This window comes from Aplidium turbinatum, chromosome 6 (assembly GCF_918807975.1).
Source record: "Aplidium turbinatum chromosome 6, kaAplTurb1.1, whole genome shotgun sequence".
Classification (NCBI taxonomy): domain Eukaryota; kingdom Metazoa; phylum Chordata; class Ascidiacea; order Aplousobranchia; family Polyclinidae; genus Aplidium; species Aplidium turbinatum.
In genome coordinates, this window is record NC_137477.1 from 18371560 (window position 1) to 18423381 (window position 51822).

At 39.0% G+C, this 51822-nt stretch overlaps 1 protein-coding gene across 1 annotated transcript; it reads right to left on the minus strand.

Annotated features, from left to right (window-relative positions):
• Positions 1-2184: 2184 nt before the first annotated feature.
• Positions 2185-27611, minus strand: LOC145771886 (mitochondrial cardiolipin hydrolase-like). Its single transcript, XM_082583638.1, has 6 exons — positions 27500-27611; positions 27217-27257; positions 7024-7146; positions 6450-6564; positions 5829-5942; positions 2185-5488 (listed from the first exon to the last, which is right to left on the minus strand). Exons 1-6 carry the CDS (start codon positions 27510-27512, stop codon positions 5376-5378), a joined length of 519 nt encoding a protein of 172 aa, XP_082439764.1. The 5' UTR covers positions 27513-27611; the 3' UTR covers positions 2185-5375.
• Positions 27612-51822: the final 24211 nt, after the last annotated feature.

The following is a 51822-nucleotide window of genomic DNA, read 5'->3' on the forward strand; positions in this document are numbered from 1 at the left end:
ACACAATACATTTTTGCTTTATTATTATGCCCTTTCATTATTGCGATCATATAAATATCAGCAAAACAAACAAGTTTTCTGTCGTTGACTGTTGACAGATCATTCTGCCCCTCCCGCCTTCATTCTATTGGATTTGTCTTCACTGAAAACTTACAGCAAGCCGCCGGTGTCCTGTTTCATACAAAATCCTCGGCCATTTATGAAAGAATTGTCTCGTTCATCTCAAGTTACAAATTCGATAAATTATCTTCTGTTAAGTTGAAAAATATGTAGGGTAACAGTTTTGAAAAAGCTTTTAATAAATACGGGCACGCTGATTAACACAGCATATTAACAACAAAATTAATACATTGAAGCGAGCAGCGAGTTAAAAAAATTAAACTTGGGGGTCACCAAAAAGATCCGAAGAAGCTAACATTTGTAAATGAAATTGTAAAAATTTGAGGTTGAAGTAATAATAGATTTTTGAAGGGGCTGCACGTAGAAAATTTTACCTCGTTTAAATCACTTGTTGGCCTACATTTTGGTTGACTCAATAATGTTTTTTGACGCACACTTTGTAGCCTATTTGACCATAAATCAGCAAACTTATAAAAGTTGAAGCTAACTTTTAAATCACTTTTCAATGACTACATAAGAAAACATGCTAGTTTTTATCCCATTAACCTGAGCCCTTGCGTTATTTTAAACAGTTGTCTTTGAAGTGAGTTGTTCAAGTTCACATTCCGATAGGAGTTTTAGGGGGAAATGCGGGACCAATTTAGGCTAGTTATTTCATGTTTTACAAAATTTGTTCATCCAAATCAAACTTTTTCGAGAGAGGGCGAGGTGGATGTGAAGAGATGCTAGCTGGCTGGACCATGGCCACCTGGAGATGTGGCCTGATTTGTCACATTTTGCAGATTTTAATTAGCCTACAGCTACTGCTTGACTGACATTTTTTGAGATGTTTTTACTTTTTGCGGTTTCCTAATGACATAAAACTTTTTTTGTTGCCTTAAGGAAGCAGTAGCAAATAAGAAAAAGTAAGTTGAAAAACGCAAAATCAGACTGTTATTGAAAAATTAACAGTCTGACTAAAATCTTCAAATTCAAATTTTCTTTGTTTTTCAACATGTGAGGATGTTAAAACCTATTGTGTCATCTGGGGAAAAGAGTAAAAAAAATGGTAAAAATCTAGTTTTTAGAAAAATTTATTTAAACGTTCGCCCAAAGTTAGAAATACCTAGAAATGTCTGCAAAATGTGACAAATCAGGCCGTATTTTTAGGTGGCCATAGTATTTGTAATCTGCAGGTCGCTGCAACAGATGGAAAGCAAGAATTAAATCTCTGGTTGAGTGCTAGAAGGGTCACAATGACTGCCGTCAGCTGATTCACGGGGAAAATTGTTCTATGTTAAAGTGTCTACCGGTCAAAATACCCCATTTGCTGAAGCGACCTACTTATTACAAATACGCGGCAGAATAACCATTTTGTTCAACAGTTTGCAATTGTGATTTATTCAACAGTAGCCGATGCAGTATGCAACAATTGACACATGCGGTCGTTCCAAGCGAATAGATTGTAGCAAAGACTTGGTATTTGATCACAAACTCTTTGTCACAAATAGACTACCGTACGCATTCTTTCAGAAATAACTATTTTCAAAATGTTTATTAGAATATAGCATAAGGACGGAAAACGAGAAATTAAAAGCTTCACACAGCGTTAACTTTTGATAGGATTTGTAATGCATTTATCATATTCTCATGATCATTTGCAGTGCGACAGGCCGGTTGAACGAATTACATTGCGGCCGTATAGTTTGCTGACTCCTGGTCTAAGTCAATCATAGCCGTTACCTTGCCACGTGCGAACCTGTAATAGGCCTATTGACTGGAAACCAATGTAATTTTGAACTCTGGGCTAAATGTATTTTATGTCGTTTCGAAATGATAGTTTAGAGAATTTAAATTTCCAAAATGTCATCACTGAATCTAAAATCAATGGAAAACTCCTAGTTTTACATGAAAAAAAATGACATTTTTTCATGGTGTTTGGATTTCCAGCACAAGTGGCTAAATTTAGTCCATTATTTGTTTAATAACGCAAAAGTATCTTAATCACACAACTTTGATTCTCAATTACGACTCAAACCCACTTACACCCAATTAGGCTACAGTGGAATTCGCCTTATAGTGACACTTGAAGGGACCGCGGAAAAAGTGTCACTATGATGGGCCTACCATATTTTCATCGCCTAAAAAGAGGACACATTTCACCAGCAAATACAATTTTACGTTTATTTTTTCTCATTTCTAGTGCTTCCTTAAGACGACAAATGATTTTATATTTTTAAGAGTCAGCAAAAAGTGAAAAAAGACCTAGTTTTTAGAGTTTCAGTCAGACAGCAATAATCGCAAAAACCTGCAAAATGTGACAAATCAGGCACGACCTCCAAGTCAAGACTTAACTTTTTTTCAATAAGGAATGGTCAGCCTTAGCGAAATTGTTAAATTATTTGCAAGAAATATGAATAAAACAGTGGGCTGCACATTACCATTAAGATGCTAAAAACGGCGTGAACTAAAAAGCTGTTCCTTTCCTTGCAAAGCTGTAGGCCTATCCATGCCACGATTTCTTTTGTTGTAGGTTAGGTGTTAAACACATTGCACTTTTAGACATTTGTTTCAAGTAACAAACGAACCAAACTGAATTGGTAATCAACAACGTCTACAAGCGTTGTATCATATAAAACGTATGTAGGTAAAAGAATAATTTTTTGTGAAAGTGTGAGCATGGCCTTTAAAATGTCGTTTAACATCTTACAATGAACTAGGCAATGAACGTTCAACAACAGTTCCATAAAATGCACCAATTTCTTGTAGAATTTATAAACCAGCATGTTACATTGGTATACAAAATGTTGAGGAAACAAATAGCCTACAAGCCGTCGCTGAAACGTCATCAAGCAATATAATCCTGTTGAAAATATAAGCATGAAATCCCAATCTGTCAAAAAAGAGGACATTTGAGCATTTTTAGTGTCCTCGGAGGACAATTCATTTTTCTTGAAAAAAGAGGACAAATCCTCTTAAAAGAGAACGTATGGTAGAGGACACATACTTATATTAAAAACACATTAAATAAAAACAACATATTAAAAACACATTGAAAGAGGACACATACTACTAGCGGACCGGTACCTCGTCCTACTTACATTCACTTTTGTTGTTGCATTCTGAGCAACAGCTTCGCGACCCCCTGTAAAATGCTCTGCGACCCCCAGGTTGGGAACCACTGCTCTAGAAGTGTATTATGCAAATAGTCAGGATGAAACTCTCAAAGAAGCTTTCTCATGCCTAGGATAAAGATTCAATCAACCAGTAAACTTTAATCCTTACAGCCAGTAAAAAAAATAGCAAGTTTATCATGCTATGCGTATTTATTTCGATATTTTTGGTGTTCATAAATATTAATGTCATTTTTGCCACAAAACCAGCCAATGTTCTGCTAGAACATCGTCATTGAAAAATATTTAACCAATGCAATTAGTATTCTAACTTCGTACATAAACCGCTTGCCCTGCCACATTATCTTCATCAAAGCTTATGTCGATTGTAGACTAACTATTTTGAGCTTGTTTAGTTATAACTTGGCCTACACCATCCTAAACAAATGCAAAATTAAATTAAAAGAAAACTCAGCATGAAATTAGCTTTGCTTATAACCCCGTAAAATGTAAGCTCACCACTTTCAATGAAAAATCATGAAGCCATACGCAATCCAAAAAACTAGCCCAAAAACCCACAACTGCTGAGTTTTTCCCGCAACTCCGAAGCAAAACTAGTGCAATTCCGCAGGAAAACCGCAGAATTGCCAACCCTGCTTACAATGAAAATTTTGACCACAATTGAGCATTGCAGATCGGCCTTTAGTCAAACGTGAAGCTTGCACGTTGGCATGGCCTGCCCTGTGTAGTGACACTATACAGCTTTTCATGATCTAAATTGAAAGCTTTTCCTTGTTTCTTAGGCTAACATTTATAATAAGCTTACGCTGTCCGAAAAGGAAGAGCTACAGCAGGAGCGAATTGATGGATTTTTTGCATTTGAACAACATTGTCAAAATGTGGAAAAATCCGTGATTCAAACAAACCCACACTTCCGAACTACAACTTGAACATGAGCACATACGCCAATATGAGAATGGCAAAAACCACTGGCATCGACATATAAGCACCGAGATCGCATTTGTTGTGTTTAAATTTTTATTTCGAGTTTTGTGCCGACAATGCAGCGCATCTTAGGCTACTATCGAAATAATTCATGCACGTTTAGAACGTTCAAGGTTTTGCCAGGGATATCTAAAGAAGGGGATGCGAAGGGTCACAGCGATTGGCTTATTCTCATGACACTACCAGGGCGGTAGTTTGTAGCTCGTGAAACATGAGTTTTTTTTTTAATTTCAGAAAGTTTTGTAATGCAGCTGGTACAGTCAGCTACAGAAGACAGTTAGTAAATGTTACGCAGAGTATATTTAAAGAATACTTGTTTGGAAAGACAGTTGAAAAGTTACCAGTAAGCTGTTTTTCTTAACAAAGCCTTTGCAGTAGGCCAGATGTAAAGCAGTTAAATTAACAAGTAGCCTAACCATGAGCATGCAGTGAACATCGAGACCTGACGCTAATAGCTCAATGCAGGATATCATAACAAGATTTATTAAACTACTATCGCCGCCAATTGTCATTTTACAATAAAAAGAAGCCCTTCTATTGTCAGACCTAATAAAAGCCTTCGTATCCCCTTCTTTAGATATCACTGGGTTTTGCAACGCCTTTTGTTGGCACAGTATATCGCTCATTGCAGGTGAGTTACAATCCTTTTTATCCAGAACTCGTATATAGGTCAAAAACAAAACGATACGAATGACTTCAGTTAACTCGTACTACATACCCAATACAATAGCGCATGCATATTTTAGTGTCTTGTATCATTTCAGTTGCTTTGGCATAAACGGCATTTACTGCTACAAAGCAGTAACTCGCATAGAGCACAATAGCCTATAATTCAAGGCTGTTGTAACAGCTATCGACTGTTGTAACAGCTATCGACTGTGTAGGGGTGGGGGGGGGGGGATAAAGTGTTGCGTTCTAAGATTCCTAGTTAGACAATTAGACATAGAACTTCCTTTTAGACAATGTTCTGATTGCTCAAGAGCAAAATACAAACGAAGCAAATCAATTCGTCGACCTTTCGAACATGAATATATTCGTGCTTTCACCAACATCGTACCGGGCGGAAAGATAGATTGTTAGTTCACAACCGGCCTTCAGGCAATCTCCACACTGTCTTAAGTTGGCTTTGGTTGGCGAGGAGACACTGGTGAAAATAAACTACCCGCAATCTCCAGCTTCAACAGCAAAACTCTGCCACAAGCGTTCAAACTCGTTTACATACGGGACACCAACATCCGGGTGGTTAGTGACCAATACGTTTTCGTTGTTTCCTGAAATGAAAAACAGTTATTGCCGATGGGATGACCAACAACAAACATGTTTTCATGTGTTGAAGGTGCAGCGATGGAGACGCATGCACCCAGTGAGGTGACAAGCTTTAGAAAACATTAAACAAAAATATATACACTTCTACAAAAACTGCAGACAGAGCGTCATTGTTTCGACAGGTCTCCTCAGTGCAGTAAACGTATACTAGACAAAACGTCATATTAGTATATAAAGAACAATTATAGAAATAGATTAAACTGATGCACAAAACTGAACTTGCACGAAACTCGACTTTTCAGACACTCGCATATGCAAAAAACTACACAGAAATACTTCACTTGCCGATTACAGCAGCTTGTGTCCAGTTGAAAGAGCCAGTGATGACGTCAGCAGAGTCAATGATGAGAAACTTATGGTGCATCAGATAGGAAGATCGGTCGTGGCGGACAGGGATGCCTTCACAACAGAATAACCTTCTGATCATCAACAAGCGTGATTTCAAAATATCAAATGTTACTTTTCAAATTTGGAGGAAAGCATACTGAGTTTGAACTACAGGCCTACCGTTTATTGTTGCTACTTCGGGCTGAACACCGTGGCTTATATTAGGAGGAGGTTTGTGATCTCCGAAATTAAAAATTACTTCCAGAACACTAACAAGCGTGGAGACAAAATTCAAAATCCTTCAATTGAAAATTGTTCACACCGGATAAATGATCCTTTATAAAAATCATCCGGCGGCGTCTGGCGTTCAGACTCAGCAATACACAAATCTGTAGCATAATTACCAACTCGATCAAATACACGCATACAAAGCCACAAATGGCGACAATAAGTGGAAGCAAACGCTTTGAACTTGATCCACAAAGTTGCTTGCAATAACCGGATGGCACAACTAGAGACTATAACGAGCGCCGGCCGCCCTTCTGTTAAAAAAGCCTGAAGTGTTGTATATTTAAATACCTTCTTTTAAAAACTCTTGAATTTTTGATCCAGTTAAATTCATATATTCTGTGTCAGTGATCAATCGTACTTTTGCACCCTGATGATACTTTATCATCACAGCACGAGCTAATTCCTGCAAAAAACATACCATCACCGTTTAAAGGAAGTGTTGCCAACAAAGTAATGTACTTTTTTCAAAAACTTTGCAATGCACATTGTTGAACAACGGAATTCAAGTCTTAAAACACAATTTAAATTCAAACATCAGAATTCTTCATATAAAATGACATTGTTTACATACGTAGTACTGCTAATTTGCATTCATCGAATACTGGCATTTGCTACATTTACAAACATGTAAAAATAATTCTGAAGTTAGGTAGGCTACATAAGTTTACTCTTTAGTTGTATTATCTGGTGCATATGATATTATGATAAGTGATAACAAATATCTTAAAAAATTAGAAAAACAAAATTGGTTGTTCCTTCAACTAAAATGCATACTTTTTGTTTTATGTGGACAATTGAAGCTGGTGATTGGCATATTGCAATGACTGTGATATCAAATACACTACACTTTGTTTTTACTTACATAGCATGTGATGCTAAACATACAGAGATCAATAGAATGCTTGGCATTTAGGATATGCCGAATCAATTGCATAAAAGATGAGGATTCATCATGGGAGAATGGACATGTTTTTCGAATACAACCCTGAAAACACATTTTGGTGTAACAAGACATAATGCCATCAAGCATTTAAAAATACAAACTAATAGCGCATTTAAGAATACAAACTGGCTTAAAGCCAAAATAAAGATGAGACAAATGGATCATGGTGGTGTGTGTAGGCCTAAAGTACAATCTCAAGAGTAAAACTTTTCAGCGCATGTACTTGGACACTACACCGTCTGAACAATTCTCTATTCGGTAGCAGTCAGTGGGCTGGAGAACATGAAACAATTGCAAAAAATAACATTTTTGCAGGCATTGATAGATAGATTAAGAGGCTCAACCCCATCAACTTGAGTAGCTAGAAAACTTAAATATCAATCAATGTAAACCAAGTCAAATACAGGTTAAGCAAAAAAATTTCAGTAGCCTATCATTGATTGTATAATCCTGAGTCAATTTGTGAGAATTTCTCTTAAGTTGAGTAAGTTTCTTTTAAAAGTTAACTCATATATTAACAAGCTATTCTTACCCATGACACAAGCCCCTAATTCTGAAAATTTGTATGTTTATATAAAGACAGAGGCTATATTTACCATATGCATACTGTGAATACGGGTCTGCTACTATTCGGTGAGAGCCTTTTTCGGTGAGAGCCCTATTCGGTGATTTTTTTGAATTTTTTTTTGAAAATTATCGGGTACCGTAGCCTAATTAAAACCCCTAACCCCAAACCCCCTAACCTCAAACCCCCAAAAAAAACCCCAAACCCCCTATCCCCTATAACGGCAATGATAATTAGGCTACGGCGCGCAATAATTTAAAAAAAAACTCACCGAATAGGGCTCTCACCGAAAAAGGCTCTCACCGAATAGGGAACTCACCGAATCGGACTCACCAAATCGGACTCACCGAATCGGGCCATTCCGGTGAATACAGCCTCTGTTAATAATTTATTGAGTCCCATTAAGGATAGGAGATCTCTTGACTAAGAAGCAGCAGGTCAGCGATTCTCCATCATGTATCAATTCAGTAATTTTTTATTAAAAGTGCATGGAGATTCAGCAGAGCCCTATCTATGGCATAAGCTTGGCTAGCAAATGAAAAAAAAAACTTGACTCAGTGACCCGGAGCAAACATTTGTGCAAGTTTGTTCGGCAAACATGGTCAACCCCTTTTGGCAAACGAAAATTTACCAAAAGAAATTTTCAAACTCCAGCAAAATTGTAACAACTAAACTTGATTATTCATACAATTACATTTGGAAGCAACAAAAAAGCACTCATATCTGTAAAGTTTTTTTTTAAAAAAAAACACTCACTAAGTGGTGTCAAATTGACGCCTTTTGGAATCTGAGACATCTGAGGAGAAAAAGCATTACTGTACTTGCAACACCATCATTATTATTATAATTTGCACACTCACTATGAGCCACAAACATTCACGTTAAAATTTGTCAAGTGCAGGGGTTATAAATGGAGCTATTTTGTTGTTAAAAGAGAAGTCGAGAAACATATTTCATGCTTGAGTGGATACTGGATAGGCTATATTAACAATATATGCTATATTGATATATTAACTCTAAAGCTATATTACTAAAGTTAACTCTAAAGTTATATTGCTTTAAAGCAGTGATTCCCAACCGCCGCATGCGGCTCCAAGCTAGCCTTCTTGCGGCTCTCATTGATCCCTGAAAATCCCACAAAAAATATAAAAAATCTATAATAATTAGGGCGATTATTTTTTGACTTGTCAAAATTGTTTACGAAATCAAAATTGTTTACAAACTGCAGGGGGTCTGGGGGGCCTCCCCCAAAAATTTTTGAAAAACACTTCCAATTTGGTGCGCTCTGAGGGCGGAATTCAGAAACCAGACTTAAGGCGGCTTAAGTCTGTCTGGACAAAAGTCTGCGTTAAGCGTCGATTTTGCGATTCAGAAAGCAGACTTACGCTTTAGCAAGGCTTATACTCGGCTTAAAAGCCACAAGATATAAGCCACCTGCGGAGGTGGTTTAAGCCTCTGTTGAAGGAAAAAGTGTTTGGCTAATACTGGAGGTATTGAAAGTAGTAGGTTTGTTACAGCATTTTTTTTTTAAATAGACCGTCTGGTGCAAAGGCCACGAGACTTTTTTGATAGTTTTTAATGTGAAGCAGGTGTGTCTGTTATCTTAGCTTGGTTGCAGGCAGAGTTTCGATCTGACAGTTGGCTTGATTGTTGAATAACTAGACTTCTTTCAGACGCTGACAATAATAGGTTACTAGTGTTATTGCTGGTGGTGTAAATTTTGAAATGCCTATTTTGTGTTGTTAAATAACCAGACGCTGACACGCAGTTTAGTAATACTGCTTGTAACATCACTTTTGCAAACGTATAAACAATTGTGATTGGTCATACTTTTTCCTTTGTCTGCAATGCCAGAAAAAAACAAGTCTATTAACTATCTTACATTTGACAGTTTTCAGACTAAAGGGAGTCTATGCGCCCGCCCTTTTAGTCATAAACTGGCAACAGTATTCCTACAATTGTACTATTTTTAACTTTCAAGGCATCAAAAATAACCTGAGTTATCTGTTTTTTTCAAATTGATGAATTATTGCAAACGAAAACCATGTGCGTATTGGCATAACGTTGTCTTAACGTTGTTTCAGTGCTTAATGAGTATTACTTGCTTGTAAAGGAAATTTTTGTGCCAGATCTGTTGCGTCATGGATTACTTGGCATCTACGTTAACGAACGACTTACTGATGCAACTACAACGTTTCTGTTTCAACGTCACAAAAAACGACTTTTTTCTAGTTGTAGGTTTAAATAGCACAACATTGCATTATTTGTTGATTTAGCATGAATATAGCTCAGCTATACGCCAACACTTCTTCGCGTCAGTTAACTATCGCTAAGATATGAACTACTGCTTTAAATTCAGTGAGCATGAGCAACTTGATGAGCGAGTTTACTCATGTTTACTGCGCTTTTAGATAAACATAGTTTATACAAATTCCCGTAACCCTTTAATGTAAATTGCATTGTCATTTCTTATTTCAATAAAAACACCAAGAGGATTTAATTACAACGATTCTGAACGCCAACTGCTTATTGACCTCATCAAAGACTTTCCAGTGGTGGAAAATAAATAAAAAAAATGATAAAAAAGCCTTTCCAAAATAATCAAGCGAGGAATGATTTAACTAAAGTTTTTAACGCAAACAGCTCTACTGAAAGGACCACCCAGAGAGCAAAACCCGTTATATTTACATTGATTCAACGTCTGCAGGCATTGAATCAATGTAAAAATGACGAATCTTGCTGTCTGGGCACAGATCAGCTGAAAAAGTTAGGGTTAGTTAGTCCATCTGAAACATGGCGTTATTGACACAGGTTTTGGTTTGATACTTAGGTCACAGTATATTATTGCATATAATTGTATTTTCGTTTTCTCACAAATTTGCAAACCATTGCTTTTAGGCTACTCTTCGATGAAGAGTATGCAAATATTCACATTGAAAGGCCTGTTCGCGATCATGCAGATCCTTTTAATCAACTTAGCGACAAGCAGTTTTATCAACGTTTCCGTCTTAGCAAAACTGCAACTATGGAACTCTTTGAATTGTTTAAAAATGACGAAATGTTGACAGCCCGATCGCATGCAATACCGCCCATACTGCAGCTATTGATAAGTCTTCGATTTTTTGCAACTGGCCATTTCCAGAGAAGCGATGGCGACTTGGCCGGGGTTAATCAAAGTTCTATTTGCAGAATTGTAGCGCGTATTTCTCGGTGCATACCCATTGTCACCCAGTAGGATTCCATCAATTTCTCCATTCTCAAATTTATCTCGAATGATGCTGTTGTCAAAAATCCGCGCATCATGTGTCAATCCTGGCCATGATTGTGCAAGCAAAGTCAAAACTTTCCTATTTAGGCATCAAAAATAACTTGAGTGACCTGATTCTTTCAAATTTATGAATTATTGTAAGCGAAAGCCATGTGCATATTGGCATAAAGTTGTTTTACGATGTTTCATTGTTAAATGAGTATTCCTTGCTTGTGAATGAACTTTTTGTGCTACATCTGTTGCGTCAAGGATTACTTGGCATCTACGAACGAACGACTTACTGATGCAACTATAACGTATTTCAACATCATCAAAAAGTGCTTTTTTCTAGTTGTGAGTTTAAAGCACAACATTGCCTTATTTGGTGCTTCAGCAGGAATGTAGCTCAGCTTTACAGCCTTCAGTTTCACGCTTCATTACTCAACCAAAGAGTTGCTATAGCAATTTCTCTTTCGCGCGAAAACAAAGAGGCTTAATACGGTCTTATATAAGTCACGCGTAAGTCGAGTTTCTGCATCGCAAATAAGCTTCTCGTGTAAGCCTGGCCTATATAAGTCTGACTTACGCATAACGCTGACTTATTTTGAGACGTAAATCTGAATTCAGCCCTGAGAGCATTTCCAAAACAAATCAAAAATAAAAATCTGTCAAATTGTGCTTCGCCTATGTCGTGATCATACATCCATTTAATGTTTAGAAGTCATGAACAATGTGAAGAGAGGGGCGTTCTTCCCGGCTATCAGCACAAGGCTGAGCACTCGCTAGTACAGCGAGCAGCTGCGATTCGCTAACCATAACGGTGTAGCTTCCACGCAAGCCATTCAGACTTTCCAATCAACGATATGTTTCTCGGCAGCCGATTTGTAGCAAGAATTGACAGCGATAGACACCGTGTTTCGCCCATGAGTCTGGGCTCGTCAGTATCGCACCACTAATTCTGCCACAATGATATTCGACCACCGCTTTACCAGTCAGTTTAACTCTTATCTTTGTGGAAACAAAGAAAGAGCCAACAAAACCAGCAGGCGCCAGGGCAGAGGACATGTGAAGAGAGGGGGCGTTCTTCCCGGCTATCAGCACAAGGCTGAGCACTCGCTAGTACAGCGAGTATCGCACAGAATTAGTGGTGCGATACTGACGAGCCCAGCCTCATGGGCGAAACACGGTGTCTATCGCTGTCAATTCTTGCTACAAATCGGCTGCCGAGAAACATATCATAGTCATGAACAATCTTAATTTTAACGTTGCAGGACCAAAATCCTGTGCTAGACATGGAATAATAGTTGTCTAAATGTTTAATTCGTCATGAATGTTCATTCTCAGATATTCAGTTAAGCCTACACTACAAAAACTAACACTTAGGCCTAAACATTACAACCGCAAGCAATTTGTACAAAAAGCTGGATAAGTTTGCCTCCTGCGTATAGAAGCTTAACAAACTAAATATTGCATCCGCACCTGAACGTTCATTGGCGAAGTAACGTTATATCAACGCTGTAAAAAGGGCAAAGGCATGACTATGAAAGCTAGTACAGTAGGCTAAAGTACATGGCGAGGAGACATCAAAAAACAGCAACAAGCTTTTTGGCAGTATGATGCTGTGCGTTTACCGTGACGAGATACCATTCTGACGAGGTTAGTCTAGTCGCTCTAGCGAATGTACGCATTGACGTCACTGGGAAAGCACAACTAACCTACCATAACCATAACACATCTGATTGGCTAAGCAGCTGGTGACGTTTTGCAAAACGGGTGAGGATTGGTTAAAACGGTACCCGGTCATTTGGTCGACAGGACGTTTGGTCGACAGACATTTGGTCGACAGGACGTTTGGTCGACAGGACGTTAGGTCGACAGAACGATTTATTTTAGGGTTAGGGTTAGTTAACTAACCATAACCCTAATCTAACCCTGACTCTAACCCTAACCCTAAAATAAATCGTTCTGTCGACTTAACGTCCTGTCGACCAAACGTCCTGTCGACCAAACGTCCTGTCGACCAAATGTCTGTCGACCAAACGACCGTGCACCGGTTAAAACGAAGGCGTTTTTTGACATTTTTGAACCTGGGAAAGCAAGTTTGATAGTTGCTTACCTGGAGCCTCAGTGATTGTTTCTGACAGAAGCGTTTGCGTCAATTGGCATTTATAGGAAAGACATGCGGTTTGGTGAGGACTTAGACTACTCACAAGCGTTACGAGTAATTCTAGTCACGAATACAGTAATTTTCAAGTTAAAATAGATTTGATAAGCACTGCTTTCCTTGCTTTCCCTCACCGATCGTCACTGTATAAAACTGTGATAGGATGCGGCTCCATACGTACTTTGAAGCTTGAAATTCGGCCCCGACACCAAAAAAGGTTGGGAACCGCTGCTTTAAAGCTATATTAACAATCATAGGCGCCGAGTTTTCAAAATAGCTGGGCGGGCGAGCACATACTGTCACGTCATAAAGGTTATTTTGTGCGTTTTTCAAATGGGCGATTTTGCTAGGTTGTTGCTTATGCCTAGTTTTACAATTAAGTCTATGTCTCCTCTAACACGATTTGGAAACAAGTAACAAATATAATTGGTACGCAACAACGTCTGATCCTGGTAATTCAGTTCCGCATATTTTTTGTGATTGGTATGTGCGGGTTGCGGGACGAAAACTGCAATAGGGTTCGATCTTAGCGGTACTCATGTACTCAGGGTTCGATCTTAGCGGTAGTCCGCTAGCCAATGGCTAGTGAAAATTTGCGCGGACTAATAGAACTGTTGCAGTACTAGTCCGATTGGCTAGTGAAAATATTCGCTGGTGAAAAGTTTTGATTTACAAAATGGCGATTGGCGACGTCACTGAGGTCACCCTCACTCTGAAATACTGCAGAAACTTGCTTGCCAGAGGCGAAATTGCACGAAGAAGGCTGCAAAGTAGGTCAACTGAGCACGTGACTACTTTTTTCTCGCATTGAGCACGCCAGGTTGGCGGTCGCCACATTACAACTGATACTTCCTACAGCTATTTACAATTCTGGTTAAACTTTAAAGAGTTTACTAGTTCTGTGTTACATAAAACTATGCTGTATTTTCCAACCAGCAAAACTGGTCCTTTTTACATTGATTTATCATCTGCAGACGTTGAAACAATGTTAAAAAGACCAGCTTTGCTGACTGGGAGAGCATTTATGATGAAAGCATTTTTCTGCAAACTGTGGCAATCGGACTTCTTTTCATCTCACCGATTATCTGTGATGTCACAACGCCAACTTTGACGTTGATGTTTTTGATTCAAGCGTGCTATTTTTAGCTTCGTGCCAGCTGTGAAGTTTTGAGTATGGAACGTGGCCTACGAAAATAGTGGTATGGTAGAAAACACGGCTCACACTCATTGTTTGTTTTGAAATCGCAAAGTTTTTTTTTCAAGTCTTTTGCGCTGTCTGGTAAAATAATTAATTTGCAATGTTCTTCAACTGAACGAAACTGCACAAATGAAATTATGCACTGCATTTCACAACAGTAGGCTGTTTTTTTTCAGCAATTTAAAAAAAATTTTCCAAAGTTTTCTGGTTTAAACTTTTGGACATGCTTTCCAACACTTCCCTCTCAAGCCGAAATAATTTGTCCATGTCCATTCCTTGGAAAGCCAGTCGCCGACGGATGACATCAAAAGCATTTAAACTTCTTTATTGGGAAGTGTGATTATTCCTTTTGTGTGCTCTTCTGTTTTAATGAAGCCCAGCTGTGCGAAAATTGTTTTTTTTTGTAGTGCCATGTCTATTAGCTTATGGCGGCCTGGGATTACAGACACTTGTCTTTGTTTTGATCGCATGCGTATGTCTCACCTCTGCTTCATTTCGCCTTTGAACATTGAAGACAATTATGCGAAGCAAAGAAGAGACATTCTCTTTTCGCTAACAGGCACAATTATACGATTAAATGAATGAAGTAGGCCTATGCAAACTACTGTAGAAGCAAATCCTGATGATCAAATGCTGATTCAACGTTACTACAAAGTGTCTAACGCTGAGTGTTAGCTGGGTAGTTATCACTATTGTTAATACGTCATCAGACAAGTGAAAAGTCAGTAAACTGGTCGGACTAGTGAAAAATCGTGCGGGCTAGTGAAAACGGGGAGCAACTAGTCCGGTGGGCTAGTGAAAAAAAAAGTTAAGATCGACCCCTGGTACTAGTTCCATAATTACATTACTATTGTTGATAACACACACAATACATCGGTGGGTTCATACGATAAGTCGCTTCTAGCGGGCGCACAGATAAGAAACAAGATGCTGTAATGCACCGCAGAAGTGATTTTACGGCAATTCAGCTCCCGAGAAGCCATCTAGCGATAAACTGCGCTATTGAACCGAGCTTACATTGAATCTACAATTCGAACAGTTATATAACGAAGGAGCTGAATTTCAACTGATGACAACCAACGCGCGGCCAAACCAACAGATGTGCGCACTTTAAAGGCATACTTAATGAAATTTTCAAACGGGAATTAAGCATTAAAATGCGTAAACTGAACATTCAAGAATACATTTCAAAAAAAATTACCGAAAAAAAATTGTTTTCAATGGCGCTGGCAAGGCTCAAAGTCCAATGTTTCATTTATTTTCAAAGTGACCAAAAAGTGCAAACACAGCTCGAGAATACGTAATAAAAGACAGCAATAACAAAAGCCACGTTACAACATCTGATGTTTTAACATCAGATCTGAGGTTTTGAGCAAACTGTCTGATGTTTTGACGTTGAAATCTGATGTTTTGATGTACATACATACATAGCCTACAGTTAAATCGCCGGCAGTAACAACTGTTGCGTGATCAGCTGATTGCTCGTCTTTTGTTACGTAGACTGTACAGTCGCACGCTTTGCTGCTCAGGCCCATTCTGGTTTTGAAAGCTCTGAAAAAAGCCGGAATGGCCCATTTCGGTGAGTCCGATCCCTATTCGGTGATTTTTTCAATTTTTTTTTTAAATTATTGGGTACCGTAGCATAATTATCATTGCCGTTTTAGGGTTAGGGGTTAGAGGTTAGGAACTCACCGTATCGGACTCATCGAATAGTAGCAGACCCGAAAAAAGCACGCGCGCACTGGTGGTCAGACCGCAATGGGGCAAAATTTTATTGAAAATCGTTTTATGGTAGCAAGTTAAACACAAAGAACGTGGAAAATCGCCATGTCAGGTTTTTCCTTTAGTATCCCTTTAATATCAGTGACGTAACAGACGCAACTGTGATGATTGAGACGACAAAATAGAGCATTTTGGCAGTGCGAGTTAATTGATAACGAGGTTTGAGAGAAAATTACTCCTTTGAAGAACAATGCTATGTACAGTTTTTACACTGATTTAACATCTGGCGATGTTAAAACGATGTAAAAGCAGTGGAAATTGCGGTCAGGCTTTTGCTGCGAATGAAGTTCCTCCCAGGTTTGCGCAATTTACTTGGTTTATAGCACTGGGCTACGAGTGAAGACAAACGGCGTGACCGGACACTAGGGTGCATCATCTCCGCTTTTTTTTGAAATTGGTTTTGTAACATTGAGAAGTGTGTTCCACTTCAGGAAAAACTCAGCCAAAAAAATTTTTTTTGTTCAGGGACCCCCCTTCCACTCGCGCATGCCCCCCCAAATTTCGGACAGAAAAATCGCCATAACTCCAAAACTAAAATACTTAGACATAAAGTGTTCGGTATTAGATTTATTGTAACTATATGATTTGATTCAAATTTGGTGAATAAAACATATTTTACAAAGAAACAACTTTTTTTGCTCTTCAGGAGACACTGCTCACTCGAATACATCTAAAAAGAAATAGCAACGAAATGATAATGCACTGTTCGTTTTATGCATGTTCCCTTGCAAATATTATAATAATGTCACTGAATGAACTGAAAATATGAATAAGCCTAAAGTGATTTCTGTTTCATTACTGATGATATAATATTGAATAAAGCTATAAAAAAATACAGCCTATATCTCATACAGCAGCCTTGAAAACGGCTTTAAAAGGGGAGTCCAACTCGAACGTTTTCGTCTAGCTCGCTAGCATACATTCTTCAGGCAAACAGGGTGGTATTTGTAGTAAAGCTGTTGTAAATAATTACATTTCATGAACACCTGGAAATTATGTGGTGATATAGTTACGCACAGAACTCCACTTCGGTCCCATTTCTAATAATTAAAGGCCACTTTTGAAAGTGGAGCTGCCGGTTTGTTAGATGGATGCAACAGTCTATGATTTTTTCCGCAAGTTTGGTCTCTTAGATATGCTTTGTTGAACTACCTGAAGAATGCTTTCAAAGTTTTGGATATTTTGAGCAGATGATCGAAAATCTGTGGCCAGCTTGACACCACGCTCGGAGCAGTCATTTACAACTGTTAACCTTTCTGCTTTTGATTTGGCCAGTTTATACTGACTATCTTCTTCCCACTCCCTAACATTTTTTAAAAAAAACGTTGGGCGTACTTTTAAGAGCTTAAAGAGATACCAGGAATCTTTACCAATCAAATCAATCAGTGAAGTGTTGGCATCAATTGTGTCTGGAAAAACTGGCTTTCCTTTACCTTTTCTTTTCAGAGGTTCCTGAATTCAACCATCTGCTGCTTGCATTTTTAACAAAGCATCAACAATTCCTCTTTTCGTTTCATCTGGAACATGGTAATCAAACAGAGAAAGAGGAATCGTTTCCTCAGTTAAGTACCAGAGGTGGAGATTCAGCTTTTTCAAGCCACTAGAAGCTACAATGGGATCAATTTTCTCAAACAAATGTAAAGTTTTCATTAACTTCAGGTCTGCCCATGGTGCAGAAACTCCTGAACTGCAACGAAACCACCATGGCACATACACATATAGGAGGAACATTGCAAACCTTTTCAACTTCTCAGTTTGCTTTGGTTGCAGAATCAAGTGCTTCTTGGGATTAGCAGGATCCATTACTTCTTCAGTCCTTCTAGACAATAGTGTTAACTTTATGGCATAAATAACTTTAGCCATCCACCGAGCTTTGTGAATAGCTCCTGGTTGTTTAAATTTAAATGGCTTCTTGCATGGCAATGGATAGCTGAAACTAAATAGACACAGCTCCAATAGTTCTCTGTAGTCTTCTCGAGGTAAATATCTTTTATCATTTTTTGTAAGCAACTGGGTTGCAAGAGCTACAGTACCTTCTTTCAAGGTTTCAAGGAAATTCATTTCACTGATTGACAAGCACTTGTATGTATCTAAATAAGGTGGGAAAGAGATGAGGTCTTGAGAAATACTGTTGAAGTGAGTACGAAAGTGAACAAACATAGTTATTTCAGGCGATCGAGATGTTTCAATACTCAGTGCTTCAAACACATTACCTACGATTAGTTCTCCAACATGTTTTCTGCATGCACACCATAGCAATGACTTCTTCAATTTCTGTTGCAATTCAACACAATCTCCAGACCAAAGGCCAGTGTTTGTTGATGTAGTGTCAAATACCATGCTGATAGCACCATCAACAGAACAGTTCCATTTGGTATGAGTGGTATGTCTTATAGTTACTGCATTATCATTCCATTGCTATTTCTCTTTTAGATTATTATATATATATATACTATTATATTAAATAATAGTTGATTGATGATACTAAACTTGAAGAAAGCTTCTAAAAGAGACGGATCCAAACTCTTTATCTCATAGAGTAGCCTTGAATAAGGCTTTAAAAGGGGAGTCCAACTTGAACGTTTTCAACGAACGTAGCAAAAAAATTTTGTTTCTTTGTAAAATATGTTTTATTCACCAAATTTGAATCAAATCATATAGTTACAATAAATCTAATACCAAACACTTTATGTCTAAGTATTTTAGTTTTGGAGTTATGGCGATTTTTCTGTCCGAAATTTGGGGGGGCATGCGCGAGTGGAAGGGGGGGTCCCTGAAAAAACAAATTTTTTGGGGCTGAGTTTTTCCTAAGTGGAACACACTTCTCAATGCTACGAAACCAATTTAAAAAAAAAGCGGGAGACGATGCACCCTACCGGACACTTTTGCTCGTTTAACGGCGAATCAACGTTGTTTAACGTTGCATGAATGTAATGTAACAATGGCAATAATTGATGAAACCTAATTGCTTAATTAGTAGGTCTAGTAGGGCCTATCATATGGCGACAAAACCCTGCGAATAATGTAAGTAGGCTAGTATCAGAAGGTGGCAGATGGTTACAGAGATTTTTGGACTTAAAGTTGCATTAATTTTTTTTTTTAATTTCTGAAATGTCAGGCGGGTGTGGCCTAGGGTGTTTCAAAATTTCACCACTTTTAAATTTCAAAACGAGTACCTTTTTTTCTGATGGAGTTTTGGCCGCTGATTACAAATCTGGCATTATTTTTTCATTATGACGTCATCTTGAGGGTGCCCCACGCGATTTTTCGCGTTTTTTCAATATCTCGAAAACTACTTGGGCTAGACGTATGGAATTTGTATCAAATGATGCAGAATATACAATTTCCTATCTCTACTTAAGAGTGTTTAAAGTCATATCTGCTTCAGAAAAAAAGTTATTTGAGAAAAACACTTTTTTATTGTTTTTACATCCATTCCATATCTATAATCTTCGAGCTATATGACAATACATTGTGACGTCAATTCGGTAATTGGTAATAACAATGGTAATTGTTTGTAAATCAACGATGATAATTGTTTGTTGACAATACGGGTCTTAAGGGATAAAAACAATTTCCAATTTGAATTTAGTTGGTCAGTTTTAAATGCAGTATAAGCAGGGATATGGCATGGTTGAGATCTGTTGAGGTTCGTCGTCGTCGTCTGAGCTTCTGGGGCCGAGGGTCTATCCTTTTACCACCCCAGATTCACGATGTTCCCGGACTACACTGGAAGGCTGCTAGAGAGCAGCCAGTCTTTAGTTTCATCATCCATGACGCGCAGACCTTCCACTCCGTTAGGTGAGGTTAAGTCTCTGATAGTCTCGAAAAAGTTACTTGGAAATACATTACCAACGTGTAGAGAAGTTATAGAGCACTATCATTATATTCAGCAGCTTTTAATGGATACAGACACTAAATTTTTGAAGAAAACTTCAGGATTCAATGATATCAAAGATGTAGTTATGAATGACATAGTTCAACTGTGGAGAAGAGCCAGCTTGCCTGCTATCGAGTTGAGAAGTATCCATACAAAACTGAAGCAACTTATTCACAAGTTTGCTGTGGCAAGAAAACGTGCCAAGAAATTGAAACTTATTTCAATCAGCGATGGCTGGCTCGACCAGCTCTTTGATATAACCAAGTGCCGGTGTGAAATACCAGATATATTTCAAACGTATAAAGGTAAGCTGATTTGTAGTTGCAGTTTTGACCACAGAGTTCCAGAAAAAGAAATTATGTTTCTGAAAGATCAAAGATCCGTTAGAAGAATGATTTTATCTTCATCCAAAGATGCACTGTTTAATATACACAAGCTGCAGAGTGTAATCAAGCTCAAGCGACGCACCACGGCGGAAGATGATATTGAGAACCCCACATCCGGTAAATTAAGAGCTACAATAAACGGAGGCCTATCCAATTTTAAAGTTTTATTCAATTCGTTGAGACCGCGCCAGTTCGATTTAAATATAAATTCTAATGAGAGCAACGATGATGTTTTGGAAGCAGAGACGAGTGATAATGTTAGGGACACGTCAACCTATTTTGACCTGGATTACCAACCTGCTCCCAAGCATCTTGCAGGAGGAAAAGCTTACCTTAAAAAACGTTCATTTTCGATCAGTACCAGTGACTGTGTTAAAGCAGACCGTCGTTTAGTGTCGATTCGCCAACAATCCGATCTGCAGCGATCAACTGTTGGAGAAAAAAATATTTCTGCTTCGCCAACAACTGTACTTCGAAAGCGCGAGCAGTGTCGACTTGAAGCTTTAAAGCAATGTGAGTAAGAGCTGAAACATGCTAAAGCAATTCAATTATGCTATGATGGAATAATCATAAACAAAATGGACAGGTACATCTTTTTGGGACAATTTGTGGATACAGGAGTCGAGTGTGAAAAAGTTATAGCTGTGAAAACTTTTTTGGAAGAAATTTCGGTAACTTCTCAGACCATTTTAACTGTGTTACCGAGCAAATTTGTGAAGATACTTTAAGTAAAATATATTCAGTTATGTCAGATACTACTGCATTAAACACAGGGAAAAAATCTGGTATAAATAAGCGCCTGGCCGATTTCTTCATGGAACGGCATGGTCGAGGCATCCACACATTGGAATGCTTATTTTATGTTAATGAAATATATTTCACTCATGTCATCTAAAAAATCGAAAATCACAATTGTAATTGTTATATAGCTCGAAGATTATCGATATGGATATAAAAACAATAAAAAGGTGTTTTTCTCAAATTACTTTTTTTCTGAAGCAGATACGACTTTAAACTCTCGTAAGTATAGATAGGAAATCGTATATTCTGCATCATTTGATACAAATTCCATACGTCTAGCCCAAGTAGTTTTCGAGATATTGAAAAAACGCGAAAAATCGCGTGGGGCACCCTCAAGATGACGTCATAATGAAAAAATAATGCCAGGTTCGTAATCAGCGGCCAAAACTCCATCAGAAAAAAAGGTACTCGTTTTGAAATTTAAAAGTGGTGAAATTTTGAAACACCCTAGACTGTGGCCCGCCCGGGACTCGGCGCCGGTGTTAACAATATATGACAAGAATAGCCACTGCGACAATGTTAACCACTCAATGTAAAGAAGTTCATGTCGACCAACAGTGGGATTGAAGCTTAGCTTTGAGGAATTGGCTTTAACTACAACACAATACCTAAGCCGCTATATACAAAGTTGTTTATCTCTATGGCACTCTTTCATCATGTTCTTTAAGCTTTACAGGTAGTTACAAAAGTATAGATGTTAACTTAATTCGACAGCAACTGCATTATGTACCATGTACATTGGATAAATGAAAAAGTAGCCTACCTTGGTGGGTACAACATCTAATATACCGTATTATTATGTTGTAGTATACAATAAAAGAAGTTTTATGCTATCTATAGAAAAAAAAAATACACCAAACGACTACCGGTATATGGAGGGTCCACGTCTTTTAAGCGTAGACATTTAGGCGCCAGTCAAATAGGCGTGCTCACTGTGGCGTCAAGATATTTAGGTGCGGAGGACTGTGGCCCCCGTTCATTTAGGTGCTATTCCTAGCAAAGTCTGCAGATTGTATCAGCTTGGCAGGTAGGGCAATGCTTTTCACACAAAATGTTATATATTGTAAAGAAAAATATGTTGTTTTATTAATGCGCGTGCATTTATTTGTTATTAATCAAGGCTTCACTATGTGAAGCTGCGTTATTCGGCAATGCTTTTCACACAAAATGTCATATTGAACAGAAAAATATGTCATGGCTTCCGTGAATAAAGCTGCTTAAACCTGCAATGCTTTTCACACAAAATGTTATATTGAACAGAAAAATAAGTTGTTTTGTTAATGCGTGTGCATTTATATGTTGTTGATCATGGCTTCAGTGGGTGAAGTGGTTTTATTCGGCAATGCTTTTCACACAAAATGTTATATCGAACAGAAAAATATGTCATGGCTTCCATGAGTGAAGCTGCTTAAACCGGCAATGCTTTTCACATAAAATGTTATATTGAACAGAAAAATATATTGCTTTTTTAATGCGCGTGTTTGGCATTTATTTGGGGTCCCACTAATTACCCATCAGCCCCATAAGTACCCATAAGTACCCAGAAGCACCATAAGTCGCGTCGAATTACCCATAAGTCGCGTCGAATTACCCATAAGTCGCGTCGAATTACCCATAAGTCGCGTCGAATTACCCATAAGCCCCATAAGTCGCGTCGAATTACCCATAAGCACCATAAATCACGTCGAATTACCCATAAGCTCCATAAGTCGCGTCGAATTACCCATAAGCCCCATAAGTCGCGTCGAATTACTTACGCCTTCATGTCAGCGCATATGTAATCTGCAGGTTGCTGTTGCGACTGTGTCATTTTAAACTGATTGTCCTGCTTTGGTATCATGCACGTTAAAACGTCCGCGTTTTGTCGCTTCTACCTTTTATAGATCTCTGCTAAGTTTGTCGTATATTGTTTTTTCGTTGTGATGGTCAGAAATAAAAGCAAACTAAACTGATAATACTGTGAGCGTTCTCAAAAAATTACCGATATAAACCAAATTAAGCGAAGATTTCACGAGCGCTTGCGTGGCGGAGTGGTTCAGCCAAAGGGCTATTGAATTTCGTGATAAGGGTTTGATTCCCACCATTGCCATTATTCTTTTTTTCTTTAATTATCAAGTTCAAAGCAAGAATTAAGTCTCTAGCTGAGTGCGAGAACGATTGCTATGCTGCAGTCACCTGGTTCATAGGGAAAATTGTCCAATGTTAAAGTGTTTTATCGGACAAAACACTCCATCTGCTGCAGCAACCTGCAGATTACACATAAGCGGACGAGAAGGCAAGGAAGCCAATCTTCGTGTCCACCTTTAGGCATGCCTTCAAGTGTCCTGCTCTTGAGCGGTGTCAAACTATATTTTGGAACCCCCAGCCAGTGCTCCTCACCACTCGGCTATGCAGCCGACTACTAGGCTTCTAGACGGCTATAGACTACACTCTACACTACAGACTTATGGGTAATTCGACGTTACTTTTAGGTAATTCGACGCGACTTATGGGGCTTATGGGTAATTCAACGCGACTTATGGGGCTTATGGGTAATTCGACGCGACTTATGGTGCTTTTGGGCAATTCGACGCGACTTATGGAGCTTATGGGTAATTCGACGCAACTTATGGGGCTTATGGGTAATTCGACACGACTTATGGGGCTTATGGGTACTTATGGTGCTTATGGGTACTTATGGGTAATTCGTGGGACCGTTTATTTGTTGTTAGTCCAGGTTTGCGTCGGCGAAAGCTTTATCAATAAATTATTCAAGTTTTTAAACATGACTGAGTGCACTTTTAGTTAAGTCAAATAATAATTAGGCAGTGGCTATTTGACCGGCTCCGGTCTTTGAATCTGAAACACTATTTGACCGGTCATGACGTCACTATACGTCACTGTTTTTTTTTTTTCTCTTTCAGAGCAAAAGACGAGAAGCGCCTATATAAGTTCTAAATTTGACAGTTTTAATCAACACGTTCTGTGGCGCGTGCGATACGTCTCCTGCTCCCACTCTAGAGGGAATGAGTTCGATACTACCCGGAAGCGTTCTTTTTCTTTTTTTTTCTTTTAACTAAATTTTGACTCGAAGTGCATTTTTTTAGTCAATTTTTAATTTGAGTTGCCTACAGCGCAATTTTTTATGTCTTTTCAAATGTGAGTAATAAAGTTAGAGTTTTTTTAATTTGCTTAAATTTGAGAATTTCTCTGGGTAATTTTCCGTTCGTCATAAGAGGATGTGACTGTGTTTGCCGAACGACGCATTACATTCACATACCATTACCATTATTAACATCCTCTTATGACGAACGGAAAATTACCCAGAGAAATTCTCAAATTCAAGAAAATTAAAAAACTCTAACTTTATTACTCACATTTGAAAAGACATAAAAAATTGCGCTGTAGGCAACTCAAATTAAAAATTGACTACAAAAATGCACTTCCAGTCAAAATTTAGTTAAAAAAAAAAAAGAAAAAGAATGCTTCCGGGTAGTATCGAACTCAATCCCTCTAGAGTGGGAGCCGCAGACGTAGCGCACGCGCCACAGAACGTGTTGATTAAAACTGTCAAATTTAGAACTTATATAGGCGCTTCTCGTCTTTTGCTCTGAAAGAGAAAAAAAAAAAACAGTGACGTATAGTGACGTCATGACCGGTCAAATAGTGTTTCAGATTTAACGACCGGAGCTGGTCAAATAGCCACTGCCTAATAATTACACTAAATATCAGTAAATATTATACCGTAGCCTATGTTCAAGCCGGTGGTAGGCTTGAGTGAAGAGTAACTTAGTTTTTCGTCAAAACCCCGACTAGGTTTATTAATGAGCAAAGTCGCACCATTATGCTTGCAACTTGTAGCCAGGGTTCCTATGCCCTATACAGTGTTGTACTCGTCATTGAAATAATTTGACGGCGTCAGCGCGAATTGCCTCAAAACTTTACGGCGTAAAAGACTGCGTAAGCTCTTAAAGAAATTGACGGCATCAGCGCTAATTTCTAGCGCTATTTTTTGTCAGCGTCTCATAAAACGCAAATATTTCAACCAAGTTCAGGCTAACAATAGCTATAAATAAAGAGCAGGTATTATGTTTTGAGACTGTATTGTAATTAGCTGGTCAGCCTATTAGTTATTTCCTTGCAGAAAAACAAGCATTTCAAAACGTTTGTCTGACAATCTGCTGCGTTTGAGACGCATATTCAGGGGCGCCGAAGCGATTTTTGACTGGAGGGGCAGGAGTATGAAATAAGGGCACTTTTGTTGCTGAAAGGCCTTTTTTTTAAGTTTTAAGGTAAGATATAGCGATAATGCTCATTGCTCATCTATCAGCTATACAAATAACAATGGCACGGAAAGGCATCATGCTATATTATCATCATGTAACATAACTTACTGTGATGGAGAATTTTGTGTCGTGAATATTATTTTGAGGCAAAAATAGAATATTATAATTAGGCTAAAAGCGAATAGCATAAATTGTTATATTGCAAAATGTGCAGTAGCTTAGGCTACATGACCTTAAAAGGGCACCATTGCCCCCTCAGCACTCTTGATAACGCACCATGGCCGATCTTCATAGCAACTGTCCATACAAATCTTAAATATATCAGCTAAAGCTATGTGGGCTAATAAAGCTATAGCCTAAATTTATTTGTTTTTTTTTGTTTATTAACATTTTCTTTTTTTTATTTTCTTATATTTTAAATTTTTCTGAAGGTGTTGCGACCGTGCCAAATTTTTTTTTCAACTCAATAACTTACTTCGGTCACAAGCACGTTTTTAACGTTCGCGTTTTGTCGCTTCTACCTTTTTCTCGACCTTTGCTATGTTGACGTGTATTGTTTTGATATGATGGTCAGAAATAAAAACAACTGAACTGAACTCTTCCCTCCCCATCCACAGAAATTTGAGGGAAGGGGGGGCATCCGCTCCCCCTGCTCCACCCCTGGTTCCGGCGCCCCTGCGCATGTTGTCCTTTCCAAGTGAAAACATGCGTTCCACACCAGCGCTGGTTGGTAGCCTATTGGTGTGTTGTATTTCAAAAACAAGTTGAAAACGTTTAGTCGGAAAGGTATCACTGTTCCAAGCGTGCTATGATAGTTTAGCATGTATAAATCTTTTAACGAGGTCCACTGCACCAACATCGCTCTTTTCAGGGGCATAGAGCTCTTGAAATAAAGTATATTCAACGTCCGCGATGCCATTCATGGATTTTTCGCTTTCTGTCTCTGATCCCTCGTTCTCAATACATGGGTGATCACCATTTGGCGAACTTCTTCCGCTTGTATTCCAGGGAGCCATTCCCACCAACGCAAAAACTGGTAATTTGGATGAGTTGCGCTGGCCAGAATACATTGTGAAACTCTTATTGTGAAACGAGATTTTCCATGAAAACAAAAAATGACGCTTAGCGCTTGACGCTTAAAATCGGCCAAATAGTTGACGGCGCTATCACTTCCGTCAACTGAAAAATAAATTGACGGCGCTAGCCTCAGCGTCAACAAAAAGTTGACGCCGTCAATTTGACGGCGTCAACGTACAACACTGGCCCTATAGAAATGTATATATTCCTGTAGTAGGGCGTTGTCTCACATGTACTCGCAAGAATTGACCTACCTGCCAAGCTGATACAATCTGCAGACTTTATTAGGAATAGCACCTAAATGATCGGGTACCACAGTGCTCCGCACCTGAATATCCTGACGCCACAGTGTGCGCACCTATTTGACCGGCGCCTAACTGTCTGCGCCTAAAAGACTTGCTCCCTGTATGGATAGCGCCATAGCTAGTCACTTCTTGTTCTTAACGCTGAAATTGATCTTGGGAAGTGAACTACATTACATGGCAAGTCTTAGGACTGACCTGATAGTCTTTCGTTTTGGTGAAAACTAAATATATTAATACTACAATGCTTCACAGTAGGGCTGTTGAAACAAAATTCTTCTCAAAAATCTTCATGAAACAGAATCAAAAAAACTAATTTTGTATAATTTTGAAACACGTTTGTTTCCAATGCTTATTTCACAATCTTCCACAAACAAACTTGTGTTTCAAAATAAATTAATCCAGCAATTAAGTAACAGATTATAGGTACAATCGTTCTAAATACCTTTGGAGTAAGAAGATATTTCTGGCAAGGAATTTTGTTGTCTGGAAAGAATAAAACTTTGTGATAAATTTTGTTCTTTTGCAACGATTTCTTAGATAATTCTTTTACATAATACCAAAGTAACGCAGATGTTTCAACGGTAATTATAGCAATAGCGCCAAATCCAAAAATTCGTGACCAGTTTATAGTGCTCATTTCACTGGGCAGTTCCGCACGTGAAAATGAATAGGCTACCTTCCAGCTCCTCTAGCAAAAACCAAGCAAATCCAGCAAAGCTGCTCACTGTTTTCATTCATCTCATGCCTGAATGATTTCAAAACTTCAATGCTGCTGTTTTCTTGCAAATGCCAAAAAGTTTCGGGGAGAGAGTGAAACCTTTCATTTTGTTTGTTGCGAGAATAGTACACGGTACAATTATAAACGATACTAATACAAAGCACCTTAACAATCTAGATGCTAACAACAGACAGGAAGCAGCGAAAGACTAGCCTATATCAGTCATCGAGTCAGCTGCTTCCCGTGTTCTGGGTAATAAAATTATTTGAAAATGAGAAAACCTACGCCTTAACCACAGTCTAGACCAGTGGCGGCTCGTCATAAGGGACTGCGGGACTGCAGCCCCCCAACATTTTTGTGCATCTGTGAATTATATTGCATATAGATAGTTTTGCCATGTTTTTTTAAATTTATTTCGCTTGAAGAATTAAAAAACTCTAAATATTATTTTTTTTTGTAATAAAAAAAAATTGTATTACAAACATTAATTGGCAACTCTGGGTCTGCAAATTTTGCAGGTCCGGTGTTGCTTGTTCTTTTTTTTATGACGTAGGTTTTTTCAGAAAAAAGTTTTCTAGCATCACTGAACAAGCGCTGCAGGGACTGCAAATAGAACAGACCCTGGTCAGAGACAGGGTTGCCAGATGGCCTTTTTTTAGGCCAAATTACAGAAAACTGGCCTTTTTAAATTGCAGTTGGCCTACAAAAATTGATGCAAATAAGGCCAGAAAATCTGGCCTTATTTGGCCCTTTTTATGGCTGCAAGTTTTGACCGGTTTAGAAAGTATTATTTTAAGGAAATTTAATTTCAATTGTAATATAAAAGTATCACTTATCATCACTTAGAGCCTGACCTATATTCGTTTTAATTTTAATTAGTGAGTAGAGACATTGGTAGAGAGTAGAGAATGTGTTAGCGGTGGACAGGGCGGTTCTATTAAGTTGCACCTGCCGTAAACCGTAAAGTATACACTTGCCTTGTTTGTTAATGTGATGTGTTTGCATTCCATTTGTGCAATTTTGTCGTATTTTGTTTGCTGCTAAATAATTTTAAAACCGAGTATTAGTTTTAGTTCTTATGACATCTTAAACGTATTGATTTCGTACTGGGTTGGTCTGTGAATAAGTTTATTGTAAAAGCCTACGACAACACATTTCACTGATTTTTAAACACTCCACGTTTACTTCTGATCCGGTTTGCAATACGCAAAATGCTACAGAACGACAGGAAATCTTTGCATTCGTTTATTTTTGATTTTTTAGATTCGTGGTTTTAAACTTCTATACATCAAATAAGCTGGGTTTTTTTTGCTGAGACTTTTCGGTCATTTGTTCGAAATGACTTGAAAAAATTCGGTCATTTTTTATTTATTTCGATCATTTTTAGTCATTTTTGGTCATTAAATAGTCAATTGACTATATATTTTTTCGGACATTTTGACCGAATTGACTACATTTTTTTCCGACATTTTGCTAAAAAATCGGTCAATGACCGATAAATGACCAAAAAAAAAACCCAGCAAATAAGTTTTGATGTGAGTGAAGGCTATATTTTATATTGTTATTGAATTTTATACATTCTTTAGTTGATACAAACAGTGTTTTATTTTAATAATTCTTCTGTAGTCATATATAGCCCTGAAAATAGTTTCCAATCCTGTAGTTGTAGACATCCCTGGTACATATACTCAATAAGACAAATTCATGCTTATTGCTTAGCTAGATGTTCCGAATAGCACTGTTCATGAATTGAAGTAATAGTGGTTTCTAGTTTATCTGCTACTACAGTAATTTTTCATTAATCAAATTATGCAAACGAACCGGTCATTATGCTCTGACAGTGCTAAATTATTATCTGTCATATTTAATCGTAAAATGGCATTTTCAAAAAATTATTTCAATTAAGTTGTTAGCGTTTATTTAGCCTTAGAAGTAAATAAAAAATTTGGCCTTTTTTTGGCCTTATTTTATAATGGATTTGGCCTTACTATAGCTTGAGTATCTGGCAACCCTGGTCAGAGATTCCAACTTTGGTTCTCGTAAATCTTTAGGGAAAGCGTGTGGAAGCTATCGGTGATTAGGTGAAGGGATCGTAGGTCACTTTACTTGATCTGTGTTTTGAGAAGTCACTGAGACAGACTAGTTTTGATGTGAAGTAAAGCCAATTACTGAAATTATTGGTGCTCTTTCCCTCTGGATGATGACGTCATGATACGTCACACAGGCTGGAATGGACTATTATAAAGGAGGAAGTACGGGGTGGAAATGCACTGAAAAGCACCTGAAGGAAATTGTCTCCCATTTATTCATTTTTAGTTCAATTTCAACAAATTTGCTATCGTAGGAAAGCACAAGCATAGATCTAACCAACTAAGTTAATACCAAGTCCCATAATAGTACTAGCTCCATCTGGTGGCCACCTAAACTTGACCGAATTCAAGCCATTATCAAAAGTTTACTTTAAATGATAAAAACATTTAACGACAGCCAATTAAAAGAACATGTTACTGTGTTACTAACCCTAACTCAGTGCATTTATAACTCAGTCCGGTACAGGTTTATAATTATTTATATTAGGTTAGCCTACTGGTTGATGCAGCCCCCCATGTTTTGAGACCACGAGCCGCCACTGGTCTAGACTGTGCCTCAACTGAAGTAAAAGTCAATTGAAACAAAGATTTTATTAACTGACTAACTTCTTGAACATCAATTTAGGCTTTTCAAAAATTTTCATTCACAAAAAGGGAATAATTTAAATTTAAAAATATTTGATCTTCTTTTTTTTTTTTGCATGAAGAGGATTAAAATGCTTTGGTTTATTTTGAATCTTTCTCCTAGGACTGACAAAGCTTTGATAGGTTATTCCTCGTAGTTTCGCATTCTTGTAGAGGCTCTTGACACAGAGCCATTTACCGAAATTAATTGGCAGAGTGAAGTTTCCGATTGTTGAAGTGTTGTTGCCGGGGAATTATTCCATTCACTAGGTGCCGCTGAATGGAGAGCAGTCCTGAAATGTGTTGCTCAAGCGCACACCCGGGAGTCGAACCAGCGCCGCGTGATCTTGAGCCGAGCGCGCAACCACTGATGAGCTAACAGGGCGGAATTTTGAATTATTTTTGTGCTAGGTACGTAAAGCATTGTTTAATAGGGAGGGCGTATCAATGCACTTTTTTTGTCAAATCACTCAGCAACTCGGCTCAGATAGGAGGCTTAGGTCACAAACAAATAATCTGAAATTTTTTTTTAGATCGGGCCGCAGGAAAACGCCGCACAAAAAAATCAATATTACCCGAGGAAAATAAAAATCATTTTTTCTTAAAAAAAAAATTGTTAAATAATTAAAAAAAATAGAAAATACACAAAACGACAAAAACAGTCAAAAACAATCACAGAACGTAATCTTTCTTTGACTCAAAATGTGAACGTTGTGAGCGAGCAGCAGTTCGCGTCAGAAAAAGCTCATCTGCTGTCATGGCCGATGACTTCATCGCTTACTTCGGCGACGAGTTTGATTGCGCGCTCAACTGCTTGTGTGCAGCACGGAAAACTGTCAATCGATACAGGAACATCGGTCTCGACAAAAAGCTCTGTGAGCTGTTGGATCCTGAAATCGCGTAGATTGGCGGCTCAGTGAGTTTCCGCTCGTTCTACCGAAGCAACGAGTTTGTTGTCAAATCTGTGTAGGCTACCCAAAGTTTAGTTTAGGAATTTCAAAACGACGTAGCCTATCCTACCAGTGTACTCGTCCCTTGCTTTCTGGATCCGTTGAACTGCGAGCTTACGCATTGGTTTGGACTCGTCATGCAGAAGGGCCAACACTACATTCTCCAGATGAGCAGCAAAGGCCTTTACTTGTAGGCAACTGTCGACGACTTTTATTGATTGGCCTGTCAGATAGCAAGTCAGCTTTACCAACCAAAGAAAGGATCGAGCAGAAAAGTGAATCTTCTTGTTTTGCATGGTAGTAAACCACAGCGGAGCGTAATGTTTAACGATGTACGTCGTCATTTCTATCAGCACTTCTGTTGGTTCTGGCTCTGAGATATAAAGTCGGCATATCCTTGAAACGAGAGTAAGCCATCGTGCATGACCCTGTTTTTCTGGATCACGGAATCGAATGCTTAGGCCTAATGGAGGCAGACTTCCCTTGATGACCAACACGGTATCGAGCAGATAGGCCTACTTTTGACCGCCGCTAATTTCCATCACCTCATCGACTTCCGTCAGATTGGATTTTGTCTTCTTGAACTGGACGACTGCAAATTCTCCCATTTTGCACTTATCATTACCGACGACACGGCTGATAAATCCTTTGAAGGTTTGCGGTGCTGATGATTTCCCGTCAGGAGTTCGGTGAAACTGGCTAATCGATTATTGCACTATACTCCTGATATGTTTCTCAATGGTAGTGATGGCCCTGTGTGCTTACCTGTATTGACAGCAGTTCCGTCGCAGTGAAAGACCCGAATGCCTTTCACATCAGTTCCCTTGACTTTAAGAGCAGCCAACATCGTTTAGGCAATCTTGTTCCCAGTTGAACGCCCTTGAATGAAAACGTGGTCGATATATTCAGATCATGGGTATTTCAGCATCACGTAGATAGGCTTTGATTGATTTTTGACGATAGCCATGCCATTCAATGTAAAAGTTTTATCCTTTCTGTCATCAAAGTAAAGGCCTTCAGCTATTGTGCCGAGCGAACTGGACGCGAAGTGACTCGTCTCTAAACGGAACCGTTTTCGTGCACAAACGAGCTTGTTCTTGTCGACTATCATCGTCGGATTGAAATCATCTTTTGTGTCCAGTAGGCTAATGTTGCGGTGGCGAGGGCAGCTGCTGCTAGACTCGGAATTCCATACCTTTCCGCCTCACGCGCAACTTTATGCAGATCGAAAGTACATCGCTCCTGCTCTTCTTCGAGTTCTTCTCTGCCGATAGAGCACTCTGAAAGGAAGCGCCTTCTGGGAGTTTCTTCTGTATTGTTGTCATCCGAGACATTCTTCGCGTTCTTCCGATCGTTTTCTCTCTTGAAAGCAGCTTACTCCTTCCCCTCGTTCCTCTTCTTCTCAGATTTCACCGCCTCCCATTCCAATGAAACCAATGCGCCAGCGCGAATTATCCGAATTACCGGCTTTCGCGTCGGTTGGAATGGCTACTTGGAATAGGTCTACAAGCGGAAGAAGTTCGTCAAATGGTGATCACTCATATTGTGAGCAGCATCGAGAACGAGGGATTAGAGAGAGAAAGCGAAAAATCAATGCATGTCATCGCGGAGGTTGAAGATACTATATTTCAAGAGCACTATGCCCCTGAAAAGAGAGATGTTGGTGCAGTGGACATCGTTAAAAGATTTGTATATGCTACATCACAGCACGCTTGGAACAGTGATACCTTTCCGAGTAATCGTTTTCAAGGCTTGTTTTTGAAATACAACACACCAATACTATCCAGCGCTGCTGTGGAACGCATGTTTTCACTTGAAAAGGACATTATGCGTCTCAAACGCAGCAGATCGTCGGACAAACATTTTGAAATGTTTGTGTTTCTACAAGGCAATAACAAGCTAAGCAGCTAATTAAGTTACAACTTACACTCTCAAAACATAATACCTGCTCTTTATTTATAGCCATTGTTAGCCTACACTTGATTGAAATACTTCCGTTTTGGGAGACCCTGGCTAAAATAGCGCTAGAAGTTAGCGCTGACGCCGTCAATTTCTTTAAGAGCTGACGCAGTACTTTACGCTGTAAAGTTTTTCGGCAATTTGCGCTGACGCCTTCAATTTATTTTATTGACGCGTACAACACTGCTAAAATGTCACTTATAACAAATTTCCGTCCAACCCACATAGCCTACCATCAGAAAAATCTTTTAATGTAGGCCTATAAATTTTTTAGCATATAATTGAAAACTTTAAACGTCGTTTTCTCAGAATGTCAAATTCTAACTCATCAACTTTTGCCGTAAACGGCTTCAACTGTAGATAGATTTAATCTGATTGGAAACTTTTAAGTTTCTATTGTCATGATTTGTCTGTGTTTGTGTTGGATAGTTTACATTGAAAACTACGACAACGTCACACATACGGAAAGTCAGCGATCTCGTGTAAACAAGACAAATATCACTGACATTTATTTCAATCAATGGTAACTTTTAAATTCTTTGATGGATGCATCAGCAAAGGAATGCTGCGTCACTTTCAACAAAAAAACATGGCTTTTCGAGTAAATAAAATGTTTACGAATAGTCTCGGCACAGCAAGACTAGCAAAACCAAACATAAAGTGAACCAGTTTTTGTAGTGATTAAATGGATAAGACAGACAAAACAAAATAGCTTTAGCGGGTTTAACATGTTTTATTATAAAGAGATATAAGATAGTTAAAAAAAATCAACTCAAGCGTTTTCGACACGCACGTCCCAGCCAGCAAGCCCATATGGGCCCCACATGGGGACCCATATGGGCTGATGTACGGGCTCCATGTGAGATGCCCATATGGGGCCCATACACATTGTGTCCGCCGGCATCACATTGCCCCCATATAGGCTGCCCATATTCATTTATAGGTTTCATGTGGGTTGCTCACACTCAACCCACAAATCTAATATGGGCTGCCCATATGTAACCCATAAATCTAATACAGGCTGCTCATATGTATATCAGGTATATATATAACTGCAGACAGATGCCAAAGTGCTCAAACTACAAGCAGTGAACTTTGCGCAATGCATAGCAAGGTGCCCCCAGTAAAGTGCTCAATCGGCGTAAGCCAAGAGCGTCAACAGACAGTGACCACGATGATGAACTGTTTTATTTTGATCAACGACGCACGAGTACAAAATAATTGACACGGCGAGAAGAACACAATAAACATAGCCAGGTCAGAGACTTTAAAGAACCGGCCTGCCACGCCCCGTGGAGGCGGGGAGCGGCGTGATTATGGGGTGGCGATGCACCCGGAAGGGAAGTCCACCAGCTTAGGTCGCGGGGGCCAGGCTGGGGAGTCTAGGTACCTGTGGAAGGAAAGTGTGGATCGAGAATTTTGTGCGACTCGTCCGCAAAAGTTAGAATGGCGGAACGGCCAGGGAGACGGGCTTTGCTTTCTGCAAACGCAAAAAGGTCAGCTCACGACGGGCCGGGCGACAGAAGTTTTATAAAGCCAGGCAGCGCCCACGTCTCCATCACGTGACCGTAACACAGGTACGTTTAACTCCTATACCCGGTCTGCCCGTAGGCAGAGCGGATAAACTTTGGGGTCTCCCACGAGGAAGAGAAGCTTAGCTACAAGGACGATTTGAATACTCGTGGGAGATGAAAATTATATAAAATCTGGAGCAAAGGCTCAATTAATTGGTGTAAAAAAAAAGATGGTAAGTGGGAATATATTGTATGCTTTACCTACCGAAAAAGTGTTGACGTTGAACCAACGAGCACGGATGTGCATTGGCCAGACGTTGAGGCAGGTTCACCCAGATGGGTCGGGGGGACTAGCGATCGAAGCGTAGATATGACTAGGCTACGTTACCAGGAAAAATATAGAATAGTGGGATGAAACTTTGGAGGTTGCATCGAGTTGATCAGGAAATCATGTTTATCGATGAGTTAAAAGCAACGCGAGGTTGATCCGAGCGGGAAAGAGCAGCATATCGGGAGAAGGTAGTGTGTGATAATCTAAAATATTGAAATATGAAAATACAGATCCAGTGTTGTTAATGATATTACGTCATTGATAGATGATATGAGTCCATTCACGATATGCAATATATACTTAATTCATATATTGCTATTTTATTTTATTGATGATGATTGTATTCTTCATTGAGCTGCAGCATGCTGATGAAACAACAATTGTTTACAGGTAAATTGATAATGAAACAATGGATTTACATACTATGACGTCACACAATTACTGGCGGGTTTTGAGGTTTGCTGTCTTGCGCGCTCGGATGCTTACTGCAGAGCTTCTGTTGTTGGGGAATTGAGCTTCTGATCGCTGGAATCGTCTTTTCTATGACGTAGCCCTTCCACGAGTGAGCCCGGCGTTCCAAGCTTTCCAGATACGGAGGGAACCTTCGATTGAGAGGGAGGCCACTTTTCTAGCCACCTCTGCTACCCCACGAGCAGGAACACCCAAGGCCGCCAAAGCCCGAGAGCTCAACGGAGCATAACTCCCGAGGGAGCCTACGACGAACGGAAGTGACAGGACGTCCCTGCAAGGGCGCTTCCTGTCTTCCAATATGTTTACACATAACTCGCCGTACTTGTCGTGTTTCCTGTCGGCGGCTTTTCGAAGGGAATCCGCGCCGTAATCGAACGGGCAAGTGACGTCACATACAACCGTGACACCGTCAGGGCGTTGCAGGACAATGTCAGGGCGCAGATCCGCACCGTCCGCTTCCACGTGTTGTGGAACCGTACTATCTATGGTAAGCAAGGGTTGCCATTCGGCAGGTACATGCTTCACGATCTCCCACAATACTGAATTGTGTCGTTCCGTGACAACAGGCATCACGGTAGGGCAGTGGTTCAATATATGAGGGAGAGTCTCTTCCGATTTCCCACACGCGCGACATATGGCAGGTTTATATGGGTGGCCATGGCTTGGTTTTGATTTCAAGGGAAGTAGGTTTAGGCGGGCTTTATAAGCAAATGCACGGTTTGCGTGATCCAGGAGCTCCGGTCGCCGAGTCCAAGAGTTCGAAAATCCGGACAGACAGTGGGCACTGACCGTCTTGCCTTGGTCAGGTTTGGATTCCCACTGTCTCCTCCACCACAAGTCATTGTGTTGGTGGAGGGTCGGAACCACTTTTTTTCTTAGGGGTGATTTTGGAGCTCCCCGCGGTCAACTCGAGACCGCCATCCGGGCGTGCGGACCAACGTACATTTAGACGACGGGTAGCCGCCGGAACGCGGCCCCACAAGCTTTCGCCTGTTGGGCACGGTCGAGAACGGGCACCTTCAGGGGGGGTCCTTATTCAAGTAACTGGCTAGCTGGCACGGGGTAGGATCTGGAGTGCCGAACCTCAGACTGGCACAACGCCTAAGCTGCCCGAAAGCGATGGCAGAGACACGGTCGTCAAGAGACGTCAGCATCTTGAAGGCCTGGGCTATCGAAAGCGTGTCGCTTTCGCGACACAGATTCAACACACCAAAGCCCCCCAATGCAGGCTTACAGTAAAAGAAAGCGCTGCACGCCCACCTGGGAAGACGCCACGCCACCTTCAAACACTGCAATACCAGTCGATCGAGCTTCAGAAGCTCATACTGTCTGAAGCGCCGCACTCGCAGATGGTATGACGCGGACGGAAGAATGATAGAATTAAGTGCCAGAAGTTTCTGGCTTGGAGTAAGGAAAGATTTCATTAAAGAGGAAATGTGTTTCTCCAGGGTGGAGATGAAAGGTTGGGTAAGGGACGCATCCGAGGCGTAACCGGTTCGAGCGCCAAGATATAGCTCCATGTGACATTTTCCTATTTGTGGTACGTAAGCACCAAAAATAGTACTACTGGCAACCTTGCCAAAGTGCTCCAACTGCAAGCAGTGAGTTTTGCGCAATGCATAGCAAGGTGCCCCCAGTAATTTTGCTTGTTCAATTTCATTTTGTGTTTGTTTAAAAGATCAATAAAAGTCGTTTGAGACAACTAAAAATCTCAAAGTCTAGACAAATGCTGATCGAGGTGTATATCATATTAGTATGGGTTGCCCACAAACCTTTGAATCACTGTGTGGGTAGCCCATGGTCTGCCCATAAAAAATGTGGGCAGCCCATGGTCTGCCCATAAAAAATGTGGGCAGTCCATGGTCTGCCCATAAAAAATGTGGGCAGCCCATGGCCTGCCCATGAAAAATGTGGGTAGCCCATGGTCTGCCCATAAAAAATGTGGGCAGCCCATGTTCTGCCCATAAAAAATGTGGGCAGACCATGTTCTGCCCATAAACAATGTGGGCAGCCCATGTTCTGCCCATAAAAAATGTGGGCAGCCCATGTTCTGCCCATAAACAAAGTGGGAAGCCCATCAATATTTCATGCTTAGCCCATGATCAATAATTTTATGTGGCTAAATTTATTAAAATGCATTTATATGATCACGCATTTGAAGACTGGAAGTTTTATATTCCACCTTGTCATTTAGCAACACATTCTGCAAGAAAGCCCATATTGGGCACATATGGCAAAAACACAAAAACCCACATAGAACCCACATGCCCACAAGCCCATTAAAATAGTAGGCTATATGGGGCCCATATGGGCTTGCTGGCTGGGGTGTGTCCTCATCAAGTAGCCTATTAGCCTAGTACTTAATTGCAGACGTAGCCTATATTGCAGATTTAAGTAATTCCTGATGTGAGGACACACGTACGTGTCGAAAACGTTTGAGTTGATTTTTTTTTAATTATGTTATTTTTTTTGACAAAACATGTTATACCCGCTAAAGTTACTTTGTTTTGTCTGTCTATGATTCAACAAAGCAAACTCCCTATCAAAGCTTTATAAATGGATAAGAAATTGTGAATAACACATAAATCCCCCTTCGGTTTTTTTCTAATTCAAAAGCCTCATCCGCATTTCTTTATAAGCGATTGTGTTGGTAGCTCCTGGTGTTTTATAATCGTTATGTTTGGGTAGAGAAGCACTACAATAAGTTTGATTGTTTTAAGATGTATTTTAATCTCTTTGTCATTGAATTAGCATAAATCGCAATCTGGAATTCTTTCCTAGCAATGAACAATGGTGGTTTATTTACAAGTAGGCCTACCGTAAACGTTCTCAATTGGTTATGGAGTTTCGATCAAGGCACATTTGGGGAACAAACTCTCTAGTCTCACGCAATAGTTTAGTCGTGATTCGCTATACCCTGACAATGTAAACTCGATTGGACCACATTTAACGCTCATTCTGACATTTTGACATTTAACCCTTTGTCCTGTGGGGGGGGGGTCGGGTGGGACTTGGCGCTTTTCAAAGCAATATCATTAAAGAACTACGCAATCTACACCTTTGAAATTTTTTGACTTTTCCTAAATATTATTCAAGTATTTATTCCGCTTTAAATGGCATTGCTATTGTCTATAGTTTTAGAGATATGACATGATTTTCATAACATACTCGGAAATTTTAGCCTGCTACTAGCTAGTCCTTTTGTTTTCTAATTATACGGATTAATAGGATTACTGAGCGCGGTCGTGCGTGGAACTGCGACGCAGATATCTCGTGAGTTGGCTTTATTATAAAGCATTCGACCGTAATGATTCCGCCTTTTGTTTGCAAACTCGAGTTTTGAGTTGCTTTGATTAATCTTTTAATTACATCTGGGTTTCTTTGAAATTATATCAGAGAGTAAGTATACGATAAGCCATACTGAAAAAGATGTAATTTTACATAGTTTTCTATGGCCAATACATTTTGTTTCTAACTTATAACAAGAAGCCGTACGAAAATTTCTTGACAAAACTCAGTCTATCTCACAAAACAAACAAACTGATGTGGGAAGTTTTTTGTTGATTTCTTGTCGGAAAGCAACAAGGAGTGAGTTTTTGACCGCCAATAAACTTCTGCATGTACCGGTACACTTATATTCACATAAATATTTATGGATGTTGTTAAAACGTTTTTATAAAAACGAGAGATTGAAGGATACTGAAAAGAACTTGACATCGTCTATCTAAACTGCTTTGCTTTTGTGGAAAAACACGCGCAGCGAAATTGTTGTGCTTTGACAAACATTGCACATACTGTATTGTCAGCAATGAATCTTTACCTAAATGGTAATTTTGCAGTTGCTTGAGAGATTACAAAATTATTTTTTCTCTACGAGGATTGAAAAGTTTTGATATATCTCAGCAGAAACACTATTAGGACCAACTCAATAATTTCAAACTTTGTTTTCAAATGTTGATCTTCAAAAGCTTATTTTCACAAAAGCTTACCTCAAAAAGGTGTAGGCATATATCATTTTCTCAATAAATTTGCATGTTTATGTCATTTGGAGCAAAGTTGTTTGCTTGGTTGAAAGAATCTGAAATCAATACCTTGTTTTTGTAACGTATCGCAACGTAACCTATCAGTCAGCCGCTTTTGAGCCTTTTTGTTTTCGAATACATTTCCGTGACAAAAGATTGGCTTTTGTAATAACGCCATCAACCGCGAAGTTGCATTCTCTGACTGCATCTAAAACGCGATACCATACTTAGCAATTTTTCTAAAAAATTGTTGTACGAAATACATATCTGACAAAATAAGGGAAATTTGTTGAATTGAATTATTTTTTATACGGATTGTTTTCCTTGTCTCCTAAAAGTAACTAAAAAAAAATAAAAAAGATTTTTATCGTTTGGCATAAAAATATGATATTGAGGTTCACCTTGGTTTGCATGATGAAAAATGAAAATCATAACAAACAATTGCTCGAAGTGATTTTCACAGCTATTTGATCCTTCGCGATGATATCAATTGTAGTTTCTATTACATGAAAACTGTTCAAACTATTTTTTTTTAAACTGTGGTTGATTCAAGAATATATTACTTTGTAAATATAACTTACTTCATTTTTGTGTTTTTACTTCGACTTTTTCACAAGCAATACTTTACACAAAACAACTTCAGTGTGAGCCTACCCAATAATGTCGATAAGTTATTTGCAACGTGAGTCGATTGACCAGAGTAGCCTCAGTGGACCAGAAAGCTGTGGCCAAAACTTGATTACTTTTATCACAAGGTTTGCACATAGGGAACAGCAATCACTTTGTTTCAAATCAGCAAATCACTTTTTGTCATTGGTTCAACGTCTGAACTAATATACAACAAAATTGGTTTTCTGGGTCTTTGGTTCGGAAAAACATCATTATGATGTATTGTTACGTGGTCTATCAGCCAGCAGTAGTTTATGCGCCTTTTGTTTTTGGTTATGTATTACAAAAGATGGCTTCTGCAGTAATGCCGTCAACCGCAAACTGCATCTAAAATGTTATTTCAAAATTTGAAGAGAAAGAAATCTTCTAATGCGTAAGAAATAGCTTGACACAAAATGCATGTCCAACAAATTAGAAAAACATGTAGAAAACCTTATCTTGCAAATCTAGTTGACAACATAAAAAGGCCGTTTCAATCGCTTAGACACAAACGTGCATTTTCAAAATATCAAAAACCTTCAATTTTGCCGAAGAAAAAAGTCAAAATTTTACTGATTTTTTTGTATGATAATAACAATCAGCCTAATAACAAAAAAGGTTTTTTTTTGCAAGATTTGATATCTTGCTAAATGTATTTATTTTTCCTATCGTTATGCCACGACTTTAAGTTTGTCACGCAGAACGGGAGTTCCCTTTGGCAATGTACAAACGACCTTTTCTATAGCCTACCAATACGATTTGAATAAACGATTATTGTCACTTCACTTTATCAAAATTGTTGCAAAATTGTTTCATTCAAAGTGATCATTGTTGGTAGGTATGGAAACAAATCAGTTTTGTAATGCATCGTGACATAGTTTATGAGTCAGGAGTTTTAGACACTTTTTGTTTTTGAAGAGCATGAAAGTCCAAGTTGGAACGAGCTCCTATCGAAGCAAGTAACTACCTTTGGATAGGTTGTGGTTCAAACACCATGTGACACCAATAGGCTACCTTACTTTTCTGTATCAACCGCTAGCTAGAAAGCAAATCAGATACTTTTTACATCGATTCAACGTCTCTAGACGTTGAAACAATGTTAAAAACAAATAAATAGCTCCCTGGGATGTGCTGTAAACTGCAAAGTGTTTCTTGATCATGTATAACCAAATTGGACAGTATGAGTGTGAAAAGAAAACTGAACTGAACACAATTGTTACAAATAAAATGTTTACTAAAGCTCATTGCTTGATTTAGTTTTAATATCAAGCGATGACAGTACCTTTGAAAATGTGTAGACTATAACATATGGCTCAAAAATGACTTGAAACAGTTTATTTTGCCGTGATTTTGTCTCATTCTCTGCAAATGTTGAGACAAAGCGAAAGATTTTTGCAATGCCTCGGGCAAAACAACAAGCAAACGCAAGTCAGACGCCAATTACGATTTCATTGAAGCGTGGACGACGTCCACGCGTAAGAGATTAAAATCCAACACAATAGAATTATCCCGTCACACTCAATTATAAAGTAATTAAAAAACGATTTCTCAAGTCAAATAAAAAAATATGACCAACCATCAAATTATTTGATTTTCAAGTTACGCTGTTGAACAAATTGCAAAAGATTTTCGATGCTATGTTGTCAGATAAATTATCTGCATCATGTGAAAATTTGATTGATCTATTTTGCGTAGTTTTTGAGTTACACGAGCTGAAAGTGATAGTGTCGAACCGACCCCCCCCTCCGCAAGTCAACTGGCCAAAATACGTCACAGGAAATAGGGTTAAGTAACAAAAGTACGTTTTTTTGTTTTTGCAACATTTTCTACAAAACTATTACAATGAATAGATATCGAAAGATTGCAATCGTGGTAAGTAGCCTAAGTAGGCCCATGTCTGACTAACAGTTGTAAGTTAGTAGATCTGCTATGATTTACTCATCAAATCAGTGAATACATTCTTTCAAAATGCATTTGTCTGAACAATGAATCCGTTGTGTCAAGTATATTTTGTTACATTTTTTAACCGAATAACAGAAAAGTAAGAAAAAAAAAGAATGATGTAAAAGTTTTTGTCGCGTAGCCTACACATTTATCATATTTATCGCATTTCTTTGCCTCAGTTTTTAAATGATACTTCAACTAGTAGCGGATCCGAGAAGGGAGCACTTGGCAAGGTGCCCCCTTGCAGGATATTAATTGCCAAAAATTTCTGGAAGGCTTGCCACCCTCCCACCCCTTTCCCCTGTAAACCTTTTAACTTATCTTAGCTCTCAAATTCACATTGTTCGTTTCGTCTGGAATTTTGTTCTCTTCAACTTTTTAAAGCTGTGAACGCTCTAGACTGGGTCTAATTTGATGGTATTTAAGCTAGTCTGGAAATGATATCCCACCACTTGCTTTTTCTACAGAAGTTATTTGCTACTTGATCATTTGCTCCAACAACTTAATATTGAAAAAAAGTTATTTGTACTTAGCAATTTAATGTCAAAATTTGTTAAACTGCTTAATAAGCAGAGATGTACGTATACGCCTCAAATTCTACGCCGTAGACTTGCGGTGTAAACTTTTTGTTTACGCTAACGCTTAAGGCAACATTTTTTTGGATGGTTGTCGCTTGAGGCTACGCCGTAAAGTTTTCGCGGTTTTTTAGCGTATAACGTCAACGTATACTTTTTAATGTCTTAGCTGTTGTTTGCATTTTAATTTTGCAGTGGAAAAAATGTTTTCAATGGGCAAAGACATATTGAAACCAAAACGCAGCAAAATGTCAGATGAACACTTTCAGATATGCTTGTGTTTCTTCGTGGAAATTCAAAGTAAAACTTGTTTGTTTCGAGTGGTTTATACCGTGTGAATGTTTGGCACCTAGCAAACAAAATGAGTTTACGCTAGTGTATGCACTGACGCCCAGGCGCGGATTTATGGGGGGGCCCAGGGGGCCCGGGTCCCCCCGAAATTTTGTGAAAAATTGTATGTTTCCGCATCAAATGGTTTGATATGCTTCTAAACAGCTGATATTAGTCCCTCGGCATCACAATTGATGAAAATGGTTGTTTTAATGTCTATTTTCTAGCATATTGTATATGTCGTAGTATCATTGTTCATATCTGTTTAGCTTTTTCTTTCTTTTTAATTGATTTTCAAATTTTCTGGCCCCCCCCGAAAAAAACTCTTAGATTCGCGCTTGCTGACGCCGACGCCGCCGACTTTTTTTATAAGTTACGTTGACGCATACGGCGTATGGTTTTTCGAACGTTTGCGTTTACACTGACGGCGTCAATATTTTTTGCATACGCGTGCATCACTGTTAATAAGGAATTAGGCCTATAGACTTAAATATTTACCTATCGTACCTATTTACGATGTAATAGATTTGCTCTATTTACCTATCTCAACAATTTTTCACTATCCTCCAGTGGTCATACCCTGGAGTAGCATGACTATTGTTTTGGGCGTTCACTTTTACAGCAAACTTTATTCTTCTTGTGTTTAAAAAAGCCCTGGGTGAAGTTCAATCGAGTCAGCTTCACTTTTTTTGATTTTTTTAATGCAAGTAGACTATAATAGGCTATGCTTAGAGTTCACTGGCAAAGTGAACACCCCAAAAATTGTCACGCTACACTATTGATCAATGGTCATACCAGTGCAGCACATTGGTGAAAAGTAGGTCTACTTGAAATGCACTATGGTGTACCACTAATAGCTTACCTGACTTTGTGATTTTATACCTCGCCCAGTTGCGAGGACCCCAGAACTGGGGTCCTGCTCCACTTGGAGCAAGCTAAATCGAATTCGAACAGGAGTTGACAACTTTCATTCTAGTATGCACAAAGTAAACTTTTCCTCCCTCGGCGGCCCGCGATTACGACAGGGAAGGAACAAAGTGCTAATCAAGTTATTTTCAGTCTCCTATCTCCAACTCAATAGTTGCAATGCAATGCATATTAGGTTAACGCCACTACCACCATCATCAGTCCTGAAATTTAAACGATTTATTTCATACAAATAAAGAAATACAATATTGATGCTGAAGTTGTCGAACATGTTGTACCTGAGGTTACTGTTGCTTAGCCAAACTTAGGCTACTACTAGTGGTTGTTCACAGGTTTTGGTTGCTGTCTTGCTGTTCGGATTCATCTACGGAAAGCAAAGGCGGAGTTGCTTAAAAAAGAATCTTAGAAAAGCAATGAAAGAAATGTCAAGGCAAGAAAAACAGTGAGTTCTTGTGGACTAATTTTGCAATACGGTATCTTTAATTCTTCCTTAAATTTGTAAATACGAGGTTTATGTGGACTAATTTTTCAACATTTTTGATTCTAGCTTACATCAAATTTGTGAATAGCCTACGCGGTTCTTGTGGAACAATTTTCCAGTATTTTTTATTTTTCTTGAAATCTATAGCCTAAATAGATTTCAAGGGCTCGTAGTTTTCGTGGTTTGTAGTCTTGTATAGACTAAATCTAATAGTAAAAATGATAATAAAAATACGCACTTTTATTGTTAAGATAGTCTTCATTGTTTTTCCATTTGATTTTTATCTTTTTGTGTTACATTTTTGTGGAAATTAAAGTTGATGGAAAATCAAAGGATACAAAACTTGTAAAGATTTAAACATTTTATAGCCTAGGCTACTCCAACTGGAACTGATGGCGAATTACTTTAATTTGTTAACTTGATGAAACTTTCTACGTAAGCCTAATAAACAAATTTATTTCAAATGAACTTTTTCAAATATGTTTAGGTTCCTATGTGAAATGAACTGCAAAGCAAATTATACAAACTCATCAGTCCAACAAATTGGATTCATTCGATATTGCAATATCAAGCTTGATTGTCCAAAGATGTCCTCCCCGATATCTGGCATTTCAAGTGTGATATGCCTTATGTGTAAACTCCCCAAGTTCAAAGGTAGAAAATGCTACAAAATTCGACCATTCAAACTGCCTGAAACTGTTACAAAGAAACTCACTGGAGAGAAAAAGACTGTTTATATTCCTCGAACTTGCCACTGCGTACGTAAAGCGGGAAATAAGTAAGACTTGGATACTCCAAAGAGTAGAAACTCACAAAAGTCTCCAAAAGTTTCTATTTATCAAATGTTCGTTTAAATTTGTTTTGAAGTGACAGTTAGGGGGACATAATCTACCTTGGGCCAACAGACTAAGATCGAAGGAGACCGGGGTTATTTGGAACAAATTTTAGTAAAAATTTAAACCACAAAAGTTTAGAATGAGCTTCAAAATCTTTATTTGATGTTATATTAGACCACTATCTATTTTGTGTAATTTATTACAAAAGATTAACCAGAAATGTTTACAGGTATTTGCACAAGTTTAATTATTTCAGGCATGCGTTTTATGTTTCAACAAACCCCATGAGCGGGGTTTGTTGGAGCACCACACGGATTTAGTCGGAATATACACTGATGTTTTTTTGATATGTAGCTTACAGCAGGGGTCACCAACGTTTTTTGCATGCGGCCACTTTGGCACTAAGGAGAGCTGTGGCGGGCCGCACAAATAAAATTTTAGGTAGGTTGACTCTTATGTTAGAAAAGAACGCATTTCGGACCCAGTATCCAGCGTTACATGTTGTTAATATTTATCTTAAAATATCGCAGCAACAAAATTAGTCGAACAACGCTATAGCCAGGCCAAGCTCCTTTAACAACACTTCTGACTTCTTTAACAATGTCTAATAGGCTATAGGAGGCCACTTGTTTTGCGCACTTATAACGAGACTGAAGCAACTTTCTGCGGTGGTGCGTTGATAATAATTACTTTCATTTTTCAAAATTTTGTTTCTGACCAGTTAATTTTGTGATCCTCTTCTAGCATGTGTAAGTGAAGCTTCCCGTGACGCACCGAGTATTGAACGCGGGCCGGTAGAGTGAGGCACTACTCCACTGACCGCTACGCCACTCAATTTGAAAATTAAATAGTCAGAAACAAAAATTTTGAAAAATGAAAGTAATTAATTATTATCAACGCACCACCGCAGAAAGTTGCTTCATCAACATTACATCCAAACCGCCGTGATCCAAACATTGCAATGTACTCAACCGGAACGACGGAAACTTTTTACCGAAACCTTAAATCATTATTGTCTCGACATGCAGGCTTCAAGCCTACTTAAACACAGTTGGAAACGTTATTGCAATCTAATTTTGTCTCGAATTTCTAGTGGTTTTCAGTGCTTCGAATTTATGTTTATTGTTGGAAGTTTTTTTACGTAATTTAACGTCGAAAGTAACCACACATCATTAGCCAATCTTTAAAACATTGTGTTCTATTTCTCTTGCCTTCAATCGCACTTTTTTCTGTTGGTTGTCACTGCTTCGAATTTTTATGTTTATTGCTGGAAGTTTTTACGTAATTTAACGTGGAAAGTAACCGCTCACACATCATTGGCCAATTTTTTAAAATATTGCGTGTTTTATTTTTTCTTGCCTTCAATCGCACTGCAGTATATAACCTGGTGAAATTTTATTTTGTATGTTATTCGCTCTGAGGATGCGCATTGTCATGGTGCGCGAAACGTCAGTGAAGCAATAAACCATCTTGTTTGTTGTTAATTTTACTTTCAATTTCATCAGATGAACGTAGCAACTAGTGCTAGAAACGATAATTGTCCTGATGAACACCCAAACTTTTCAGTATTCTACCATTTTTACACATTCGCTTTGAATCCAATGAAATTTATGTGGCGGGAAGTAAATCGTTGTCAATCGCTCAGAAACAGTAAAGATTAACAAGCATGTTCGGGGAGTTAAAAACAATGTTTCAACTAACTCGATGACACATCCGTCAAACCCCAGTCTCTCCTATATGCTACATTTTCTTTTATTTATTAGCATTGATTTCCATCTTATTAATAATCGTTGCAGACATGCTATTATTAACAATATTGTTTTGTTTATTTCAATGCTATAAATTTAATGATTTAATTTTTAAGCCTTGGCCTAAATCTATCGGCTACTGCTATTTAAATATGTAGACTGCATCAAAAAGTTGTTCTTTTAATTATTTTTGTTCTGTAATGCTTTTTTGTGCTTATAGGTTAACCTGTTGTATTTGTGCAACAACTTTAAGGGTAGAACCCATTTATTTTCTTGAAATAATTGAGGACATGCTGATCAGATTAAAATTAGGAACGTTTGAAAAAATGAAGACACAATCTTATCCTTCTAGTGTAGGCTTTAACATTCAGTTCAACACAGTGTCCCCTCGATATTATTTAGGATTCTAGGCAACTTCATCGTTTGATCCGCCATTCGATCGGTCGTAGCTTTTGTATTTAACTGCAACCAGGGATATCTAAAGAAGGGGATACGAAGGCTTTTATTACGTCTGACAATAGAAGGGATTTTGTTTATTGTAAATAATTTCTGATTATCGTAAAATAACAATTGGCACCCATGTAGTTTAATAAATCTTGTTATAATAACCTGAATTGCGCTATTAGCATCAGGCCTGGATACTCACTGCATGCTTATGGTTGCTTGTTAATTCAACTACCCATATAGGCTATAGCCTACTTGCTTTACATTTAGCCTACTGCAAAGTCTTTGTTAAGAAAAACAGCTTACCGGTAACTTTTCAATTGTCTTTCCAAACAAGTATTCTTTAAATATGCTCAACGTAACATTTGCTAGCTGTCTTCTGTAGCTGACTGTACCAGCTGCACTACAAAACTTTATGCAGTTTTAAAAAAAAATCGCATGTTTAACACGCTACAAACTACCGCCTTGGTAGTATCGTCTTCTTCTTTCGTTTGAGACTAGATCAAATTTCAGGGCATGTGGTGGAGAGCCAGGTGAGTGTAGCTTCGTCCAGCGTTGCTATACCATGCGTTCCATTTGGTGCCTTGTAGATGGGACATTCGAGAACGACATGGTCAGCAGTTTGTTCCTCCGCTCCGCATTCGCAGGCTAATGAGGGAGCCAGACCCCACTTGTGCATGTTGGAATGGAAGCGACCGACTCCGGTTCGGATTCTGTTGAGCTTGACCCAAGTCGGCCGAGGCAGGTCCATACCAGGGGGGAGCGCCATCGGGTGGGGTATAAAACCATGTAGTTTGGTGTCGGTGGCGCACCACGCTGCATTCTAAGTATCTTCCAAGAAGTGTGCTGCCCTGATGGCATGATCGCTGAATGGATGTAGTAATTCAACAGCAGCTGGCACAAAGGGGTTGGTCACAGCGGTAAACCATAATTTCTTCGTGGGAAAATTGTAACTTAAAGTTCCCGGATCCTTTCGTCTGCATATAATGACCGAAGAAACACACACTTGAACTTCTTTTCAAACAGTGTATTTCTGTAAAAATTAGCCCACGGCTACCAAAAACGAGGGGGTGCAACGCGTACACCACTGAAAACTGTCACTACAGAACAGATTACTTGGATAAAAGACGGAACCTTTGTCCAGCTAGCAAGCACTAAGCCAACAGTTAAATGTGCGGCCAACTTTCAAACAATCATTTTACGAATGACCAGAATAGATATCAATATCTCAAATTCACGTAGAAAGTAACTGTGACGCAATAAATGAAAGACAATTATGAAGTCATTCCAACAGGTGTTTAAAGCTGATGTAATATTTCCTGTTTAAACAGGCCCAAACAAGTCCAAACAAGTTTGACACAAGTCTATGAACGATGGTGCAATTTTGGCACATTTTCTAGCAACTTCCATGACGTAATATTCAGTAGACTTGAACGGTTTTATATGACGTTTGATTTGTACAGAGATTGGCCGTAACATAGCGGCCCCTAGTTATGACAGTCTAACATGGCATAACTAAAAAAGAATTGAAGGACAATCGTGAGCCAATGAATAAAAACACACGATACACAAATTTTTTGAATCACTCACGTTTAATTTAATACGCAAATACAAAGGGCATGCAAAGAATGAACAGCAATAAGAATAAACACGACGATACATGAAATTGGTACCATAGGTACACGCTAAATGACGCTATATACAATAGTTGCGATAATAACCGACTGTTCCGGGCTCAGACAAGGGTCGGCCACCGCAGACAAAACCAGGCTCAAACCCTAACACTTAGGTGTTCTTTACGGGGGCGAGGCACGAAATATCCCTCAACACGTAGTCTACTTTTACTTTCCCCGTACTCTCATCATAGTTGCAGACGGCAACTTTGGCTCTACGAACCACAGGCTTCCCTTTCCTAATTTGTGGAACTACCTCATGCACCCTCCCAAGTTGATACTTCCCACGTTTACCAATGTCTTGGAGAGAACCTACCACTACAAGTTGACCAGGCTCCAAATTCTCGGCCATTTTTAGCCATTTTTTCCGGCCCTGAAGACCTGGCAAGTAAAAATCGATCCATTTATTCCAAAACTGCTGAGAAAGTGACAAATTGAACCGATAATCCCTTCTTAATTGGTCACGATCATGTGGTTGCCCAACAGCACAGTATGGGTCTAAGTATGGGGTCAAAAGTGAGGCAGGGGTGATGACAGTAAAATCCCTAGGGTCGTCACTCAAAGGTACCAAAGGGCGTTCGTTCACGATCCGAACGGCACTGCCTGTGTACGTAAGCAGTTCAATAAAACTGGGCTTACGTATTGAAGAGTCCAAAATGTGAAAAAAGTACTTGGTCATATCGGCCACGAAACCAAATCTTTCAAGCCGAAATCTAGCCAAGACATCTGCCAGAGGGTTTAACAAGTCAGACAAGTCAAGACAAGAAGACATTAAATCATTAACACAAGTTCCTCGAAATTCAGACTTGCCATCGTAAACAATGCGCTTTTTTAATTGTGACGTAACAAAGTATGGCAAATACCATTCAAATCCCTTGACATTTCCAGCTTCACCAGCACGCTCAATATAGCCATTAGATTTAAGATCTTTCATGGTGTCAGTAAGGAAATCACGAAGTTCAGGTTGTTTTAAAGCTTTCTTTCTTAAAGCAGCAGCTCTATCTGACGCCAACACAAAATTGTTAGGTAGATCAATATCTTCCTTCAACGGAACAGGTATCTCAAATCGACCATCTTTCAACTCAATATTCGGTTCGACAAGTTCTCTAGCCAAAATATCATTGCGAGACAATTCACAGGTTTCATTTTGCAAAGTCAAATCCTGAATGACTTTATTCAGGTCTGCTATTTCCATATCGCGAGACTCAATTTTACGCTGAAAGCCAGAGATGACATCCGACTCTGAAGACGTCTGCACTCTGCACACTTTAGCAACGCTTTCAACTAAGGGTGACTTACCACCACAAGCCAACCAACCGAGAGGAGTGAGCAAAGCATGCGGTTCACTACGATTGTCACCAACACGCTCTTCTTTTGCACACATCAAATAAGCGTTGTCGTTGCCAATCAGTACATCTACAGTACTACAATCATTCAAATGAAACATATTCACGTCATGAAAATGACGGAAACCACTTAAATCTTGTTTATGGGGTAAAGTTTTAACATCGTCAGCCCAAGCTGGGTTAACCACCGAGGTTATATCACAAAACAGTTCATCAGTCTCTAACGACTGGATGTTGAGTTTAACAAGGTCAGCACAAGTAGGTTTCTGACCAGCCAGAGTATCCATTTTAAACGACGCTTTATCATACGGTTTAAGACCAAGTTCGCACACCAAGTCACTCGAAACAAAGGTCAACTGCGAACCAGGATCATGCTGACAATACACCAACTTCGATTTGCCAGTCATTGGATTCAAAACACGAGCAGCAGTAACGCGGTTAAAGGCTGCTTTAACATTTCCAATCTTAACATTACGCACAGGAACTCTGGCACCAGCCTCATCTTTACCGACCGAATCCAGAGAATCACGTGACGTCACATAAAAATCATGCAGAAGAAAATAGTGTTTCCTATCGTTGTTAGGCCCACACTGACGACAGTTGTTTGCATGATTACAGTCCTTAACCATATGCTGGCGCAAACAGTTCAAGCATTTTCCAGCTTTCACAATGACATCTCTCCGACCTTTAGGTGTCAAGCGCAAAAATTCTTTACAATTAGACAAAAAATGATATTCAACTTGACCACGTGACGAACAACAAAAACATGCCGGTATGTCACTACGTCTGGCCACACCGCCGCGCGGTGCGCCAACAGCAGTCGAGTACTGCGAACTCCCTGAAATCACATTATCATGGGGTTTTACCGACGTCTGCCTAACCGGACATGAAAGCAATTTTCCTTTGCCAAACTTTTTAAAATGCTGCGACTCACCAGAATCGCCCATTAGCATGATGCTAAAATCAGTCGACTTGCGCGTTTCCTCCCGTACTACAAAATCAAACAAACTCTGAAAGGTAGGTTCCTCAGTGCTACCATACTGATCACCTAAAAAGTCAAGATAACGCTGCTTAGCGTCAAACGGGAGTCGCTTAGCCAAATCCAAAACAAAACGTCCTTCTAATTTATCACGCTGACCATAAGCTTTCGCGTAAAGCAAACACTGCGACAATTCATCTTTAAACTCTTTCAAATCACTGGAAGAGATAGAAGTCAATTTGCTACCATAGCGATACTTTCTAATTTCTGGTTCTGCGAAAAGACCTCCACGAACTCCAAAACGTTGGGACAAGCGAGCTAACGACATTTCTATCCTGTCTTCCTCTGACAAGCCAGGGGTGTCAGAAACCAAATTAGCAATCGTTTGTGCAGCTGTTCTAACACAAGCTGCTTGCAACAAAGTCAAACGAGTTCCCT

Coding starts and splice junctions, on each gene's coding strand:
- LOC145771886 (XM_082583638.1), bottom strand. Junction 7,147..27,216: donor AATATCTTCTTACTCCAAAG/GTATTTAGAACG, acceptor ATGTGTTTTCAG/GGTTGTATTCGAAAAACATG. Junction 5,489..5,828: donor GACACAAGCTGCTGTAATCG/GCAAGTGAAGTA, acceptor TTTTCATTTCAG/GAAACAACGAAAACGTATTG.